At 41.6% G+C, this 72,089-nt stretch overlaps 2 protein-coding genes across 2 annotated transcripts; both read left to right on the top strand.

The window, feature by feature from the left end:
- The first annotated feature begins 12,078 nt into the window (after nt 1-12,078).
- Nucleotides 12,079-53,364, top strand: LOC143517750 (uncharacterized). The gene is made up of 2 exons (XM_077010535.1): nt 12,079-12,120; nt 50,415-53,364. The coding sequence occupies exon 2, from the start codon at nt 50,433-50,435 to the stop codon at nt 52,536-52,538; it is 2,106 nt and encodes a 701-aa protein (XP_076866650.1). The 5' UTR covers nt 12,079-12,120; nt 50,415-50,432; the 3' UTR covers nt 52,539-53,364.
- A 15,629-nt stretch (nt 53,365-68,993) lies between these two features.
- On the top strand, nt 68,994-69,587 carry LOC143516415 (claudin-4-like). Its single transcript, XM_077007963.1, has one exon. The coding sequence runs from the start codon at nt 68,994-68,996 to the stop codon at nt 69,585-69,587; it is 594 nt and encodes a 197-aa protein (XP_076864078.1).
- Nucleotides 69,588-72,089: the final 2,502 nt, after the last annotated feature.

Genomic DNA, 72,089 nt, shown 5'->3' with positions numbered 1-72,089 from the left:
TACCTCTTACAGGGTATAAATAAAGGCAGTAAGAACATAGTTTCACACGTGTGTAACCCTAAGTGGAACTGTCACCATGACACCCAGGACGTCCAGAAAGAGAAATCTTTCCACACCCTGCCTGAACCTGCCTGTAATCTCAGTAATAACAGGAGAGCCTCCATTTTATGAATGCAGTTTGTGAGCTGTACTGTACTGTATTGTACACAGTGAGTTTATTCCTATACTGTAGGGCCATGCCATTTTAGTGTTTAACACATAAACAAGAGTGAAGATAAAATGGAATTTAACTAGGAACCAGTTCAGAGCTGAAAGCACTGAACAAATATAGTCAACTTTCTAGCTATGGTAAGTAGGGGTGTGATGAGATCTTGTGTTAGGCATCATTTGCACTCTGTATTGACAGAGAAGAACTTTTTGTTTTGCACATAATATTGTTTGCACTTGAAAAAAGGAGAAATGTTTAATTTTATTTATTTTATTTTAACTTTTTTATAAAATGTTATTTTAATTTCAATCTGTAGAGGAAGAAGTTTATTAAAAGTTCATGCTTACATCATGCATGTTAAAATGACTATATTTTTTCATTTTAGTTTTCTTAAAATGTCGTCTCGTCTCGTTCTCATGAACCCAGTATCGTGTCTCGTCTCGTCTCGTGAGCTGAGTGTACCTTCACACCAGTGGCGAGCACAGACATTTTGGGGGGCAACTGATATAATTCATATCCAATATTAACTATATACAGTCATGTCCTTCAGTTAACTTCTGTTTACCATCCACTGTCTGCGGGCCTTGTTGCATATATTTTGCAATAAGTCAATCAATATAGGCCTACAATTAAGACGGATAATAATTCAATTAAGAAGGAATTATAGGCTACTGAGTGTTGTCATTACATGAATGCAGTTGGGCATTTTCCACAGGTAATGGGGAACTTCCAGTTTCTTCTTTCACAAATGAATGTGTTAATTTATGTTGCCTAACAAAACCTATACAACAGAAGACGTTCAGCTTAACACATAGATTTGCAAACTCTACCTTAATTATTTGTATGTGGTCGTCCTCACGTTATCTATCATTGATTTGGGCAAGACTAGTTTATTAGATGACCAGTCAGCTAAAATGCTTAGTAGTTTGGTGCTGTATAAGACATTTTACTGCAAAACATGATTTCACGTTGGGCTTAGAGGGCAAACGGTACGATTTGACTTGATGTGTATGTGACCTGGCTGGTGGGGCACGGGAGAAGAAGTCTATCTGTGACCGTGCGTGCTGTGCTGAAGACGCTTCCTTCCACTCGCTGAACTGAACTGCTGCTGCAGCACATCTGGTGTTAAAGGAAGAGAGAGATCGGGTGTGTGCGAGGTGGTGGCTCATTTCAGGGCATTGTTTTTAATCGCTCAGGTTTCCAAAAGATCATTTCAAACCGACTTCAGTAAATGATAATAATAATAGTTTAAAAAAAAAAAAAAACGAAGTTCCAAAGGGCACTTTCGTTGATAAAGGGCAGAGTTGGTGGTGCTTTAGCACCACCTGATGTCTATGTGTGCACGCCACTGGGCGTGACTGTAGTTCCCCATGAGTTGCTATTCTGGTGATCATTGGACTCTGGTTCCTGAATATGCATAATCTCTGCTCGGACAGGAGGTAATCCGAGAAAGGAGAGAGAGAGGAGAAAGGGAAAAAGAGAGAGAAGGGGGTTTTGTGACCCTGCCCGTCTCTTAGAGATTTAGTTAATAGGAGACCAAAAGCAGACTATTACAATTTCAAGACAATTGGAATTATTTTATTCCCAAATAAATTGATTTGTATGCTCTGCCTAAATAAGTATTAATTTGACTCTACCAGCCTATACCTTGAGCCATTCTTAATTTCCACTTCTGGACACTGAATGACACATAATACACAGACAGGTATGAATATGAGGTCACAAAAGCACATGTGAACATGGTTACATTTGGTAAGTGACACAACTTAATACATGTATACGTATATGCCTACTATAGCACATTACATTTTGATACTCGGATAGATATATAAATCTTAATTAGATATTACACTGGACTACAAGTGTATTGATAGATCTCAAATAATGTAGCACATGGATATGAGAATATGTAGGTCTCTATTACCTTAACACACATAACTTAATGAGCATGCATATCTAAACAGCAGAACACACAAGAATATGTATATGCATGCATGCTTTCACAATACAATTCAAAGCTACAGAGATAGGTGTATCTAACTACTGAAATTATAGTAATACATGGATATGCATCAATGGTGTGATTATATCACCACAGAGATTCTGATAACATTACTTAATGCTGAATACATGAAAGATCACAATTGGTTTCTTTATATCAACCACAGATCACATAATGTTCAATTCAGCGGTACTTTGTCCTGGTGCCTGAAGGCTGGAAAGCTGGATATTGGTTCCATGCATACTTATCCTTTCCTTGGGTGAAAGGTAGTCATGTTTGGTGTCTCTAGACTGCATCCGCCGAGCTGGTTCCTGTAGGCTGAATTCCAATTCCGTGTACAGTTCAGATTTGGAGTTACAAGGATTTCTGAGATATTGCACCTTTAGTTCTGGGTCTTAACACAAGAATTCAAGGTGTTATAAAATGGGGTCAACCCTTGGGGAAACAGATAGGCCTGTGATTTAGGTTTATGAGTGTAGACCTTTCCTTTTCTCTGTTCTCTGTGCCCTCCTGAGAAGGGTTGATCCTGGCCAGAGCACGTTAAGGGTCTTTGTTTTACTCTCAGCCGATCAGATAAGTTAAGTCTTCCTAAGCTTTTTGGAGAGGAGAGCCATTAGGAGTAGGAATTCCTTGATGATTGTTACAGAGTGAAGGACCAGTGTTTATGTTTACATACACTTAAAGAGCTGTGGATGGGTTAGTCTCTTGCCTTCCAAGGTGAAAGTAATCCACTTTGTGATTTTGCAATGTCTTTGGCTGTCTCCGCTACAACGTAATGAATGAACTTGTCACGTCCAGCCCCTCCCTCCTCCCTGGTCCCGCATAGCTTCCCCGTTCCCATGGTTTCTCCCTCTGTCTGCCACGCCCCTATCCTCATTGTTCCCACCTGCGTCTCGTTTCACCGTCATGTTGTCTGTGTATTTAAACCCTTCCATGTTACACTCCTGTGTCGGTCATTGTTTGTATGCGAGTCCTCCCTGGTTTCTTCTCTCTTGTGTTCGCTAGTCATAGATCTCCTGTTTCATGTTCCTAGTTTTCCTTTAGTTGTACCTGTTAGTGTATGTTGTCATTCTTGTTCGCCCTTCCGCGCTGTTCCGTGTGCTCTGTCTCGGTTTTTTGATTACTCTGTTGTTAGTTCGGTTGTAGTCCTTCCTTCGTTGTGTTTAGTTGTAGTCTGGTTATGAGCCCGCGGACCGGCTGGGGAGCCGCATGAAACCAGGCAAAGAGCCGCATGCGGCTCGCGAGCCGCGGGTTGGCCACCCCTGCTTTATGGTGATGTTCCTATGTGTGTTGACTCTTTTTAGTTGTTTTGTTGTCTCGTTCTATAGTATTAGCTTTTCGTTGTATAGTGTCGTTCCTATCTGTATTCTGTTCTTCTGTTTAGTGTTTTGTTACTCCCTTTTTTATAAATATTCCAAATTCTGCATTTGCATCACTCCCGCTATTCTGAATCGTTTCAGAACTGTTATGGAGAACATAGCTGTCCTCTCTCATGTATATAGGCCTGTGTTGAAAAAATCGATTTTCCGATTCAGAATCGATTCGCATATGATGATCTGATAATCGATTCGTACATCCAAAGATCGATTTTTTAGTGAACTTTTACCCCCGCCTCGTCACTGAATTCACGCAGGCGTGCTCGGTCTAACTAACTGTAAAACAACATGGCGTCGGACAGTGACGGTAACGGCGATAGTCAAATCGGCAATCTAAAAACAGAAGGTCAGTTTATCCAGTGTCAGTTACTATTTACAGTTAGTCCATGTCACTGACAGTTTACCCAGTGTTTTTACAGTTTAAAAAAGTTAAAAATGCTCTTGTAACGTTGGGCGCAAGGCGATGGACGAGACAGAATCCTTTGCACTTTCCAAATTGTTACGTTTATTACATTTACCGAAGCGCAGACAGCGCACATAAAACACGTTTACATAGAACATGTGTGACTCAAACAACGACGAGCACAGGACGCTGCGCGAACGCACATTAAATGGACAAACCACACAAACCCCACGTGATGACGAGACGAGCCACAGGTGAGGATTATCACAAGACGCACCCGCACCCACGGAGATACGCAGACGAGTAGACGCAGACAACGTTAACACACACCCAACAGGGAGGGGTCGGGGACCGTAACATGACAGTTCTGTTATTATATTCTCACTTTAAAGAAAAATATACGTTTACATTTTATACTTTCAGTTTATTAAGTGTGAGCACTTTTTAAATAAAAATGCATTTGGTAGCAACAGCTTTTGGGTGACTTCTTAATTATTTCAATCATAATAATAATGCACTGGTTAGTGTCCCAGTAGGAGTCCACTGTTGCAGATATAGACACCTCAAAGATGTCCTCTGTTTATTGTCCTGGATTACCTTTCTTGAAGGTAGATTTATGATTACCCTTTTCACCAGTCTTCCAGCCATCAGTAACTACCAACTACCAGTAACTATTTGTTGATTAATATTGATATAATACTAGTTTTAACATGTTGCTTCTGTACATAGTCAGGAAACAGCTCAAATAAATACATTTTTAATAACACTAAACCCCGAATTGGATCAAATCGGATCAAATCGATTAAATCGGATTAAATCGAAATAAATCGATTCTTAATCTTCAGAATCGGAATCGGATCGATTCTTGGAATTTGAATCGATACCCAGCCCTACATGTATAGATAAGAACCTCACTTTGGTTTAATGGAGATGTTCTCATACAGGGTGTAAATAAAGGCAGTAAGAAGTGTCAGTTTCACATCACATGAACGTCTGTAGATTCAGTCCACTTGACAAAGAAATTTTGCCTTTCATGTCAGGTACTTGAATATCAGAGTATATGCATATCTTTCATGTAGGCTACTGGGACATTTCATTTTGGTCGCATACTGCATATGGCATACTGTTTTTGTTCCAGTCAGTATGTGTGAAGTATGTAATATGTATGTTTAATATATTTTGTAGTATGTAATATATTTTTGAGCCAATGTATGTTATGTAAGAGGCAACCCCTTTATTTGTGATTACTGCAAATTCTTCATAAATGTCAGCACACGGCACACAGCGCCACAGGGATCTCAGGGTCACTCGAGCACGAGGGGGGGATCTCTGTCTTCAGCAGGAGATCCCACACTGTCCGGGAGAGCCGCCTCTCTCCTCCAGGGGCCTGCACACAACAGTTCTGCACACACTCCATTACACAACACAAAACACATAAACACACTTACCTTGACCTTCTTGGCACCCCGAACCCGGGTTGGAGGGGTCTCCATCTCAGCAAGAGGGGACACCATACAACTTACCCCATACAGAAGGGGCCCCTACTGGCTCCGGAGAACACCCTCGAATCCCTGGTCAGGGCCTCCTAAGAAGCTACGCCTTCTGAGGTGTGCGGACGGGGAGCAACGGCTCACCACACGTCCAACCACACCAACACAACATATAATACATACGCGCATTACCCTGACCATTATAACCTCAGTACATAGGGGGAAGGGTCTCCATCTCGGCAGGAGGGGACACCCTGCTACACAATGCCCCAGGCACCCCCTGCCTAAATAATGGCGCTCAGGGGCACCTACCGGCTCAGGAATCCCTCCAATGGGATGCAGTCATGATGGCTGATTACTGTTGGACTCTGAAGAGAGACAGCCCTGTCGCTGAGCATTCTAGGATTTTCCAAAAAAAAGTTCAAGCCCTAAATTTCCAACAGTGACGATGTAATGAGCAATTAACACAGGGGTCGGGAACCTATGGCTCGCGAGCCAGATGTGGCTCTTTCGATGGCTGCATATGGCTCGGAGACAATTTTTTACTAAAAATAATAATGCTAAAATATAAACGTATTTCAATCCATTAATTTCTTGCCGCTCACGTTTGCGGGTGGCAATCACTTCTGCAGTCATTTAAAGCACGCTTTGGAGAATTTCGTGTGCGTACTCGTCTTTTTAAGTTTATCACCCATCCACACGAGTGTGCAGTGGACAGCGCTGACCTGAGTTACATCCCCGGTGTCTCAGTCAGAGATTTTTCTGGATCGCGGACCAGCTGATTGTCCAAACCTGGAACGCGCTTCCCATCATACCACACACTGCAGCGTGTGAGTGTTGCTGTACTGACAATGTTTGGCTCTACGTATGCATGTGAGCAGTCGTTTTCACATCTAAAAAACATTAAGACCAACCTACGATCACGTTTAACGGATGGAAGTCTCAACGCCTGCATGAAGCTTAACCTCACCACGTATCAACCAGACTACAAAGCCATCAGCAAAACCATTAGTCGCATTAGTCGTTGTTAACAGCTTAACAACGTTATTTAAAAAAGAATTCCGAGACCTATTATACTTTAAAAGGGTTGGTCTTTACTTTTATTTTTTTTAAACATATTGCAGGGTTGCATTGAGCGTGCGACACACACATTTGACCGTCTTCACACGCTCACATGCCACACTTCCGAAAAAAATCTAGTTTATTTACCTCTGATCCATATCTATGATCTATGAGTTACTAGTTCGCTCTGGCACCAACCACTGGCGATCCATCGATCGCGATACGCGATATAATACTTAATTCTTGTGTGTGTCCCCCCCGTCAACAACTTACGTTCGCAAGTTGCCAACCCTTATATTGTATCGCTCTCATGGAATTACATTTTTAAATATGTGGCGTTCATGGCTCTCTCGGTCAAAAAGGTTCCCGACCCCTGAATTAACATATATGTACCTTTACCAATGCCCACTATAACATTCAATTCTTTAATAAATTGTATCTGAAAACAATTTCTCTTTTAGAAATTTAATTTGGATCAGAAATATTGCTAAAAGTCAGCCGAGAAGGTCACAAAATGTAATCCATTTAAACAGAAAATTGGATTTTTACAATCTAATTATCACAAAAACTTGACCTAATTGAAAAAAAATGATGTCATTTTCGGATTCAGCAGTGCAAAATTGTCCTAAATCAGTTTTCAAAACATAGACAATTTACAAAAAATATTTTTTTGTAACCCTGTGTAATTAATCTGTCACCTGATAAATGTACTGAGACTGAAGTTTTCACCTCTGGCACCCCTTCATCTCAGCAGTCAAAGCTTCAAGTCACCCAAATTGTTTTCTGTTTTGCTTGGGTTTCATGCATTGAACGATACTGTGGGACCAGACCCATGGTCTTTTAGTCCGGATTCATAATAATAATAATTGTTACTATTATATATTTTAAAATTTATTGTTTACATTTTGCAGAACCTTGATTTAAAAGCTTCAATTATGCAGTCAGTATTGTCTCACTTGCAGAAATGAAAATGGAAGTAGTGGTGCCTGCTGGGCCTCTTCCCCTTCTTGGCTCAGGTGGCGTATCCTGGCATCTTGGCGGCTCGTGGTTCTGTGACGATGAGTGCAGCTGGAATGATGAGGCACGGGTCCACTCCGAGCTGCACAGACGCACGTTTATTTATTATGACAAATAGCGCCGATAGCGCACGCATAAACACACAACACACAGTAACGTGTAGACTCAACATCGACGAGCACAAGACACTGCGCAAACGCACATTAAGTAGACAAACCACATAAACCTCACGTGATGACGAGACGAGTCACAGGTGAGACGGATTATCACAAGACGTAACCGCACCCACGGAGATCCACAGACGCAGACGAGTAGACAGAGACAACCTAAACACACGCCCAAATGGAGGGGTCGGGGACCGTAACGTGACAATAGGAGTATGAAGTTAAGGTTTTGTGCTGTACTGAAATCTTAATTTATGCAGACCTGCCATTTACTTTCTGGGGAAGAACAGCCTCTAACTAAACATGTCTGTCCAGTGTAACTTTAACACACTTTAACATTTGTCATGAGACTGTACTATATGTATTTTATTTGTGTGTGTGTGTGTGTGTGTGTGTGGAGGATGGAAGCTCCTCCAGTTCCTCCACTGTGTTCCTCATGACTGTGACTCTGTTTCTGTATTTGCTGATCAGCACAGTGGTTACCACTTCTTCCATTGTGAAGTGATCTGTCTCTGTCACACACACACACACACACACACACACACACACACACACACACACACACACACACACACACACACACACACACACACACACACACACACCTTTCCTGTCTCTCACACATTTTTACCAAAATACATGTAAGAACACAGTGTTATCTTATTAGTTTAGTGTACATAAAAATGTCATGGTCAAGCCAAAACTTATCAGTATTCTCTCATGTATAGCGAGACTTCAGACTCTGCATCCAAATGCTCTAATCATCATCTCAGGAGACTTCAATCATGTCACACTCTCCACCACCTTACCAAAGTTTAAACAGTTTGTTAAGTGTGCAACAAGGGAGAACAAAGTCCTGGATCTTCTGTATGCAAATGTCAAAAATGCATACAGCTCATCTGCACTTCCCCCACTTGGTAGGTCCGATCACAATTTGGTCCTGCTGACCCCCACATACCGACCAGGCTCTGCAAGTCTGCTTTGAAACCACAGACTGGGGAGTTTTGCATGAGTCAGCAGGAGAGGACATTAACAACGTGACAGACCGCATCACTGACTACATCAACTTCTGTACTGACACCATTGTTCCAGTCAGGCGGGTGCGTTGTTTTCCAAACAACAAACCATGGATCACAAGTGACCTGAAGGAACTTTTAAACATGAAGAGGCAGGCTTTCAAGCTGAGAGACAAAGATCTTCTTAGGAGTGTTCAAAAGCAGCTGAAGGTAAGACTGAGGGTGAACAAGGAGGCATACAAAAGAAAGCCAAGGAAGTCTGGTCAGGAATGAAGAAGATCACGGCCTTCAATTCACAACAACAAGCTGCTGGGGGTAGTCTGAACATGGCCAATGAGCTAAATTCTTTCTTCAATAGATTTAGCACACCCACACCCATCACCAGCAGTACCCTGTTCACACCCTCGTCACCTCAACAGCTTTCACATTCCTTTTAGCACCCCACCACTTCACAGCCACATCCACCTCCACCTTTGGAGGTGACTGCCTACCAGGTGAAGAGGCAGTTGGAGAAGCTGAAGCCAGGCAAAGCTGCAGGTCCTGATGGTATTGTCCCAAGAGTCCTGAAGGTCTGTGCCTCTCAGCTGTGTGAGATCCTCCAGCAGCTCTTCAACCTGAGCCTCAAAGTGGAGAGAGTACCTGTGTTGTGGAAAACGTCATGTCTGGTTCCTGTTCCAAAGAAGTCTCAGACCTCCACTCTCAATGACTACAGACCAGTGGCTCTCACATTTCATGTCATGAAGGTCCTTGAAAGACTTGTTCTGACACATCTCAGACCTCAGGTCAGCCCTTTCCAGGACCCCCTGCTGGACAACAAACTGGACTGGAAGGCCAATATTGATTATGTCTACAAGAAGATGAGCAGACTATATTTTCTGATTAATAAAGTTCAATCTAATCTAATCTAATCTAATCTAATCTAATCTAATCCTGGCCCTGACTCTAAGTGTAACTGGTGGTCTACGTGTAGGATCAATGACCATTTATATATTCCTGAAATAAACGACATTTCAGTCTACAGATAACAAAGGACTCTTTGTTCCAAAGAAATTTGTTCCACAATCTAGGAACCAAGACAGAGAATAGTACACAAAATAGTTTGCGTATAAACACCTTTCCTGTCTCTCACAGACATACACCATCTCTATCTCACACACATGCACAAACACCCTCTCACACAATTTAACCAAAATACATGTAAGAACACAGTGTTATCTTATTGGTTATCTTATTTAGTGTACAAAAACCCATCATGGTTAAACCAAAACTTATCAATATCCTGGCCCTGACTCTAATTGTAACTAATCTTAAGTCTTAAAATAAACTACAGGTGCTTCACATTTACATTTGTGCCAGTTAGTAGATGTTCTTATTCAGATAAATGTACAACAGTGTTTTGTTATCTATGCATGTCCAAGACAATACAATAGGTTAAAGTACAGAGTAGAGATCGAGTTGAAGTAGAATACAGTAGTCAGTGATGTTAGCCAGAAGTGTGAACTAAGCATTGGCTCTATATCACACAGCGATAAGTGTACAAACAATAACAAACAATCAATATATGCCAGAGTTGGTTACCCAGCAGGTGTATGAAATTTCATAGCTGCAGAAAAAATGGTCTTTTAAATATTCCTGATAATAGTACGCAAAATAGTTCACTAATGGTTTAGTAGAGTTTTATACCTCTTACAGGGTATAAATAAAGGCAGTAAGAACATAGTTTCACACGTGTGTAACCCTAAGTGGAACTGTCACCATGACACCCAGGACGTCCAGAAAGAGAAATCTTTCCACACCCTGCCTGAACCTGCCTGTAATCTCAGTAATAACAGGAGAGCCTCCATTTTATGAATGCAGTTTGTGAGCTGTACTGTACTGTATTGTACACAGTGAGTTTATTCCTATACTGTAGGGCCATGCCATTTTAGTGTTTAACACATAAACAAGAGTGAAGATAAAATGGAATTTAACTAGGAACCAGTTCAGAGCTGAAAGCACTGAACAAATATAGTCAACTTTCTAGCTATGGTAAGTAGGGGTGTGATGAGATCTTGTGTTAGGCATCATTTGCACTCTGTATTGACAGAGAAGAACTTTTTGTTTTGCACATAATATTGTTTGCACTTGAAAAAAGGAGAAATGTTTAATTTTATTTATTTTATTTTAACTTTTTTATAAAATGTTATTTTAATTTCAATCTGTAGAGGAAGAAGTTTATTAAAAGTTCATGCTTACATCATGCATGTTAAAATGACTATATTTTTTCATTTTAGTTTTCTTAAAATGTCGTCTCGTCTCGTTCTCATGAACCCAGTATCGTGTCTCGTCTCGTCTCGTGAGCTGAGTGTACCTTCACACCAGTGGCGAGCACAGACATTTTGGGGGGCAACTGATATAATTCATATCCAATATTAACTATATACAGTCATGTCCTTCAGTTAACTTCTGTTTAACATCCACTGTCTGCGGGCCTTGTTGCATATATTTTGCAATAAGTCAATCAATATAGGCCTACAATTAAGACGGATAATAATTCAATTAAGAAGGAATTATAGGCTACTGAGTGTTGTCATTACATGAATGCAGTTGGGCATTTTCCACAGGTAATGGGGAACTTCCAGTTTCTTCTTTCACAAATGAATGTGTTAATTTATGTTGCCTAACAAAACCTATACAACAGAAGACGTTCAGCTTAACACATAGATTTGCAAACTCTACCTTAATTATTTGTATGTGGTCGTCCTCACGTTATCTATCATTGATTTGGGCAAGACTAGTTTATTAGATGACCAGTCAGCTAAAATGCTTAGTAGTTTGGTGCTGTATAAGACATTTTACTGCAAAACATGATTTCACGTTGGGCTTAGAGGGCAAACGGTACGATTTGACTTGATGTGTATGTGACCTGGCTGGTGGGGCACGGGAGAAGAAGTCTATCTGTGACCGTGAGTGCTGTACTGAAGACGCTTCCTTCCACTCGCTGAACTGAACTGCTGCTGCAGCACATCTGGTGTTAAAGGAAGAGAGAGGTCGGGTGTGTGCGAGGTGGTGGCGCATTTCAGGGCATTGTTTTTAATCGCTCAGGTTTCCAAAAGATCATTTCAAACCGACCTCAGTAAAATGATAATAATAATAGTTAAAAAAAATAAAGGGCAAGTTCCAAAGGGCACTTTCGTTGATAAAGGGCAGAGTTGGTGGTGCGCACGCCACTGCTCAAATGTAAAACTTTCAAATGCACGCTGTTCTAATAACAGGTACATTCTCAGGGAGAATTTGGGGGAGGAGACGCTACTGCTCCGTATATATACCGCTCCGATGTGTCCTAGTGTAGTTCAAACAAAGACAACCTAGTTCACTCGTTCGCATCACCTCGACTGTTAAAGTAAGTAAATCTTTAGCGCTATTTGTTGTATGCACTTTAATTCAGCACGTGTCACGGCGTAGCCTTTGTGCAATCCAAAAAGTCGAACCATCGCAGAATTAGAATGGCCGAGAAGAAGTTCGCGATTACTTTCGGGTGATTGTGTTTTGATTCACCTCTTCACTTGGGTTATGTAGTACTGCATGACTTTATTCCAATTTAAAAGGAAAACGTTTTTCTTTTTCGCACTACAAAATAAAACGCGTGTACTAGGTTCGGATGTAGGGTTTGATTCAAGTGTGTAGTAAAGTGTAGTGTAGTTAATAGTTAGTCAAATTAATATTATAAAAATACTCTTCGGGATCTGTCAGATGAAATATTTTGATGCTTTAGGTTAGCCTTGTAATTTACCGTAGCTTGTCAGAAGACGTCGTTATATTTGATGGAGGAGCAACAACTGCGGTTTTTGTTTAGGAGACGCAGATAAATGATAAATCATCCCAGCGATGACACTGTAGGTAGGAACGTTTGCTAAGACTTATTAACCAAATAAATATTTAACGTCGGAGTTACGTTAACGTCTGAATATTCAGTCCACTTGTCAAAGAATTTTCGCCTTGCTAGTCAGGTACTTGAATATCAGAATATTATGGTGAGGATTCAGTGCCAATTCGAAAAGTAATCGCTACTAGGCAAAAATGGAAATGCAATCCACAAAATGCATTGCTTTTCCATACAAACATGCAGAATACGTGCCAAAATGAAATGCAAAAGCACTATTACATTACATTTCAATGCACTCGTTATTGAAAAACAATACACACTAATTTGCATTCAAAACCAAAACGCTGAATTTGTGCCAGAATTGTATATAATACAGCTCGTAATGTAATCACGGCACAGAGGTATTGCTTTTCACCGTACGGTATTTCAGACATAAATGTCTCCTTTAAATGTAATGATCACGAGATTGATTTAAACACTGATGTGATGAAAACATGCCACAATGAAAAGTAAAAGCTCCAGTGTGTGTGGATTTGTATTTAAAGAAAGAAACGCTGAATTAGTGCCAGAAGCCACCTTGAAATGCAATCGACTGAATGTCATTGTATTCCACTGTGTGTCTCTGCGAAGCTGTATTCGTGCCAGAATGAAATCTAATCACTGTCCAATAGGAACGCTCGCTAGTGATGGGCAAATGAAGCCTCTTGAAGCAATGAAGCTTTCCAACCCTTTGCTTTGCAAAAAGGTTCATTACTCGAGGCTTCATTCATCACTCACTAGTGACATCTGCTGGTGAAAATAACAGCCTCGTCATTCAGTTGGATCATACTTTCAAAAATTTGTAAATGCAATATTGTCACAAAGTTTCAATCAAACTCATGTTTAGTAACAGGAGAATCAATTAAATCATGTTTTAATTATTAAAATGATTTGTAGCCAATATAATCCTTGACCATTAGTGGTTGTGTTGGGTTTTCTTGTATGTCACATGGACTTATTTGACAATGAAGATATGTTGTACTTTACTATATTGGGAATTGAGTGATTGTTGAGGCAGACTGAATATTTTGAGTTAGAAAATGATTAAAAAAAAAACAGAATGTGTTTAAAATAATTGCTTCTTGGGGGTTCTAGATCTGGTTTGGCAGTCATGGCCTGGTGGTTAGGGAACTGGTCTTGTAACCGGAGGGTCGTGGGTTCGATCCCCAGACCTGAGGCCATGACCGAGGTGCCCCTTAACCCTCAATTGCTCACTTATATAAAAATGAGATAAAATGTAAGTCGCTCTGGATAAGGGCGTCTGCCAAACGTAAAATGTTTTTAACATTACAAATAAGGTTTGCCTCTTCCAATGGTTTTTAGTCTGTTTTTGATGTGTGAATCTGATATACATCCTGATCAAACAAAAAAGAATTTAGAACGTTCCAGATTTTAAATTTAACCACCTACTACAACCCACGAAGCAACAGGGTTCATAGCGCTTTTATTTAGAAAAACGATACGCAAAATGAAGCAATGACGTCGCCGATGTAATGCGAGGCCTCGTTTGTTGCTGATCACGTGATTTTGCTCAATATGACACAAGCTCCGAAGCGGGGCTTCATCGGACACGCCCCTTTTTACTCGGTACACGTCTCGAAGCCTCGCTTCAGATGTCCCATCACTAACGCTCGCCTGAATTTGGGGCGGGCCTTAGACTCCAGTCAGAAGCAATCGCTCGTAGTTGGACTTGAAAGCAGCAGAAATGTCTCTTCACGACAGAATAAAAGAGGAAATAAACAGTCTAATTGGACAAATTGAGGCTGGTGCAGTTACAGACGACTACGTGCTTAACCTAATTAAGCTGAATGTGCTGGACAATATTGAAAATGGACCTTGAAGGTGTCGTACATGTGCTTGAATTCCACCTTGTTAAAGGTGGATGAACCCTGCAAACAGCGCTGAAGAGCGAAACGCGACCTTGACCCGCCACAGCGGAGCCCCCGCGATTCCTACCCGTATTTTCCAGATTATAAACCGCTACTTATTCCCAAATTCCGACTCCCCTCATTTGCACACGCATAAAAACGCTACAGATGATATTCCGGAGTTACAGTGATTTTAACTTAGTTCATTGAGCACACTAGTTTTGTCCTAACTAGATATTTAGACATAATACTGCTGTAATACTGCAAAGTTGTGGTCAGAGGTGAACTTCGTATAGCCAGTGTGTATTTTATTTAAAATAATTAACCCTTGAGCCAGTGTGGCTTTGGACATAGATAATTTTGTGCCGTTTGCTGTGATGGATAATTAAAGTCTAGCTCTTATGCATAGAAACATAAATCGACAAGATAATCTGTAGCGTCTTTATGCACGGATAAACGAATTCAACACAACACCGGCCGAAAGACCGTACAGGCATGAACTCTGAACTGTCAGGCAGTGAGTTTCATTTCAGTCTTTAAACCCATCGTTAAGTGGGGACTCATTGTACATTTAACTGAACTAGAGTGAGTTTCACAAAACGTTCTTAGCGCCAAGTACTTCGTAACCTCGTTCTTACGTACGAGGTTAAGAAGTACTTGGCGCTAAGAACATTTTGGGAAACTCACTCTAGTTCAGTTAAATGTACAATGAGTCCCCACTTAACGATGGGTTTAAAGACTGAAATGTCCGTCGTAAAGCAGTTTTCGTCGTTAAGCGTGACTCTAGATTTAGATACGCTTTGATCATAAATACAGTAAAAAACTAACAATGTTCTCGTGCGTACAGCGTGAGAAAGAGCGATTGCGTTGCTGAGATGGGCTTACCGTACACAACACCACTACAGTCCACAATATTCGCAGTTTGAGATTCGTTTGGTTACTTATTCGCAGCTCCTTATTCGGCGGCTGAAGTTGGTTCCTTATTCAAAAAGGTTGTATTCACGATGCGTGTTTGCTGCGCACTTTGTTTAAAATAGATAGATTAAACAAACGAGCATAGGAGCATACATTTAAGAAGTTATTGTTTCCCATACTGATTTTGTGAATGTAAAAAAATATATATATATAATGAAAGCATTCCTTATGTAAAATGGTTTCTATTTCAAGTCGTTCCAATTTTATACGATTTGTACATGATGATTGAATTCGTCAGCATTTCTAACGTAAGGAAACATTCTTAGATTTGAAAACTAAAAACACAGAAATGCTGTTCTAGAACACAAATTAATTGAAAGAAGAAATTCCAGTACACAACAATAATAATAATAATAATAATACATTTTATTTCAAGCGCCTTTCAGGACACCCAAGGACACTTTCCAAGAAATTAGAAAACATGCAGCACATACAGTACCAAAACAACACATACCTAAACAAAAAAACAGACAAAGAGGTCATTGGGAGTAAGCAATGTTGAACAGGTGAGTTTTAAGTCGTGTTTTGAAAAGAGGGAGTGAATCTATATTGCGGATGTCTGGCGGGAGAGCGTTCCAGAGTTTGGGAGCAGAGTGGCTGAAAGCTCTGTACCCCATAGTACTTAAACGAGCAGTGGGCATATAGGTGAACGAATTTAAAGGGGCAGGTTCAGGGGCTTATTGAAGGCCGTATTGATGGTGGGCCAGAGAAATAAATGCATCATGAAGAACAGGTCACTCCCTAAGAGAGGAACCTGATTTTAGCCTGATCCTGATTCAGAGGGACAAGCTCAGAGGCCTGCTGTATGCCTGTAAGGTCCTGGGCCAGGCAAAACTCAAAACTCAACTTGCCCCTCCGAACAATTTCACCTGTACGCTTTACTCAATATGCCATGTGTAGTGGAGACAGCTAAACGTCATTTCACTGTGACACCCAAAATGGAATCCTTTGCCTAGAACTGAGCGACTGACTCATCCAGATTTCTTTGATGGTATGTAAAGATAAACACTGATTCTTTACAACAGCAACAGGCCCCAAAGGACCCACATCCATAATGGTGTTTACCTCCCAAAAGCCTACAATGCTGACCTTATGATCTCCTGAGCTTGGGAGAGAGGCCATCTAAGAGTTCTGGTCAACATCAACCTTCTTTCAATCAATCAATCAAAGTTTATTTGTATAGCGCTTTTCACAACACGTTGTCACAAAGCGCTTTACAGGATTTAAAAGGTTAACAATACTATAGGTCCAGAACCCTAATGAGCAAGCCAAAGGCGACAGTGGCGAGGAAAAACTCCCTATGATGGTGGGGAATAGGAAGAAACCTCGGGAGAACCAAGACTCAAAAGGCAACCCATCCTCTGTTGAGCGGCCCGTTAACACACAAATTACACAAAATATAGACAAATACACAAGTCACACACAAATCACACAATCAGACTAAGTAAAGGTAAAAATGAAAGTTCTGGGTTTTGATATTGTCACTGTAAATGTCTGTTGATGAACGCCAGGCTTTCATTCTGTGTCGGAGCAGCGATGCTGGTATTGTAGGCTCCGATTGCAGTGTTACTCCCCAGGTGAACCTAGGAGAAGAAAGATACGAGATGTGGTAAATATGTAACAGATTAATCAAAGGCCAAACTAAACAGATGAGTCTTTAATCGAGTTTTAAACATTGAGACTGTGTCTGAGTCCCGAATAGAGGCAGGAAGATTATTCCACAATTGTGGAGCTTTAAAAGAAAAGGCTCTTCCACCTGTTGTGATCTTTTTGATCCTAGGAACAGTTAATAACCCTGCGTCCTGCGAGCGAAGTGAACGCACTGGGTTATATTGTTCAATAAGTTCACTAAGATAGTCTGGAGCTAAGTCATGCAGCGTTTTATATGTTAATAAAAGTATTTTATAGTCAATACGGAATCTAATTGGCAGCCAGTGTAATGACGATAGTATGGGACTAATGTGATCAAACATTTTAGTTTTTGTTAGAACTCGTGCTGTTGCGTTCTGTACCAGCTGGAGTTTGTTTGTCGATTTACCAGAACATCCAGCTAGGAGACTGTTGCAATAATCTAAACGAGAGGATATGAATGCATGGATTAGTTTTTCTGCATCACTAGTATTTAATATGTTTCTAATTTTGGCAATGTTGCGCAAGTGAAAGAACGCTACCCTAGTTATATTATTAATATGTGTATGGAATGAGAGATCTGGGTCTATTGTGACACCCAAGTTCTTTACCTCTGCGCTGGGGGTTATAGTAAAAGAATGTAGATTCAATGCTACATTATGTATCTTGTCTGTTTTATCGGGATTTAGTGCTAGAAAGTTACACGCCATCCAATGTTTTATCTCTTCTACACATTTCTCAATCTTATTGTTTGCGCCTAAATCATCGGGTTTTGCCGATTAAATATAGCTGAGTGTCATCTGCGTAGGAATGGAAACTGATGTCGTGCTTATGCATAATCTCGCCTAAGGGTAACATGTACAGTGTGAATAGAAGTGGTCCTACACTGTAAAAAAAAAAGTCGTAAAAAACGATAACATGTCCGGCAGCAAAAGTTGCCAAACAGTTACCATAAAATTACAGTAAAATACCACACATAATTAAACAATGAATTACTGTAAAATTACATATTTTGCCTGTATTTATTCTTTGTAATTTCACAGCCAAATTTGAGTAAAATTACACATTTTCATTGTAAGAAAACACAGCTAGAATGTTAAAATTAGCATAATTAGGTTACTTCATGGTATTATTTAAACAATCTACAAATGAACTTGTCAAAGTACAGAGGTAATCTGTGAATATATGTTCATATCCTATAAACCTACAGTGGATAACTGTTAAATGTTGGTTGATCAACCCACAAACACTTACAATGTACTGTTTATCAATGAGATTTCAACATTAAAATAATTGGATTCTGCTTTTTAAATACACAAAAATAATGTAAAATTATATATTTTTAACCCCTATATAAAAGTAGTTTCAAAAGTTATGTGTTTAATTTAACATCCAATGGTCCAATAAATATGCTACTCTTTCCTATTAATTTACGGTGCTTGGGATGTATTAACATCTTAAGTTTCTGTTAAAACTACCAATATTACAATACATTTCTGTAAACATAAATAGTTTTGTGGTTATTTTGGTCTATAAATTCCAGCTTACATGAACATTTTACAGTTATCTTTTATTTCAGCAGATAAAAGAATGGTGTACTTACATAAATTAACAAGCAACATTTAAAACAATGTAAAAACTTTAACCAAAACAATAAAAGCAATAATAAAAGCTCAGCCATAATACATACTTTCAATCTCTTTATTTTGACAGTTGAACTTCAACAATCATAACAACTTAACTGACTCTAAAAAAATAAAAAAACACAAATAGATGGTTACTATGGATTTTTACAATGTTCTCGAAGTTTACAAGATTTATATTAAATGCGATTCTAAAATATAAACAATAATGTGAACTAACAGCACTAGTTATCCTATATCATTCTCAGTTTATTGTGTAGTATGGACAGTAGCAGCACGTGCCAATTAAAAGATTCAGATTAGGATTGCTTGGGAAAAATGTTTCTTTGTTTCATTTACACACCCAGTAGAAAATCATCAACTTGAAAAATGTATCTACATTGAATATGCTTCTACATCGAGAACTTTTAATTGGTTAATACAAAGCACAAGGGCCAATCACAGAATCTAATACTGCAATAATCATTACAGATCATAAAAGGGCTTACACACAGTTGTTTAAGGCATTTTCAACGGTAACAGTAAGATGGTAAGGGTGCTGTATGAAACACTCACATCAAATATCTCATAGAACAACATCACTTCATTATCACTGTGCACTTGTTGTGTTCAGTCCCAGTTCACTCACTGTTAGCTGTCACTACATAACAGATCATCATTAACTTTATCCAAAAATATGTCATATTGGGACACAGAAAATTCCATAACTCCAGGTTTTGAACATTATGGCAGTTTCTCTCAATGATCTTGTTAGGCATCATTAAACCAGTGCCCACTGCCGCATCTGTGAAAAGAGAAAATCAAATGTTTGTTTTAACCTGCAACCTGTAGGCGATATAGTAATTCTGGGACATCGTGTGCACTTTTTAATCAATTTAGAATGCATAACATTGTAACGTAAAATGCAAAACAATTCTGAAATCACAATAACCCCAAATATCAGACAGTTTTGTTTGACATCCAGAAAGATATGAGGCATGTTGGTCAGAATTGGGCCTGATTTTGGCAGCTGTGTATGGTTTTGACTCGTACCTACAATTTTATCAAGGTAAGTAGTGAAATAGTATTACTCATACTGGTGCCTTGATCTTGTGTGCACAGTCTTGAAAGAGGAGTTAGCAAAGAACGTAGTAGAGGTGAAACAAGTGTAGATAGGGTGATGTGTCTGAAGATAGAAGTAGAAGGTCTGATGTTGAATGTTGCCAGTGGTTATGCTCCACAGGTTGGATGTGAGGAAGAGGAAAAAGAGAAGTTTTGGAAGGATCTAGATGAAGTGATAGAAAGTATTTCCAGTGAGGAGAGAGTGGTGATTGGAACAGACCTAAATGGGCATGGTGAAGGAAACAGAGGAGATGAGGAAGCAATGGGTAGGTTTGGTGTCAAGGAAAGGAACCAGGAAGGACAGATAGTGGTGGATTCTGCCAAGAGGATGGAAATGGCTGTAGTCAACACTTATTTCCAAAAAGGAACATAGGGTGACCTGTGAGTGTGGAGGGAGGAGTACACAAGTAGACTACATTCTGTGTAGAAGACGAAACCCGACAGAGATTGGGGACTGTAAGATTGTGACAGGAGAGAGCGTGGCCAAACAGCATCGTATGGAGGTGTGTAGAATGACTGTTGTTGTGAAGAAGACGAAAAATGTCAAACCAGAGAAGACGACCAAATGGTGGAAACTGAAGAAGGAAGGAATGTGGTAAAGAGTTAATAGAGGAGCTGTTAAAGGCGCTGAGTTAGACTTGTTAAGGTACGGAAATTTCTAGGAGAGATAGCAGTGATGTCTTTGACTCATCTATTCAATGGATACAGTTGAGAGAACATGGCCGAGACTGCAGATTGACGACATGATTTCAGTGGTGTATTTCTCTATGAAAAGAATGAATGGAGTTTTTCTAAAGATTTGTCTGTTGCATCCTGTGGTAATAAAAAATTACAAGGTCATTAAAGACTTGTAAGCTAATGCTACTGTGCACTGAATTTATTATTAGATTGGCAGTCTCCTTAAAAACACAATACACACATTTTATTACTATGCCATTAGGGGTGCACAATATGAACTAGAATTGCAATGTGCAATAACATTGTTGGATATCCCGATATCGATGTGAAACACGATAAATTAAGATTAAAATACAGAAATGTAATGTCTCTCTGAACAGCAGCACGTTAATTTGTTTTGTTTTTTACTGTGTAATGAATCTAGAATATTCCAAATATTTTGCAGGTTTATTCAATAGATGAAATCTAAAATTAGATAACACATGTACATGTAATAATAGTGCAAACATTTTGTGCAGTACAAGGCTGTGTTCTCTCAACATTAAGTAATAATAAATAATAATAAAACAAATAAATAAATACATAAGTAAATAATAGAAAAATAAGGTAAAAAAAATAGATTATTATAGCTAGAGCTCAGCATCACAGAAGCAACATAGCCAACACAAAAGAACAAAAACTTGCAGTTTTTTCTAAACGTTAGGTATACTCTGTAAAATGCTGTTTGTCTGTACAACCTATAAAAAGACATTAAAAGTATTTATTTGGACTTCCGGTTATGGCGGCCATCGTGTAGGACGTGGCAAACACTGCTCTGCTGCTAATCCTGAAAAATATCTCTGATACACCTAGTTCTGCACGATATAAGGCAGTAAGTTGTGCCGAGGGGTGACGTGATGGCGACTATTAGCAAGGCGGGCAGAGAGAAAGGCAAGGAAAAAGGTAAAACCCCAAAACAATCAAGGCTGACTGGCTTCGGAGCTGTCGGAGCATCCCAACAAGCTAATGAGGCTAACGAAGCTAGCGATACCGCCGAAGCTACGGCCGAGGTGACGCCAACCGGATTAGCGAAGACGTGTGGTGGGGACGAGACGAATGCCATATTAGCAGCAATAGAAGGTTTGAGGACGGAATTCTCCTCCAAGCTGGAGGGATTCATGGTGGTCCTCACTGAAATGAGGAAGGAGTTAGGAGATTGCATGGAACAAGTGGCTCAAGCTGAATTGCGGATAGCAACGGCGGAGGATGACTTGGACAAGCTGAATGCTAAAGTGTTAACGTTGGAGGAAAAAAACACGGTGCTTGAGGAAAAGGTTCTGGACCTAGAAATGAGGTCCCGACGGAACAATTTGAGACTGGTGGGGCTGCCGGAGGGAGCTGAAGGGTCAGACCCATGCTCTTTTTTGGAGAACTGGATACGGGAGGTGACAGAGGTGGAAAACCGGATAGTTCTTGAGAGAGCTCATCGAATCGGTCCAAAAAAAGATGCTAACGCTCCACCGAGAACGCTCATAATGAGATTCCTTAATGACCGAGATAAGCAAATGGTCCTCCGGGCGGTCCGGACCAAAAGGAACATATCTTACAAAAAGCAACAAGTTAGGTTTTACCCGGACTTGGCCGGAGGAGTCCTCAGGCAACGGAGAGAGTTCGACTCGGTTCGCCAACAGCTGCGAGTTCTGGGGATCCGACACGGAGTGTTAACGCCGGCAAGGCTAATAGTAACATTTAACGGCGAAACTCGTATCTTTAATACTCCGACAGAGGCACAAGTCTTCACCGAGCGGATCAAGGAAAGAAAAGGGGATAATGCTAGCTAATTACTTAGCACAAGTTGATTAAATTCTCCAAAGGGAGGACTGCGGTAACCTACATTTATGTGTAAGGGAAGGGATGATGACAAACAACTGATGTGGGTTTGTCTCATAAGGGTATGTAACTGTTTGCTACAAGCCTGGACTGCGTAGGTGTCAGAGACGAAGTTTGTAACGTCTTACCTGGAGTTATTACCTTTAATATTAGCATAATATTTATGGTTAAAGAAAACTGAAAATGTGCAGACTAACGCGAACTTATGATGCAGCAGAGTGGTTTTCTATTTTTTTTTTTTATTTTAGTTTTGCCTGTCCGTTAGTGTGTTGTATGCTCACTAGATACATGCGCGATGGAGGCTGGACTGATCCTCACGTAGAGGAGCAGCCGATGTTAATAATCGGAGTCAAAGTTAATGGGGGGGGATTCCCACTGGAAGTGGGAGATGGGTTATTTGTTTATAGTTCAGTGTTGGGGTTAAGGGTTGTAGTATTTGTGTGTTTCAAGCTCCCTAAAAATGGACAGTTACTTGAGAGTATCCCACTCCACTCTATGAAGATATTTATCGGTCATCATGTCTCAAAGGGTAAAACTTAAATTTGTATCGTGGAACTGTAGGGGCCTGCATAAACTCCCAAAGATTAAACAGGTTATGAATAGGCTTAAGGATATGGACTCCAAAATTGTATTTTTACAAGAAACACATATATTAGAAGAAGACATTGTTAAAGTACGAAGGAGATGGCAGGGAAACTTGTTTTCGGCATCTTTTACATCACAGGCTAGAGGTGTAATGACATTAATACATAAAACAGTACCATTCCAAGTGGCAAATATAATCAAAGATAAACTGGGCAGATATTTGATTATTCAAGGTTCACTTCTATCAGAAAAGTTAAACTTGGTGAATGTATATGGTCCCAACATAGATGACCCTGCTTTCTTCTCAAATTTGTTTCTTACTCTCTCTGCGCTCGAGGGTCAATACATAATAGCAGGGGATTTTAACTGCACTCTGGATCCAAGCAAGGACAGATCCAAAGGATGTGATAAAACACACAACAAAAGTCGGACTACTATTTTAAAGTTTGCTAAAGAACTAAATCTGTTAGACATTTGGAGGGAATTGAATCAAGAGGGCAAGGCTTACTCATGTTACTCTAGCGCACATAAGACATATTCTCGCATTGATTACTTCTTAGTATCGGCAGGGCTACTATACAAATTACAAAAATGTTTCTACGATAATATCGTCATTTCAGATCATGCACCATGTTGCTTAACACTAGGGCTCCTGAGAATTCAGGATTCTGAGGACATCACCCCTCCTTCTTCTCCTTCTTGCCAGCAATTAGCAAAGCCAAACATCACCCTTTATTATGTTAATTCACAGAGCAAGACTGAGGCAGCAGCCTCACCCAGAAAGTCTCTGATCACAGAGATCACAGATCACAGATCACAAACAAGCAGAAACACAAATGCTTCTATCAAATGCTTCTAACACAAATATAGATAGATAGATAGTATAAGAAATGTACAAAGAGCAAGATTCAAGCCTGCTGTTTAGATCACAAACAAGCAGAAACACAAATGCTTCTATCAAATGCTTCTAACACAAATATAGATAGATAGATAGATAGTATAAGAAATGTACAAAGAGCAAGATTCAAGCCTGCTGTTTAGATCACAAACAAGCAGACACACAAATGCTTCTATCAAATGCTTCTAACACAAATATAGATAGATAGATAGTATAAGAAATGTACAAAGAGCAAGATTCAAGCCTGCTGTTTAGATCACAAACAAGCAGAAACACAAATGCTTCTATCAAATGCTTCTAACACAAATATAGATAGATAGATAGTATAAGAAATGTACAAAGAGCAAGATTCAAGCCTGCTGTTTAGATCACAAACAAGCAGAAACACAAATGCTTCTAACACAAATATAGATAGATAGATAGTATAAGAAATGTACAAAGAGCAAGATTCAAGCCTGCTGTTTAGATCACAAACAAGCAGAAACACAAATGCTTCTATCAAATGCTTCTAACACAAATATAGATAGATAGATAGATAGATAGATAGATAGATAGATAGATAGATAGATAGATAGATAGATAGTATGAGAAATGTACAAAGAGCAAGATTCAAGCCTGCTGTTTAGATCACAAACAAGCAGAAACACAAATGCTTCTATCAAATGCTTCTAACACAAATATAGATAGATAGATAGATAGATAGATAGATAGATAGATAGATAGAGAGCACATGAATTTGTTTTCCTGTCTTTTCCTCTCCTTTTCCAGCCTGCTGTTTAGATCACAACATTTATCAGTGATGCAGTGATGCAACGCGACCATGCTAATTTTCGCTAGCAATGATATGGGATTTCCTATATAACATTAGCATCAAGCTAATTGCGCCATATAATTTCTTAGCTTTTCAAACGCGAATTCAAACGCGGAAACAGAAAGTGTTTGATTACAACAAATATTATATAGTATAGTATATGAAATATACAAAGAGCAAGATTCAAACATTTTTATTTTTTTTTATTGTTTGACGGGACTCATTCGAGAAACTGTCGTCTCTACGTGCGATTGAATTGTAACTTTTGAAACACGAGTCTACAAATTTTCTGCCGTTTGTTGTAGTATCGGTAACATACAGTCTGCTTGTAACTTCAACTTTTTCGTGAAGTATCACGTTTGGCGTTTTGGTCATATGAGCTTGGGGGTGAGCCAGCTTGTGCTTTGGCAGGCGTATGAGCTGGGGGTGAGCCGCTTCCACCGCATTACCAAGACAATGGGCGTTAATCCCTTCACAGCAGGGGAGTGGGCTACGTGGACCCTACCAAGCCCTGTGAAATTTTTCGCTTCTCTAGGAGCTCTAGTGTTAATATACGAGGACAGTAAATTAGTAAAACACTCCTTAAGATGGTGTTTTCAACACAGATGGCTGCAAGATAAAGAATTCTTAAAATATGTGGGGAAGCAGATAGATGAGTTCTTTGAGATTAATACAATACAGACATCTGCCTGTATAAAATGGGAAGCTTTTAAAGCTTTTCTTAGGGGTCATATTATAAGCTACACCAGTTCGCAGGCTAAGAAAAAACATCAAACAAGGCTGTGTCTGGAAAAAAAAATTAGGGAAGTGCAAATTAAGGTTTTTCAGGAAAATAATCCACAAACAGAAACTGAATTACAGGCCCTGAAAGCGGAATATGAGGAGCTCTCAGCTTCTAGAGCAGCCGCAAGTCTAATAAGACTTAAACAGTCCTTTTATGATCAAGGTGATAAATCTGGTAAACTTCTGGCATGGCAAATTAAACAGTTAGAATCAAGAAACTCAATTACTTCAATTACAATTAATGATGAAACTATAATAAACCCAACGGAAATTAATGATGCTTTTAAAAAATTTTATGAACAATTGTATAATACAGAAATTGATTTTGGCACAAATAAATTCAACGATTTCATGGAAGGATTAGAAATACCAGCCATATCAGAAGAAGACAAAGGCTATCTGGACTCAGCAGTTACCATGGAAGAAATTGAAAGCGCTATTGATTGTATGAAGGCAGGTAAAAGGGCAGGACCAGATGGCTTACCAATAGATTTATATAAAATATTTAAGAAAAAACTGTTAAAGCCACTAATCGAAATGTTTCTAGAAGCATTTCATAATGGGACTCTCCCCCCTGCTATGAATGACGCTCTGATTATACTACTTCCAAAACCAGGAAAGCCATCTAACAAATGTGAAAATATGAGACCAATAAGCCTTCTGAATTCTGATCTCAAAATTATATGTAAAATCCTAGCGAACCGTATTCAAAACTTTATGCCTGAAATAATTAATAAAGATCAAAATGGATTTATAATTGGAAGACAGGGATTTCATAATGTTAGGAGAGTACTGAATATACTAAATTATAGTAAAGAAGCTCTGGATACTGCCCTGCTGTCCTTAGATGGAGAGAAAGCCTTCGATAGGGTTGAATGGCCCTACCTATTCAGAGTATTAGAAAGATTCGGGTTTGGAGAAAATTTCATAAATTGGGTACATTTAATATACAACAAACCCACCGCAGAAATTCTGACAAATAGAAATATCTCACAACCAATAGTTATTAAAAGGGGATGCAGGCAGGGATGCCCCTTATCCCCTCTGTTGTATACATTAGCAATTGAACCCTTTGCAATAGCTTTACGTTCACACCCACAAATTTACGGAATTTCTCTAGGACAAAGTGAACATAAGATATCCCTTTATGCTGATGACGTCATCCTGTTTGTTACAAAATTAAACAAATCAATTCCGGTTATAATGGAGTTAATTAAAAAATTTGGAGATATTTCTGGGTACGCAGTAAATAAGCCCAAATCAGCTATGTTACTCCTTAATGAAGGCGACAGACAGAACCCACCTCCTGAAGTGACTCAATTTGATATTGTAGAACAGTTCACATACTTAGGAATACAAATCGTACCAAAAATAGATAAAGTAGTTGATGCTAACTATAATCCAGTGCTGGGAAAAATTACTGATGCTATTGATAGATGGATGCCACTCCCTGTCTCATTAATTGGTAGAATTAATATTCTAAAAATGAACGTCCTGCCAAAGTTACTTTACCTTTTTCAGAACATTCCCTTACCGCCACCTGCAGATCTATTCCGGAAAATTAAAACATTATTTGGAAAATTCATATGGAGTAATAGGAGGGCGAGACTCCGCCTCTCACTTCTATACCTTCCATTTGATGGAGGGGGGTTGAAATGCCCAAATTTACTATGGTACTATTGGGCTACGCAGTTACGGTCTATCATGTTCTATTTCTCAAGAAGCGATGGACCTCACTGGGTAGATATGGAATCTCATGGCCTAGAATTGCCTCTCCCAATGTATATACATTCAGACACAGAGAAAAAATTGTACAGACACACTTGCAACCCAATAGTCAAACACATGATTAAAATATGGTATGATGTAAAACGTTTTTTAAACAACTCAACCTCCCTGTCCCAGTTTAGTCCAATATGGGGTAATCAGTTTTTTAAACCAGGAAGAGAAGATGCTACTTTTAAAGTGTGGGCATCTAAAGGACTGGGGAAAATCCAGGATCTTTATCCATCACATTCTGATAATATGATGTCATTCGAAGAGTTGAAACATAACTTTAACCTAGACAGAAAACACTTCTTTAAATTTCTTCAGCTCAGAAATTTTGTAAAGACAAGCCAAAAAAATATACTTCTTAAACCCCCACAATCTATAATTGAAAGAAGAATGATAGAAGACCCCTATGGGAAGGGTATTATATCAAAACTCTATACTATTCTACTTTCTAGCTCATCAGAGAGTTCACTGAATAAGCTTAATGCTTGGAATGAAGATCTCGAAACAGAGATTTCATTGGCAGACTGGAAAGTAGCCTGTGGAAACATACACACTCAGACGATAAACACACGTCTTACATTAATACAGTACAAATTGTTAATGCGAACTTATATAACCCCTGCAAAATTAAATTTGTATAATAATAATATACCAGATATTTGTACTAAATGTACGGAGTGTAAAGGAACATTGTTTCACTGTGTCTGGCAATGTACAAAAATTAAAGCTTTTTGGGAAGAAATTAGAGAGGCCAGCGAGCTGATTATATCAAAGCCTATTACATTGGACGCAAAGTTATTTCTATTAGGTATATATCCCGAAAATCACAACTATCACAAGCACGAGAGGATTCTGATGGACCATATATTCGCAAACGCAAAGAGGCTGGTAGCTCTGTACTGGACAAAAACTATTAGACCAAATATTTCTCATTGGAGAAGTCAAATGTTGCAGAACCTTCCATTAGAAAAAATTACATATATCCTAAAGGATAAACAGGATGTTTTTGGGAAAATTTGGGGGCCCTTTATGGGTTATATTAAGAGCTTAGTTAATGAAGAATCATAGATAAGCTGTGAGTGGGTTTTTTTTTTTTTTTTTTTTTTTCTTTTTTATTTATTTTTTATTTTATTTACTTATTCATTTTTTTTCCTTCTCTCTAAATCTAACTACATATTTAAAAGGGAGCTGTTTATTTAGATATATATTCTGGGGAGGGGGGTTGGGGCGTTGGATTGTGTTTGATGGTGCTGTTGGTCTGTTTGTTTACTAAATGTTGTTATATATAAAATGGAAATAAAAAAACTTTTGAAAAAAAAAAAGTATTTATTTAACTAATCTATGTTTATACTTTCGAGACTGACCCCGCGAATGGCGGAAGCGTTCATACTTGCCGCGGCATGTGGTAGTATAAAGAAACACCCCTCAAAAACAGGGGAATTCATTTACCTGATGAATTTTAATGTTGCATTGTGTTTCAGGTTTGAAAAGTGCTGGAATTTAGGCTAAAGTACTTGAAAATGCTTGAAACTGTAACTACTTCGTTTCACAACAAATAGCTGTCTGACTGAACAGTTCTCTTGTAGTTAACAAATACGAGACGTTAAGATTGGGCGTTTTGAACAGATTAAAATAAACTGGTTAAAACACGTTTGAAACCAAAACTACTATAACACAACAGACATCAACTTGTCATCAGAATGCTACTCATAATAAAATAACTAAACACTCCCGGTAAAGCAGCGATTTTCGAAAAAATAAAACTAAGACGTACCTTCAGTTGATATTGAACACTGACACTTGGCGTGAACTGGTGCTTCTGTGCTTCAGTCGGATTCGCATTTACCTGCGATTCTGTGATAACTGAAATGTCTCCAGACAACTGGCGCTCAAATTCAAACTAGTGATTCTCAGCATTCATTGGCTGAACAGACCAGGCACCCACGATTCTGTCCAATCACCACACAGAACTGTTTGCTGATCTGTTTCCTGATTTCCTGAAATTTTCAAATAGCCCCAAGCTTTAAAAGAATCACATATCTGGACAGAGCTGAAATATACCTTTATCAAAATGATACCTGGATTTTGAACATTGGTTGAGAATTGATAAAGTTATGATATTTATAATATCATGTATCACATTAAAATATAATACATTAATTACAATAGAAGTTGTCACGGCCTCCAGCCCTGGGGACTCCACTTCCCAGCATGCCCCACCACGAAGACAGAGATCCGCCTCCCCGGAGTATTAGACACCTGTAACTTATTAGCTGGATCTATTTAAGACCTTGCCTGTGAAGGCTTTGTTGCGAAGTATTGCCGACATTCTGTTTGAAAGCGTACCAAGCCTTATTCAATTCTGATTCTCTGGTTTGACCTGTCTAGTTTTCCCGTGTTTCTCCCTCTTGGTTTGCCCTCTGGTACCTCTGCTCGTTTGGATTGCTTGTGTGTATGAACCTGGACTGCCCTCGACTTCTCTCTGGATCTCCCCTTCACTCATTAAACCTTACATTATTCGAAGTCTGCAAGCGTCTGTGTTTCGTCATGATTCCAGCGTCACAGAATACTTCGCCTCCTCAACAGACGGCGGATTCCAACAGTGTCGTGCAAGCTATCACCGCTCAAGGACAGGTCCTGGGGCAGCATCAGCAACGCTTCGGTGACATCAGTACGTCCTTGGATCACATCTCAAGACAACAGGCCGAATATCAACAGCAGTTGGCCACCATGGCACAAAACATGCAGGAGATCACCTCCCAGTTGCAGAGGATTGCCATCGCTACTCCCAGTTCCCCAGCGGAGGTACCCATCGAAAGACCGGCCCCCTCCCTCTTCTACACGGTTAGCAAACCCGACAAGTACGACGGTAATCCAGAAGCTTGCCGTGGATTCTTACTACAATGCGAGATTTATTTCAACAATAATCCTCCTAGTCCCGATAGTAGTAAAGTCACCTTTTTCATTTCACGTCTCACCGGAGAGGCTTTGGAGTGGGCAACGGCTACATGGGAGAACATGAGAGAGCTGACATATGATCAGTTCCTCACTCAGTTTAAGGTGGTGTTCGATCACCCACATGGGGGAAGATCTTGCGGGGAACTACTTCCCAAGCTGAGACAGGGTAGGCGCTCGGTGGCGGTCAATGCGCGAGAGTTCCGCACCATAGCAGCAGGTAGCGGATGGAACGAGGCGGCGCTCACTGTTACTTACCGCAACGGTTTGAAAGCAGAAGTCCTCCAAGAAGTAGCCTGTCGGGACGAAGGGCTCAGCTTGGACCAGCTCATTGCGCTCACCATCTGCATCGACCATCTACAAAGCGAGCGTAGGAGCACCCAGCCCAGGCAGGTCACACTTCCATCACCTAACATCACCCGGGAGACTGAGCACCCCAGGACGGAGGAGCCTATGCAGTGTGACTCTTCTCGCCTCACTCCGGAGGAACGAAGAAGGCGCTTTGAGGGCAATCTGTGTCTATATTGCGGGGAACCCGGACATGTGGTGAGGAATTGCACACAGACCACGAGAAATAAACCTGGCAACCAACTCAGGACCACCAGGGTGAGTGTTGACCAACCAGAGTTGTGCGAATCATTCACTCTTCCAGTCATTCTTCATTCACGTGCCACTGCGTCTGTCTTCACAGCGCTAGTCGATTCGGGAGCGGAAGGGAACTTCATCGACGAGGCTCTCGCGGTGGATTTGGGGTTCGCACTTGAACCCCTCGTTCGACACATCTCCTTGTCTGCGCTGGATGGGTCACCCGTAGGGGGGGGTTTTGTGCGGAAACAAACCGTTCCCATTAAAATACAGATTGGTGCATTACACACTGAGGACATGTCATTCTTTGTAGTTAGTGCATCTGTGTTCCCGATAGTATTAGGTCTGCCGTGGCTTCGTAAACACAACCCACATATTTCCTGGAAGACCCGAGAGTTAGTCAAGTGGTCCCCTTACTGCCTGAAGAGATGTATGCAAACCACTGGCCTACGGCTCTTGTCCACTAGCATCGAAAGCCCCGAAACGGCGGAGCTCACAGCACACATGCTCCCATCACAGTATCAGGATCTGGAAGCAGTGTTTAGTAAGGAGAATGCCACTCATCCCCCTCCTCATCGCCCTTACGACTGTGCTATAGACCTCTTAGAAGGTGTTTCCTTTCCCAAGGCGAGAATATATCCCCTGTCCAGGGAGGAGGATAGAGCTATGGAGGGATATATAACCGAAGCCTTACAGCAAGGATTCATTCGCCCTTCCACCTCTCCTATCGCATCAGGTTTCTTCTTTGTTCGTAAGAAAGACGGAGGACTCCGACCTTGCATCGACTACCGAGGCGTCAATCAAATCTCCAAAAGGTATCCGTACCCTCTACCACTCATCCCAGCAGCTCTAGAACAACTACGCGAGGCCAGGCTTTTCACTAAGTTAGATCTCCGAAGCGCCTATAACCTTGTGCGGATTTAAAAGGGTGATGAGTGGAAGACAGCGTTTCACACCACCAGAGGGCACTATGAGTACATGGTAATGCCTTACGGTTTAAGCGTAGCCCCTTCAGTCTTTCAAGCTTTCATCAACGATGTGTTACGAGGGTTCTTAGGAAAATGTGTTATCGCTTACATTGATGACATCTTGATCTACTCCCCGAACATGAAAACACACATTGAACACGTGCGCCAGGTGTTACGTACCCTATTGCAGAACAGGCTGTATGTTAAACTCGAAAAGTGTTTGTTTCACCAGTCGTCAGTGGCATTCCTAGGCTACGAGATCAGCTCAGGGGGTGTGACCATGGATGACCACAAGGTCCGAGCCGTCCTAGACTGGCCCGTACCATGCACGGTACGTCAACTGCAGAGTTTTCTAGGGTTCGCAAATTTCTACCGGCGGTTTATACACAATTACAGCTCTGTTGCAACACCTCTCACGGCCCTGCTGAAAGGAAAGCCCAAGCAGCTCCAGTGGACCGCGGAAGCTGAACGAGCCTATGGGGACCTCAAACGCGCTTTCACTAGCTCACCCGTACTGAAGCATCCCGACCCGTCTGCTCCGTTCATAGTGGAGGTTGATGCCTCCAACGTAGGTGTGGGTGCAGTCCTATCACAACGGGTGGGTGAGTCGCGTATGCATCCGGTAGCCTACTACTCACACAAGCTGACTGCCGCGGAGAGAAATTACGGCATCAGCGAGCGTGAACTTCTGGCCATAAAGTTGGCATTGGAGGAATGGCGACACTGGCTGGAGGGGGCTGACCACCCTTTCCGTGTGATCACAGACCACAAGAACCTAGAATATATTCGTAATGTACAGAGATTGTCTCCTCGCCAGGCGCGATGGGTGCATTTCTTCGAGAGGTTCGACTTCACCATTACCTATCGTCCTGGGCAGAGGAATACTAAGGCGGACGCCCTGTCCCGTATGTTCCAGGAGGAGGGGTAGGTAAGCGACGGTACACCGGGGACCGTTCTCCCGTCCAAAATGATTGTGTCTTCCATTCGCTGGGACATTGACGAGGAGATTGAGACGTTACTGAAGAATACAGAAATACCTGCAACATGTCCCCCAGAGAAAATCTATGTCCCTCCGGCATGCCGTGACCGACTTTTGGCATGGGCCCACACCTCTCCCACAACAGGTCACCCAGGGGAGACGCGCACACATCAGCTCATCACCCAGAGATATTGGTGGGAGAGTGTTACCGTGGATGTGCACAGGTACGTCGCCTCATGTTCAACGTGTTCTCAGTGTAAAACCCCGAAGTCGCTTCCAGCAGGCAAACTCCACCCCTTGCCCGTACCAGTGAGACCCTGGACCCACCTGGCACTGGACTTCGTGACTGACCTTCCGGACTCAGAGGGCTACACCACCGTACTTACGGTAATTGATCGGTTTTCACGAGGAGTGCGTTTCATTCCGTTTCCCGGTATCCCAAGTGCTTATCAAACTGCAGAAGCTGTTTTCCAACACGTCTTTCGTAATTATGGAATCCCAGAGGACATAGTGTCAGACCGGGGACCGCAATTCACCTCTCAAGTATGGTCAGCCTTCCTAGAACGACTCGGAATTGCAGTGAGCCTCACGTCAGGATACCACCCTCAGTCGAACGGTCAGTGTGAGCGAATGAACCAAGAACTCGGAAAATTTTTACGGATATTCAGTCTCAATAATCCAACTGATTGGTCTAGGTTTCTCCCGTGGGCAGAGATGGCTCAGAATTCGCTAACCAGCTCCACAACAGGTCTTACGCCGTTTGAGTGTTTTCTAGGTTACCAGCCGACCATGGCACCATGGACAGCAATGCAATCCGACGTCCCCGCAGTCGACGACTGGATTACGCGTAGTGAGAAAGTCTGGGAAGAAACACACCAACGCATCAACACGGTATTGCAGCGAAATAAGGAAAAGGCAGATCATCACCCAACCCCGACTACAAGCTAGGGGATTGTGTATGGTTGTCCACAAGGGATATACGTCTGAGAGGTTACGGTCACAAGCTGAAACCCAGGTACATCGGACCGTTCCGGATCGTCAAACGCATCAACGAGGTGACGTACAAACTTGAGCTCCCACCACACTACCGTATGTCCAGCTCGTTTCATGTGTCTTTGCTGAAGCCTGCGACTACGGGTCCCCTGGACGAGGCTGCCCTAGAGGACGTTCCACCCATAGCCATTGATTATGACGGTACCCCCGTCTACACTATGCGGGCTATTCTGGACTCCCGACGCCATGGTAACGTTCTGCATTATCTAGTAGATTGGGAGGGATTCGGCCCGGAGGAGCAACGGTGTGTGCCGGCGAAGGACGTCTGGGACAAAGGGATGGTAGCGGACTTCCACCGCCATTATCCAGACCGACCGGCGCCTCGCCCTGGGGCTGCCCATGGAGTTCGACGAGCCGTCCTCCTCCTGCTGCTGGTGGGCGTCGCGGTCGTCCTCGGCGCTCGGCCGTTCCGGCCACCTCAGGGGGGGGTAATGTCGAGTGCTGAGACTGTCCATGCTGTGGGAGTTGGCCACCCGGGGAAATCTATTTCCAGCAGGTGTTAGGACAACCAGTGCCATGCCCGCTGGCTATTACATCCTTGGAGACTCTGCCTACCCCTTACAAAAGTGGCTTTTGAAGCCATTTCAGGACACCGGAAACCTTACAAAAGAGCAGCAGATCTTCAATCAACATATCAGTCGCACACGTGTTGTTGTTGAGAATGCTTTTGGCAGACTTAAGGGTAGATGGCGCTGCCTTCTGAAAAGAAATGACTGTGACATCCAACTTGTGAAATCAATGGTGTTGGTATGCTGCGCTCTGCATAATTTGTGTGAAAGTTATGGAGAGACATATGACACTACATGGGATGTGCCAGCTACTGCTGCACAGCAGCCAGTGGCAGCAATGGCAGAGGGTGTGGAGGGGTGTGATGGTAGAGATGCTCGCAATGCACTGATGCAATATATCTGTCATAACAGTTAAATTGTTGCCCTTGCCTGTTTCATGTACACAAAGGAATAAAGCTGTGATTGTCAAACTCATAATCTGCTGCGGATTGTTAAGACAATGAACACACACTGCATAAAAAGCGTCAGTCATACAATCAAATGAAACCAAACTTTATTAAGAAATATATAAATGTAGATATTTACAAAATATGTAAATATAGTAAAAAAAAGTTTAAAAATGGGCAAAAAAGCAAATTACCCAAAAAAACTGTAAAAATGTTTTTACTGGTGTCTGTCTCGCAATGTTTTTACAAGTTCACCAAACACCCCAAGGAAAGCCCGGTTGAATGAAACATTTTCCGCCAACTCCGCTCTCCTCAGCTCGGCTTCTTGTTCACGGGCCTCGCGAGAATCACGGAGCAGCAGCTGGATGTGCTCCTCATGCTGCTCGTACATCTGTTCGTGCATCCGTACATCCTGCGCCTGCATCTCCAGGAGATGTGCACAGATATCTAGGTCAGTCTGGGTCCTTTTTTGCTTGCCTTGACAAAAAAAGGGTAATGGGAGTTGATTAGTAAAACTGAAATGCACTCGGTACTCATGCTACTCCGGTGCTTCACATGTTTTTTTGTGCTCCTCACCTGTATTGGGCCGCCGGACAGGCGTTTGAGATCCAGACGGTGTAGAGACCGCTGGTTCCGTGTATGATGCGGGGGAGGTGGGAGGTTCCAAAGAGGCGCTCGCCTCGTCAGTGGAAGGGGAATCTTGAACGTAAAAATAACAAATATTAAACACAAGCATTCCCGTGAAAGCAACAACAATACAGCGTAACTGCACAAAATGTGTAGCACGTCATCGCTGCTCATGCTTTGTTAATGGCTACAGCTAACTAGCAACTAGCAAGGCTCCACGCTGTGGCTAAGAGCTAGCTATTGTACAGTAGTGACTGTGGTGGTAACATTAACTACAAACACAGCTCTAAATTCCTGCGTTTACAATAGATGCGTTCATATTACGTTCATATTACATCTTTGACGAGCCTAGTAGTAAAACTGTGAAATCACAATACACTCACCATCCTCCGTGGCCTCCAGCACCGACATCGCCGTGTCCAGCACGTTTTCTCTGCCGTTGCTGGCTGGCCGGTGACCGTATATGGCATCCATCTGCTGAAACCACTTCCAATCTTTGCGGTTTGCTCCGCTGCGTCCATTGTGGTCCTTCACCGCCCGGTAATCACTTTTAAGCTTTTTAAGCTTGGACCGACACTGCATAACGGACCGCTGGTAGCCATGAGTGGCCATTAGCGTGGAAACCTCACTAAAAACTTTTACGTTTCTAGTGGCCCCGTCCAGTTCGCCCTGGATTTTTTGATCACCTATTATTTGCAGAAAGGTTTGTACCTCGGCGTTTGACCAGGGAACATTCTTATGGTCCTCCATTCTTCTCTCCTCGGGTTTTAAAAATGGCTGAGGAGTCGATAGTGGATAGCGGAGGAGTCGCTCTCCTGTGACGACACTCCCTGGCCAATCAGTGTCATGCTGTTCCTCCACGTCACAGAACTGTACCGCTTCGGAACGGTTAGAACCTCGAGCGAGTCAGTACGAAAAAAGTACCCGAAGGGGCTGGCTCACTGGGAACTGGTACTAATGGAAACACTCACAAACCGTCGCAAATCGAACCGTACCGCACCAAGTAGGCCCTAGTGGAAATGCACCATAATAGCCTAAAGTTGCGCTACCGTGATGTTCGATACACAAATGTCAATCAAGACTACCTATTTTCCGCGGTCTAGTAAAATACTTTCTCAGGCACGGATTTCGATTAAATTTGGTCAGTATTGAGATAAAAGCTGTATTTTTAGGTCCACATGTTTCGATGGTGTCCGGAGCTTTGATGAAGCCCACAGACCGCTTGAAAACAACAAAATATCTTCTTACTGGTCTCCCGACCTGAAATCGCCTCAAGTTCACTATTAGCAGTGCCTGATGATTTGCTGGGTTGTGCTTGACAAAGTCACAGTAGTATTCAGGAAAAAACATACACCTGCTAGGCGGTGAGGAGTGATGTTATATGACACCCTTACAAAAGTACAACGTAGTTTGGAACACATTACTGAGTCAGAATTTTTCGCATTGAACGTTGGTTCGTCAGCATACCTACACTATTTCTCTGACCCCCCTACGCAAACTTATTGCTATATATTGCAAAGTTTTAACAAAGTTATCTTATGGGCCTTTCTGAAAAAAATCTCCTAATGCCTTATATCTTTGCGCCTCCTCAGGAAAAGCCCTTGATTGCCCGGGATTGAGGGACCAAATATTTTATATTATTCACTTGCTTTAGCAGAGTGGAGCAGTATTGCGTTCTAAACTTGTTGCTTTAAATGTCATTTCAAATAAAAGGCTGTTGTTCAGTACTTTGTGCATGTGATTGAATTTACAGCTGGTTTGGTATCAGAGTTATTAATGTATATTTAGAGAATTGGAAATGGGAAATTTTACATAATATTTTACTTCAAATCTGAATTCACTATAATTCCAGCTTTGGTCAAATGTAGATGTTAGGCTGCTGTTTTTGGTTCAATATAATTTCTTTGATAATATGGAATTTTAATATACCATGCATTTACTGTTTAAAAATGGAAAATTACTGTGAAGTTACAAAAGGCATTGTTCTGTGTTTTTACACTGAAAAGTGTATTTTTACACTGATAACTACTAAATTAACACTCAAGACCCTTAAAAAAATATACAATCCTGTTATAAAACAAGAAATTCTTGTAATTTAAATTTACAGACTTTGACCGTATATTTAAAGGAGTTTTCTTTTAAAAAAGTCATTTTCCTGTATTTTACAGGTATAATCTCTTATTATGAAAAAGACAGAAAATTACTGTATTTATTTACAGTAAATATCTGTTTAAAAAAATGTTTTTTTTACAGTGTAGGACTGTCCCTTGTGGGACACCATATTTAACCTGCACACATTTAGAGGTTTTATTATTAACACTTACACATTGGAAGCGGTCAGTTAAATATGATCTAAACCAGGAGCGTGCGACTCCTTTAATACCTACTGTGTTTTCTAGTTGATCCAGCAAAATGTTGTGGTCTACAGTATCAAAAGCTGCACTAAGATCTAACAGTATAAGGAACAAGACGAGCCCATTATCGGCCGATATTAGTAAATCATTCACTACCCTTTAAAGCTGTTTCAGTGCTGTGGTTTGGTCTAAATCCTGATTGGAACTTTTCATGGATACTATTTGATTGGAGATAGTGGTTTAACTGATTGGAAACTGCTTTTTCTAAAATTTTAGAGATAAATGGGAGATTAGAAATGGGTCTATAGTTGGCTAGAATCTGTGGATCGAGATTCTGTTTTTTAATCAAGGGTCTAATTACGGTGCATTTTAATTGTTTGGGCATGTAACCTAGGTTAAGGGAGGAGTTAATCATATTAAGTAAGGGCCCTGCAATGGCTGGGAGTAGGTCTTTAAATAGACGGGTTGGAACTGGGTCGAATCAGTGGCGCAAAAAGGGGGCATGCAGCGTATGCGACGCATAGGGGCGCTGCACTAGAGGGGGCGCCAAATCAATGAGATATAATACTTAATTTGTGTCCATCTTACGTTCGCCCCCCTGCCCCGTCAACAACTTTTGTTCGGGGGGCGCTGAAAGTATGTTTGCATACACCTCAGAAAGTAAGTAATTGCACCCCTGGGTCGAATATACATGATGTAGGCTTAGACGAACTAATCAGTGTTGTGAGCTCTTTTTGCGATATAGGATCAAAGACATTTAGCTCAGTAATATTTTTGGATGCATAGTTACTAATAACTAAACTACTGGTGTAGCGGATACATATGTTAGTTTGTGAATTATGAACGGGGCACCATCCTGATTGCTCAGGAACCAGTATTGTGATAACGGAGGTGGAATATGGTTTAATCAGTCTAATTAACAAAGGGTTAAGTTCTGATTCCGCGCAGTGACCTAATACCATCAATCAAATATGTATTTACCACCGTGACTGGATTAATGAACAAATATCAAAATTTATTAAATGGTTAATATGACAATTGATATAAAGGATAACATGTGGAATGATTTGGCTCAAAGTGAAACTAAACCTATACTTGAATCTACTAATCAAACCAGATATATAGTAAACAACAAAGAATGGAACATTAAACAACAACAGCAAATAATCAGCAATTATTGACGGTCATGGAACTTAAATGGATTATAGATGTTTTAGAAAGAAAGTAGGATAGTATGAAGGGAAGATCCGGGCATAGATTTCTATAGTAATAACTATTGCTAAATCGGATTATGGGAGGTAGAGATATAATTGGTCGTTAACAGACGAACTGGCAACCCCAAAACAGCACGTGAACTCTGGGTCTTACTGTGACGTAGCCCGGCACGTCCGTGCGTGTGTCCGGGGGGAGGAAGGCGTGTCGGCCGACGCGCGTTCAATGTTCGTTCACTCCTGAGGTGGCTGGGTCAGCTGAGTCTGTCTTTCAAGACGGCTCGAATCGCTAAGACCTGGCGATGACGTCACAGTCGTGGCTGGAGGGTAGCAGTTCACTTGGTGAGATGGACTTCGAAGTTAAACTAAAGTCAATTTCTATCGGCCAAACAGAAATAACTCGAATTTAACTAAGAAAGGAAGATGAGCTTGACTTTAAAACAATGAAAACAAAAGTAAGTTTGACGAAGACACAGACTAAATAAAACACTTTCTCGAGAAATAGATTATAACGAAGATCTCCTAGAAGTTGGATAAAGTTCGAACTTAATTGCGGACTCTTGGCATCACTCCAACTCTTCTTTCCACTTCTCGAGGGACACCTTTTAAGCAACATTTAGGGGCGTGACTGTAGTTCCCCATGAGTTGCTATTCTGGTGATCATTGGACTCTGATTTCTGAATATGCATAATCTCTGCCCGGACAGGAGGTAATCCGAGAAAGGAGAGAGAGGGGAGAAGGGAGAGAAGGGGGGTTTGTGACCCTGCCCGTCTCTCAGAGATTTAGTTAATGGGAGACAAAAGCAGACTATTACAATTTCAAGACAATTAGAATTCTCTGATTCCTAAATAAATAGATTTGTATGCTCTGCCTAAATAAGTATCAAATTGACTCTACCAGCCTATACCTTGAGCCATTCTTAATTTCCACTTCTGGACACTGAATGACACATAATGCACAGACAGGTATGAATATGAGGTCACAAAAGCACATATGAACATGGTTACATTTGGTAAGTGGCACAACTTAATACATGTATATGTATATGCCTACTATAGCACATTACATTTTGATACTCGGATAGATATATAAATCTTAATTAGACATTACACTGGACTACAAGTGTATTGATAGATCTCAAATAATGTAGCACATGGATATGAGAATATGTAGGTCTCTATGACCTTAACACACAGAACCTAATGAGCATGCATATCTAAACAGCAGAACACACAAGAATATGTATATGCATGCATGCCTTCACGATACAATTCAAAGCTACAAAGATAGGTGTATCTAACTACTGAAATTATAGTAATACATGGATATGCATCAATGTGGTGTGATTATATAACCACAAAGATTCTGATAACAATACTTAATGCTGAACACATGAAAGATCACGATTGGTTTCTTTATGTCAACCGCAGATCACATAATGTTCAATTAAGAGGTACTCTGTCCTGGTGCCTGAAGGCTGGGAAGCTGGATATTGGTTCCATGCATACTTGTCCTTTCCTTGGGTGAAAGATAGTCATGTTTGGTGTCTCTAGACTGCATTCGCCGAGCTGGTTCCTGTAGGCTGAATTCCAATTCCATGTACAGTTCAGATTTGGAGTTACAAGGATTTCCAAAATATTGCACATTTAGTTCTGGGTCTTAACACAAGAATTCAAGGTGTTATAAATTGGGGTCAAACCTTGGGGAATCAGATAGGCCTGTGATTTAGGCTTATGGGTGTAGACCTTTCCTGCTCTCTGTGCTCTGTGCCCTCCTGAGAAGGGTTGATCCTGGCCAGAGCACAGTAAGGGTCTTTGTTTTACTCTCAGATGATCAGATAAGTTAAGTCTTCCTAAGCTTTTTGGAGAGGAGAGCCATTAGGAGTAGGAATTCCTTGATGATTGTTACAGAGTGAAAGACCAGCGTTTATGTTTACATACACTTAAAGAGCTGTGGATGGGTTAGTCTCTTGCCTTCCAAGGTGATAGTAATCCACTTTGTGATTTTGCAATGTCTTTGGCTGTCTCCGTTACACTGGGGTTGGATTGGAGGTTAGGCTGCGATGTATTATGACTCTGTAGTTGGATATTATCTATTTTATTATTTAAAAAGTTTAAAAATTCATCGCTAGTGTAAGTGCTGTATTAGAACTAGTGTCGTTGATATTTCTTGTTAGTTTAGATACCATCGCGAAGAGAAATCTAGGGTTATTTTTGTTGTTTTGTATTAGTGTCGAATAGTATGCAGCTCTAGCTTTTATTAGGGCATGTTTATATTTGACTATGGCGTCTTTCCATGTGATTCTAAGCACTTCTAGTGAGGTGGATTTCCATTTTCGCTCCGCTGCTCGAGCTGCCTGTTTTAGAAGGCGAGTGTGGTCTTCATACCACGGTGCAAGCTTTTTCTCCCTAATTAATTTTGTTTTAACTGGAGCTACACTGTCTAAGGTGTTGCTGAGTGTGGAATAAAACTGTTGTGTTGCCTGTTCTAATTCATTGGGCTGCAGTGACATAGTGTTCGGTAGCTCTGGCAGTAAGTTTATAAATGTTGCTGCAGTGTCGGATGTGATAGTGCGCGTGGTTTTTGTATGGCGCATCTGATGTACATCGTATAAAGCCATTTCATATAGTAGTTGGAAATGATCTGAAATGGCGTCATTTTGGGGGATGACTGCCAAATTTTCTATGTTTAATCCGTAAGTAAGTATTAAGTCTAAGGTGTGTTTACAGCGGTGGGTAGGCCCCGTCACATTTTGGGCTATACCTACTGAATCTAGTATGGAGTCGAACGCAATTTTCAGTGGGTCTGATTCATTTTCATAATGAATGTTGAAATCACCCACAATTACAAATCTCTCGATGGTTAAGACTAGTTCCGAAAGAAACTCAGCAAATTCCTGAAAAAATTCTGAGTAGGGACCCGGCGGTCGATAGATGGTCACAAATTTAAGCTTTGTTTTATTGCCTATAAGATTATTGCCTATTTCACCTATCAAAGCCTCGAATGAGTTAATAGAGGTGGTTGGTTTTACAGTAAAACCTATATCTGTGTCATATATTGTGGCTACTCCACCTCCACACCCTGTGATACGGGGCTGATGAACATAACTGTATCCAGTAGGAGCTGCTTCATTAAAACTTCATTCATCATATTCTTCTACTCTAGCCCATGTCTCTGTTAAACAGAGTGCATGTAGTCTGTTATCTGAGATTATTTCGTTTACTATCACAGCTTTTGATGCAAGTGATCTAATGTTTAGAAGTCCTAGCCTTAGCTTAATATTGCTGCTATGTAGTCCACGCCGGCGCTGCTACAGGTGTCCCGGAGCCAGCTGTGGAGACAGAAAAGACGGCTAAATAACTCGCACCCTCGCCGGAACGTTGGAAGCGGACCGGAGACAACAAGCCTGGCCGACGTCGTCTTCCGTGCGGTGTCCAGAAGCGAGCGGTAGTGCTCCTTCAGGATCTCGCTGCGCCAGGCGAAGGTGTCGACAACCCCCACATGAAGGACGACGGTGCCGAAGTCGTCTCGCTGCTTCAGCGCCGAGGGAAGCCGCCTGGCCACGTCCAGGACATGAGCGCCTGGAAAACAGGACACAGTGGGGGTTCTTTTAGCACCTGGCAGGCTAATCTTTATGTGCCGTGTTATCGAGTCGCCGATAACAAGGATACCGCCCTTATTCTTCTTCGGTGCCGGCGCTGGTGAGGGTGGTGTCGGACGCAGGGGTGAGGGCGAGGCAGAGGACCCGGAGCTGAGCACCTCGAACGGATTTGCAGAGGAGAAGTCCGGCTGAGGTAGGGGTGACGACGCCGGCTGCCTTCCGCGTCCTCACTGGCGCTCCCAGCCTGGTGCCCGGGTCAAGATGGTGGTCGCGCTGAGCCGCCGTGACGAGGGAGTGGAGACGGCCGAGTAGGCAGCGTCGCGGGCGGCCTCGAGCTCTGTGGAAGATTTCTGATGTAGAACCAATTCCAAAAGGAAGTCTGAGAAATCTGAATCTTCCAAAGGGCGTGTTGAATGTACAGCACTTGGAACTGTTTTCATCCAGCTTTAACTGCCAGAAGCCTTGAGATGCATCCAGCTTAGTGAAATATTTTGCACCCGACATCTCACTGGTGATTTCTTCACGTTTTGGTATCTGATAGTGTTCTCTTTTTATGTTTTCGTTCAAGTCTTTCGGATCAATGCATATTCTCAGATCACCTTTTTTTTTTTTACACCATTGAGTTTACCCAGTCTGTAGGTTCCTCTGTTCTCTTGATTACTCCAAGCATGGTCATCCTGTCTAGTTCTTTCTTAAGTTTTGCTCTCAGGGGTGCGGGATCTCTTCTTGCAGCGTGCACTACCGATTGTGCATTTTCTTTTAGCTGGATGCTGTATGTATGTGGCAATGTACCAAAACCAGTGAACACATCTGCAAAACCTCGCACAATAGCATCACCTGAGATATAACATTTGCTGATGGGTTGACAGTCTTCATTGATGTGGTAAACTCGCTTGACCAAGTTTAGTTTTTCACAAGCTTTGTCACCTATCAGTGAATCTAGACCTTCTGGAACCACAGAGAAGAGAACATGGTGTACTTTACCTTTGATGGTTACGTTAAGCTTACAGATGCCTAAACAGTCAATAGCTTGTCCATTGTAGTTTTTCAGTAGCACTGTTCTTTTAGGAATTGTTGGCTTTTCTCTCATGGACTTGATGTCTGACATGCTAATCAGATTTGCTTTTGCACCGGTGTCCAACCTGAGTGTGATAACTGCTCCATTTACATCTAATGGCACTATCCACTTGTCTTTATGGTCTTGCATTTGCTGTTCTTCAGCTTGTATGCATTTATGTTTGACGTTTTCCGCAAGCTCGACCATGTGTGACTCCTCACAGGCCACCATGTTGATAAAAAATGTGTCACTATAATCTGTGTCTTCAGCAATGTCAACTGGTTGAACTTTATTTGCCTCTTTCTTTTGTGAGAAGCATTGCTTTGCAAAATGCCTTTGCATTTAGAGCAGTTTGCCATAAGCAGGGCAACATCTAGGAAGATGACAGGAACCACAGCGTTTGCAGTTGAACTTGGCATTATTCTGTTTAACATTCTTGGACCCAGAATATGAGTGCTTTTGTTTTCCTGCTGATACGATGTTCACAGAAGAACCATCATTAACAACGCAACACAGATTCATTACCACATTTTAAAATCAAACTTAAAACTCACTTACTTGTTTAAAGTTCCATATGACCTGTAAATTTTACTTGCACTGTTTCTTTTTTGTACTTATTTTTATTGTGTATATTGTGTTTATTTTTAATTTGTTTGTTAAATTATGTAAGGTGACCTTGAGTGCCAAGAAAGGCACCATTAAATACAATATATTATTATTATTATTATTATTATTATTATTATTAATACCAACACATGCAATAGGTTCACTAAATGTCTTCACATGCTGCATAGCTAGCTCACTTGCTTGACACATTTTAATAGCATGCTCCAGTGTAAGCTCAGTCTCTCTTAGCATACGCTCACGTAACTTTTTATCATGGATGCCAAAAACAAGTTGATCTCTAATCATGGAATCTTTCAATATGTCAAAATTGCATGTTTTAGCTTTCAGCTTGAGGTCAGTTAAGAATAGGGTGACCATATTTTTATTTGGGAAAACCAGGACACTTTGCGAGCGAGCGAGCACTCACTCACTCTCTCACTCTCTCTACCCCGAACACACACTTGCGCTTCGGCATGTTTGCGATCTGATTAAAAACAGGACTGCCCTCACTGATGAGGCTTCGTCTCATGCAGCGCCGTGCTCAGGGTCCTAGTGCCTGTAGAATTAATGGCCCGATGAAGGTAATTTAAAAACCAGGACATTTCCTCACTTAAAAAAAAAACCCGGGATGCCGGACGTGAAATACGGACATGTCCCGGGAAATACGAACGTTTGGTCACCCTAGTTAAGAAGATATAAAATGGCTCATCTTGCATTTGTACTCGAGAACGAAAAACATACCTCTCATATGTTTCTTTTTTTTTGGAGAACAATGATCATCAAATTTCGAGAGCACCACGTCGAATTTATTTATCTTCATCCTCTCTGAAAACAAAGGTGTTATAGACTTCTATTGTGTAGTATTCTGGGTATAGCCAGGAATACACCGGTTAATGATGTAATCAAGATGCGCCAGAGTGCGACAGTTCTAACTACAATAAAGAGTTGGTGGCACATGCACGCCAGACAGCGACCGAAGCACATTGTCTGTGTCTTATTAGATCCGTTCAGTGAACATTACATGGTGTCAGAGTTCAGTGCACATCAACCTGCCGACGGAAGATGGACAGCACTGGTGTCCCCACGCCACGGATAGACTGGGACTCGTCGAACATGCCTGACGCATGGAGAAAGTTTCGCCAACATGTGGAGCTTATGTTTTCGGGTCCGCTAGCCTCCAGAGAAGAGGAGGAAAAATGTAGCTACTTGCTATTGTGGGTCGGCGAGAAGGGTCGCGACGTGTTCAACACATGGACTCTTGCAGCAGATGAAAGGAAACTGCTAACTACATACTATGACAGGTTTGAACCGTATGTAACACCAAAAGCAAACCCCATTTTTGCACGATATAAATTTCATGAAAAGATGCAAGGGAATAGTGAGAGTTTTGACCAGTTTGTAACTGAGCTAAGGCTACTGGTGAAAGACTGTGGTTACCCCAACGGCGATGAGATGGTCCGAGACCGAATTGTTTTCGGCATAAACTCGCCAAGAATACGTGAAAAGTTACTCTGCTACGGCCCAGGCCTCACGCTTGAAAATGCTATTGACATTGCACGCTCACATGAGTTGTCGCAACAGCAGCTAAAGACGATGGTCCTCCCTGCTGCTAACCAGGCTAGCCAATCCGTGCATGCAGTCAACAGATGGATAGATAAAGCAGCACACGCGCGCCATGGACGCAAAGTAGCCGGCGAAGCTGACGGTGACCGCGCAGTGAGGAGCAAGGAGTGCGGCGCGTGCGGCCGAGCACACAGTCGCACAGAGGACTGTCCAGCAAAAGGACGACAATGCAACAAATGTAAGAAATTTAACCATTTTGCTTAAGTCTGTAGGGCACGTACACAACAAAAACAGACAACATTCAAGTCAAAGAAAGTGCACACCGTGTCAGACTGCACAGAAGAGTCACCACCTGAGCTGTTTATTGATAGTATAACAAAGCTACATGCAAACACCAGGGAACAGGCATTTGCAGAGATAGAAATAGGCAAAGCAAGGCGCAAATTAAAGTTTAAAGTCGACACAGGCGCTCAGGCTAATGTTATACCAGCAGACACATTCCACAGAATGTTTGGAGATGTGCGGTTAGGCTCACCAGACGGTAACATATCAGGATACGGGGGACAGAGGCTTAAAGTCAAGGGAGCCTGCAGACTAACATGCAGACTCAAAGAAAAAACAATCATGTTGGATTTTGACATTGTGGATGTCGAAAATGCCCCTGCAGTCTTGGGAATGAGAGCATGTTTAGATTTAAACATAGTCAAGCTCGTACACATCATCCAGGCACAGCCAGAAACACATGCAAGCATCACAGAAGAGTTTGCAGATGTGTTCAAGGGCATCGGGCGGTTTCCTGGTGAGTGCATCCTCCACCTCAAGCCTACAGTCACACCTGTAGTGTGTCCGCCTCGCCGCATCCCATACGCTCTCCGTAGCAGGCTCAAAGATGATCTGGATAAAATGGAAAAAATGGACATTATCACAAAGGTGACAGAACCAACTGAATGGGTAAACGCCTTAGTGGCAGTGGAAAAGCCAAAGACAGGAAAACTCAGGGTATGCCTTGATCCCCGCCCCTTGAACAAAGCCATCCAAAGACCGTACTACCCGCTCCCCACTCTCGACGACATCACACTGAGACTAGCTGGAGCACAGTACTTCAGTGTGCTGGATGCCCGATCAGGCTACTGGACAATCAAACTAAGCCATGAATCATCCATGCTCACCACCTTCAACACTGTCTTTGGCAGATACAGGTTCAAACGACTTCCCTTTGGGATCATATCAGCACAGGACGAATTCCAACGGAGGGTTGATGAAGCCTACGAAGGGCTTCAGGGTGTCGCAGCCATCGTAGACGACATCCTGGTATATGGCCTCACCAAAGAGGAACACGACGCAAACTTACGTGCCATGTTGGAAAGAACGAGAGAGAGAGGAATAAAGCTGAACGAGGACAAGAGCGTCATATGTGTTACTGAGGTGAGCTATTTCGGTCACAGACTGACACGAGAAGGCATCCGGCCTGACCCCAGCAAGGTCAAGACCATCAGAGAAATGGCTCCCCCACGCAGCAAAACGGAGCTGGAAACCATACTGGGCATGGTCACTTACCTCTCCAGATTCGCTCCCAGACTATCAGAGGCCACAGCTCCCCTCAGGCAGCTGTTAAAGCATAGCAGTGAGTTTGCGTGGGACTCAAACCATGACATAGCTTTCCAACAGGTGAAAGACCTCCCGACAGAGGAACCTGGCCCTGTACTCACATACTTCGACCCCACAAAAGATGTAAAGCTGCAGGTTGACGCATCCAAATGCGGCTTAGGAGCCGTGTTGCTACAAGAAGAGAAACCAGTCGGATACGCATCTAAAGCACTAAATGAAACTGAAGGAAACTACGCCCAGATAGAGAAGGAGCTTTATGCAGTGCTTTTCGGATGCAAGCGGTTTCATCAATACCTGTATGGTCGTCAGGTGGTTGTCGAATCAGACCACAAGCCACTGGAGTCAATCATGCGGAAGCCTCTAGCAGCGGCTCCCCCAAGACTCCAGCGCATGATACTGCAGCTGCAACGGTACGACATTGTCATCACACACAAGCCTGGAAAACATATACCAGTTGCAGACACACTCTCCAGGAAACCCATCGAATGCAACGAAAACTCACTGAGTGAAGGTATGGACTTACAAATACACTCTGTGGGCAGCAACGCACCAATAAGTGACAACAAATTGTCAGAAATCAAGGCTGCCACAGCGCAAGAGGAGCAACTCTCAATGTTGAGACGGGTCATCGCCGCAGGGTGGCCTGAGTCACGCAAGAAATGCCCACCTGCTATTGCAGCATACTGGAACTACAGGGACGAGATATCAGAGACAAATGGCATCCTGCTAAAAGGAGAGAAAATCATAGTGCCCCACTCACTCATGCATTCACACAGGACACTTGGGGATTGAGAAGTGCAAGCAGCGAGCGAGAGATGTACTGTTCTGGCCCGGGATGGGTAAGGAGATAGAGGCGCTGGTAGGATCCTGCAGCATCTGCCAAGAGCGACGCAATTCCGCCCAAAAAGAGCCAATGATCTCACATCCCATTCCAGAGCGACCTTGGCAGGTGATAGCCACAGACTTGTTCACATGGAACAACACTGACTACATTGTTGCTGTCGACTACTACAGCAGGTATTTCGAAGTGGAAAAAATCACCAGCCTCACATCCAAAACAGTTATCCAAAAGCTCAGGGCTATGTTCGCAAGGTTTGGTATTCCACAGACACTTATCAGTGACAATGGGCCTTGCTATAGCTCACGGGAGTTCAAAGACTTTGCATGCGCATGGGACTTTGAGCACATCACAAGCAGCCCACTATACCCACAGAGTAATGGTCTGGCCGAGAGGACTGTCCAGACAGCCAAAGCCCTCATGGACAAAGCACATGCGCAACAGTCAGACCCCTACCTGAGTCTATTGGAATATAGGAACACCCCGGTTGATGGACTGAAATCGCCAGCGCAGCTGCTGATGAGCAGGCGTCTGCGTTCAATCCTTCCATGCACTGAGAAACAACTTCAACCGGAGATCGTCTGCCGCAGCATGGTTCGCAGCCGGAGAGAGGTCTGTCAGACAAGGCAGAAACTCTGCTACGACAAGACTGCAAAAGCACAACCTGCCCTGGCTGCAGGAGCTGCAGTCCGTGTCCAACTGCCAAATGGGAAATGGGAACCCGCAACTGTTGTGGATCCAGCAGGCACCCAGAGATCATACAACATCCTCACAGAAGAAGGTCAGACGCTGAGACGCAACAGGCGCCACCTTCTGAAGGCTGAGAGCAGCACCAACACAGAGACACTAGCTCATGACCCTGATCATGAGAACACCGAGTCAATGATCTTTCAGCAGGACACTGTGGGTCAACCACCCCCACAAGAACCTCCACACTACACCACCACTAAATCAGGTCGCATAGTGAAACCAAGAGCTAGGCTAGACTTATAAAAAAATAATAATAAATAAAAAAGAGTGAAGAAACTGTTGGAAGTGTTTGAAAATATGACTTTGATGTTGAAATTGTTTGTTCTGATGTTATAATTAGAAAATACCAGAGTCAAGGTTACAATTGTTATATTTAGTTATGCTAGGATTCTCAGGAATGTTTAAAATTGAAGTTAATGCTGACATACTGTATTACATTTTAGTGACAGTTATTGTCATACTGCTTAGTACATTTGAACTGTTTGAAGTAACTGAACCAAGTTTGAGTGTTCGGAGTAATTGTTGCTGTGACACTTTATGGATATGATTATTTACAACGGTCATGTTCTTTAAAAGGAAGGAGATGTAGTATTCTGGGTATAGCCAGGAATACACCGGTTAATGATGTAATCAAGATGCACCAGAGTGCAACAGTTCTAACTACAATAAAGAGTTGGCGGCACATGCACGCCAGACAGTGACCGAAGCACATTGTCTGTGTCTTATTAGATCCGTTCAGTGAACATTACATATTGCTTGTGGGCCTGCAACAGTGAGAAGAACTGCAATCTTCCTCGCGTCTGGCTTCGTGTCCAGTCCGACCGCCATGATATAGAGTTGAAACTGCTGCTTGAAATTGCGCCAGTTGCCGTCGACATTACCCGTGAGTTTAAGAGCTTCAGGAGGCTTCAGAGAATCCATTTCGTCTGATCTTCAAGTCTTAAACCGAAGTCGCTTTCTTTATTATTTACTCCTGGTACCATGTATTATTATTGTATTTGTTTTTAATACAATAAAGATAGACACTTTAATGAACTTGTCTTGTTTTATTTCCCACTCGCTCCACATGCCTTCTTCTTACTCTCTCTATTCATGTTCTGCTTAACTAACGTTATTTCACTTGTGACACCTAGTGTTACAATTAAATTACATCATTACCTGAATATCATTACACTGACCAAATTAATATTTTATCCTTTTTCCACTGTTGGTAGCTACTTTATACTAATTTATACTCAGCTTTACTATGTGCATAATGTTTTAGGTTGTATAGCTGCAACTAAGCTCTTCAAACTTCATGAAAAATATCAAACGTCACTAGAGCAAGGAAAAATTAATGGTTTCATTTTGTAATCTCTCAATAATTTAATTAAAATTAAAAAGATTAAAAGACTGAATAGTTTTGTAGCATACTAAAATATCTTCTCATTTTTATTAATTTTTTAGAAAGAAGAAAGCTAAATAATGGATTCCCAAATTGTGAAGGCCAGTAAAAGCCTCACCTCAGCTGAGGAGATGAGAAACCAATCCAAGCTTATAATGCAGCCCTATGCCAACTGGGAGGGGTACCTGACTCCTGCACCACTCTCCATAGCCATCATGGGAGAACTGGTCTTCATCTCTTCACAAACTGATTTCTCCATCAACAAAAACCCACCCAAGGATGGCTACCAGTACATCAAGTACCCAGAGTCCTTTCGCGCCTGCCTCATGCAGGTGTGTAACTCTGGCTGGGGAGCGTTCAACAAAGCCCATAAGAACATGGATCAGATTCGACTCCACACCCTCACTGTCCCAGATTACATGAAGAATGCTGTGAAGATTCTGTTCCATGGTGATGATGAGGTTGTTAAAGCTCTCCTGCCTGACCAGCTGGAGAACATTCGCCTCATTGCAGATGAGTGCTTTATTCTGGCTTCTGCAACAGAAAAGGGGTTCAGTGATGTCATCAACATAATCCAAGAGCTGCTGGAAGCATGTGTCAATGCAGAGCACTTTTATGGAGAGGAGCTAGACAAAATAAAAATGGAACTGGAAGGGCACAAAATGACCAAAGAGTCATTAGAAGAAGCTCTAAAACGCTCTGAAAATGTAGAGAATGCCCTAACAGAGCAACTTACTGAAGCACACAAGAGTTACAGAAGTGCAATGGATTCCCTTCCCAGTGGATGGGAGATGATCAGGATGGATTATGTTTCAAGTGTGACTGAGTGTACCACCAATCTAATTACTGGAGTGATATCAACCCTAAGTAACCCTGTATCCATGATTGCTAATGCTTCAAAAGTATTAACTGAATCTTTGACTGGACTGTGTAATGCTTCAAAAGATAGATCACAAACAAAGGGGAACATAAGAGGTCAGGATGAGACTGTAGATGTAATCGATGAAATAAAAATATACAGCAAGTCTGCAGAAATCCTGAAATGTGCTGAGTTGATTCAGCAGTTTGTACAGGAGGAGAACATAAAGTGGAATGAACTGTATGATCAGAAGAGTAAATCTCCACAATCAGATTTCTTGCCACATCAATGGAAAATAATCAGTGCCAGTTTAGAAAAATCCCCACAATGTGAAGCAAAGAATCGTGCCCAGAAGATATGTGAACAGGGCATCAACATCTGTACAGAACTGGCAAAATATGCAGATGGAAAATGTGAGGAAGCCAAAACAAAGGAGCTGGTTGAAGAAATCAAAAACCTGACTCAATCAGCACGTGCATTTGACAGCAAAAGTAAAGATGTCACATGTTCTCCTGTCCTGGTGCCAAAACCACCCATGATGTATAATGAATGTAATTCTGAGAAGCAGACTGCCTCACAGAGAGCCTCAGATAATGCTCGTTTCCGCATAGAGCAGAGCAGAGCTCAACTAGACAAGACCAGAGAGATCTATGAGAAGAGTGTGGAGAACATGGAGAACATCATAAACGAAGGTAAGAAATTCATTAATGAAATGAGGAACTGTAACATCAAAGAAATCAACTTTAAAACCACCATCAAGATGCTGATGAAAGGTATGAGTACCATGGGCAGAGTGAAGGTGCAGTGGGAGAAGATGGTTCACTTCTTTCAGATGGTGACCATCATTGTGAAAACCAACCTGAAAGTAACTCTCAAAGATTTTGATTCTACATCTCAGAAGACTCAGTCACTTTCTTATAATGGAAAGCTCTTTGCCAAAGACCTTCTCTACAGCCAAGCATTTCAAGCCACTAACATTGCTAGTCTGGTCAACATGATCTCAACAACCTACACTGAAGTGTCTGAGAAGCACATCATGGATCAGATCAGCTCACTGGGGAAACTTATGGTCATGGACAAGGAAAAGCCAGAGTTTGAATGGGAACGTCTGCAGTTACAGAACTCCTGTGCTGCAGCGGAAAACGCCATTTTACAACTAGTTCTAAAGAACAAGGCTGAGTTTGAAAGGAAGACAAACTCAAGAGTGGAAAAGATTGATAAAGAGCTGCTGGCAATTCTGCCCTCTGCTGCCCCTGAAGAGATGAAGAGCATTCAAGCAGCTGTTAAAAGTGGATTCACAGAGGAAGAGGAAAGAGACTACATCTGAACAGAGGAACAAAAATTAGATTCATGTCCAATTACATCAAATTAAACCATGCTTTCTCTCTAGCTAATGTGCTTTTAAACTTCTAATTCATTGTTTGTGCTGCTTTCATTCATATTAATTTTCATTCAAGAAAATATTTTCTAGTTTAGCTTCAAAAATGATTGAATGGTTTGCTGATGAAAGAAATTCATATACTCCTCCCATATTTGATTTATTTTGTGATTGTTTTCTGCTCCTTGTACGTCTGTGAGAGCAGCACCAAGGTCAGGAGGTCATATTGACCTCTGAGATGAGGCCTCTCAGACCTCATCCACCCCTCTCTCCATCTACCCCTCCCCTCTCAACCACCCCTCAACACATCTACCCCTCCCCTCTCAACCACCCCTCTCGCCATCTACCCCTCCCCTCAACACATCTACCCTTACCCTCTCACCCACCCTCTACACATCTACCCCTCCCCTCTCAACCACCCCTCTCGCCATCTACCCCTCCCCTCAACACATCTACCCTTACCCTCACACCCATCCTCTCCAATCTCCATCCTCCCCTCTAACCTACCCTCTACACATCTACCCTCTCCCTTCTCATCCATCCCTCTCTCCATTTACCCCTTACCTCTAATCTACCCTCTCTCCAACTACCCCACCATCTTATCCACCAACTCCCCATCCCCCTCCTTTCTTTCTCATATCTCTCTTTCTTTTAAGTTTGATCTCACTCTGTTGGCATTGGACTAAATACCCAATGTTGGACTCCCAGTCTTTTCTGGCTACAAAAAAGATCTTAAGTTTCTCCATGTGCACAAATAAACAGTGGATCAACACAGTCTCCCGACTCTTTATTGGTTTCTATAACCTTTCTAGTAAATGCAGGTAAATGTTAATTTCTTTACCTTAAACACAGGAACAGAAGCTGAGCAACATCAGAATCAGAAAAAGTTTTATTGCCATTGTCAATGAACAGGGTTTGCAGACTAGGAATTTGTTTCGGCATGAAGGTGCAACATAAAGACAAGTAATAATAAGGGAATATAAATAGAATGAATAAAGTGAATAAAAGATTAATAAAAATACAAAGGGCATAAGAATACAGAGGCAGAAAATGTGCAACAACAGTACTATGTACAGTAGTGCATGTGGAGTAGTGCATTCCAAGTAAAAGTGACGAAGGCAGGTTGTGCAGGATAGATAACATGATTATGTGCTGTTCTTGAGTCCAATGGCAGAGGGAAAGAAACTGTTCCTGTGGCGGGAGGTTCTGGTCTGAATGGACCGAAGCCTCCTGCCCGAGGGGAGTGGATCAAATAGTCCGTGTGCGGGGTGAGAAGGATCTGCTATGATCCGATCCGCTCTCCCCACAGTCCTGGAGACATACAGTACCAGACGTACATCTCTCCCTGGGGAGATGGGAGGCTGCAGCCTATCACCTTCTCAGTGGAGCGCACAATGTGCTGCAGCCTTTGTCTGTCCCTGGCAGTGGCCCCGGTATACCACAACGTGATGGAGGAGCTGAGGATGGACTCAACACAGGGTGATTATGTGGAATGATCAGTGTTGGGAACGTTACTTTAAAAAAGTAATTAGTTATAGTTACTCACTACTTGTTCAAAAAAGTAACTGAGTTAGTAACTGAATTACTCTATAATAAAAGTAACTCGTTACTAGGGAAAGTAACTATTTGCGTTACATGCCAATGAATAAGAATTTTTTTGAAAAAGCAGCTTTCACAGTCAGTTGAAATGAGTAGATCAGAAAGGTGTTTTAACTTTTGATATTTATTGCACATCCACAGACCAGTGCAGGATAAAATCATTTAAAATCCCAAATCTTTGTAAAAAAAAAAAAAAAAAAAAATAAACAAAACAGTTACACTATATAAAGTGCATTTACATCTATTAAATTAAATTATCTCAACCTGAGACAACTGAACAGAAGTAAACTTAACAATAAACCCTCTATTCTTAATTAAATAAACCAAATACCCAGTCTGGTAGACATTCAGGAACTTCAAGTATTTTCTTAAATAATGTTTATATCGCCACCTTGAAAATGCTAATTTTTCTTCGGCTTGCTCCTGACTTGCCATTTCTGCCACTTCTTCATTTGTGTCGTGTGTCACTGGTGTGCTTCGGCGCGCGTGTAAAAACACTGGCTCTGATTGGCTATCATAACGCTGCCTTAGCCAATCGCTTACTGACTTGTTAAGTTAAACAGTTACACCGAGAACTGTGACCTATCGAGATCTGTTACTCCTCACTAGCCTGGACAGTGGTCCGCTCGCATTACTGTTAGTATATCAATATATAGTAACGCACCGCTTTTAATGACCAGTAACGTCAACGGCGATGTAACGACAGGAAAAGTAATTAATTATATTATCCCATTACTGACAAAATGACGCCGTTACCGGCGTTATTCGCAACACTGGGAATGATCCATGTGAATAATAAACAGTTAATGAAGAGAATAATTAAACACTGAATACTCATGAAATAAGAGAAGCAAATGTCACAATGTGAAGGTTATACTCACATAGCCATATATTACTGGCCATTATCACTGGACATTATTTGAGGTTAAAACAGGAGTTATTACTCTGTGAAGCTGTGGGGAAAAGAACATGTCTGAGCACCAGGGCCGGTGTTACACCGAAATCTGCGACCGTCGAATTCTGTGACCGCAGAGGGCGCTATTTCGCAGTTTCAGTTAGTTTCAGTTCACAGGCACGAGCGCTTTACGAATGCTGCGTAAGCTACGCCGACGCGCTTTCTTTTCTCGTTTTGCTGCTGTCCACGAGCCAAAATATGAGAGATGCGTGTATTTACATTTTATGTTGTCTCGCGCTTTCTTTTCTCGTTTTGCTGCTGTCCACGAGCCAAAATATGAGAGATGCGTGTATTTACATTTTATGTTGTCTCGCGCTTTCTTTTCTCGTTTTGCTGCTGTCCACGAGCCAAAATATGAGATGCGTGTATTTACATTTTATGTTGTCTCGCGCTTTCTTTTCCCGTTTTGCTGCTGTCCACGAGCCAAAATATGAGATGCGTGTATTTACATTTTATGTTGTCTCGCGCTTTCTTTTCTCGTTTTGCTGCTGTCCACGAGCCAAAATATGACAGATGCGTGTATTTACATTTTATGTCGTCTGTTAACAAGAAAGTTTCATTACAACATTTTTACACGTGACGACAGGAGTAAAGTCAGCCAATACATACGCCTGACAATAGCAAACTTTTCACAAGTAAGTTATGTAAGCTGCTGTTATTTGGACCTCATTCCGAATGGTAATTATACACTTCTGAATAAAATGTTTAAATATAGTCCACTAAAACGTTTTTGCTATCACTGTTTTCTGTTATTGTGGAGTCACAGTGGGTGATGTGTTTCCATGGTAGATGTGACAGATGTACCTTGGCATGGGGTCACCAGTTCTTAATATGTGACCCCACTGAATTTCCACCTATGATTATTTTGAAAACAGCCATGTCTTTCCTGGTGACCTACAATCCCTTCACCTTATTAGACAGGAAAAAAAAATCACGACTGGAATGGACAAGTGCACTTTGGAATAGGGGTCACCGATTCTGACGGCTGCTGTCTAAATATGTGACCCTACTGATTCTACAGGTACAATTATTCAAAACACAGCCATGTCTTTCCTGGTGACCTACAATCCCTTCACCTTATTAGACAGAAAAAAAAAATCACGACTGGAATGGACAAGTGCACTTTGGAATAGGGGTCACCGATTCTGACGGCTGCTGTCTAAATATGTGACTGCTGTCCATCTCCATACAAACTAGTTAAAACCCAACCAAATGTTTTCAGGTGACTTACCATCCCTACACCTGTTAGCCAAAGAAAAACATTCATGAATGGAGTGGACAGACTGACCGTGGCATAGGGGTCACCCATTCTGACATTCTCACATAATGTCCATTATGAATAAGCCCAAATGATAGAAACCAAAATTTTACTAAAACATGAACATTAATTCCTTTTATTAACAACCAAGAAGAATAAACTTTTAAACAATTCACAAAAGTAACCAAAACTATAAATTATGTTAATCCTTTGTCATTATTCTTTAAATAAGATTAAGACAGTGAGTCCTTTGCCACACGTATAATAATATATAATAAAATAGTAATAAATAATACTCTCCTCATCCTCATACTTATATACATGCAAGGCAGATGTAGGGCTTCTTTATGTTGGGATTTCCAACACACTGTGACGGCGGGTGTAGGAGGCAGGCACCACGACGTCAACGTTAAACATATAGACCTTTATTCTTTCTCTCACACACGTAAGTTCCGGGTGGACCGCAAGCAGTGATCAACACACACTCGCGCAGACACGAAACTTTAGACAAAGACGAGCACTAGACACCGCGCGAACGCACATTAAATAGGTGAATCCACATACCCACGTGACCTCGAGACAAGGCACAGGTGTAACAAACGAACACGCTCACAGACGACCCACGCCCACGGAAGTACAAACATGGACATAACGACACGCAGACAACGTAGCGGTACGCCCACAGGGAAGGGTCAACTGGATCTGTGACTTTAATGTATCTATTTTATTCAGAAGTGTATAATTACCATTCGGAATGAGGTCCAAATGACAGCAGCTTACATAACTTACTTATGAAAAGTTTGCTATTGTCAGGCGTATGTATTGGCTGACTTTACTCCTGTCGTCACGTGTAAAAATGTTGTAATGAAACTTTCTTGTTAACAGACGACATAAAATGTAAATACACGCATCTGTCATATTTTGGCTCGTGGACAGCAGCAAAACGAGAAAAGAAAGCGCGAGACAACATAAAATGTAAATACACGCATCCGTCATATTTTGGCTCGTGGACAGCAGCAAAACGAGAAAAGAAAGCGCGTCGGCGTAGCTTACGCAGCATTCGTAAAGCGCTCGTGCCTGTGAACTGAAACTAACTGAAACTGCGAAATAGCGCCCTCTGCGGTCACAAAATTCGACGGTCGCAGATTTCGGTGTAACACCTGTTGTTCCTGACAGACTGGCCCACTATATATATATATATATATGTGTGTGTGTGTGTGTGTGTGTGTGTGTGTGTGTGTATACTGTATATGAATCTATACATGGCACGTAGTGTATATGACGGCGTTTATTGTCATATGGACAATATTAATTCCAGCAATAATATGATTACAAAGCCACATAGTGGCTTTTAAATAGTCCACCATAAGACCACCAAACAAGTTGTTAAATAGTCCATCATAAGACCACCAAACAAGTTGTTTTACGCAAAGTGCATCCTAAAGAACAACCTACAACTCTAACGTGGGTATTTCTTCCTCTTACCTATTTGTGGTGGTTAGTTTTAATCTAAGAATTTCAATATTTTTAAAAACAAAAACAGTGCGCAGTGCTCTGTAACCTTTAAGACCGCCACTTGCATCCGTGTTAATCGTGTTAAGGTAATTTGTACATGGTGCCTTAGACATTGCAGAGGCGACAGCAGTACATTTAAAATAACATGTTATCTACAATTTAAACTGCTGTATGTTTTCGTAGTCCGGCCCGGATTTTCTGGGACAAGTTGTTTTTTTTCTGATCTCCGCTGCATACCGTCAGCCCGCATCAGCTGGCCCAGTCCGAGGCCAGTCCGCGGCCGCGGTCCAACTCGTTCATGTGTTTACAGGCTCAGTCCGCGGCCGCGCTGAGCAGGTTAGTCTGACTGGAGCGGGGAAGAGGTAATAGACACCGTTAAACAGCAGCGTAACTACGGGCCGGGGCCGCAGTGGCTCCTCCACGGGCTGAGTTAAACCACCGGCGGCCAGCGGCCCACCGGCCCACTAACCCATCGGCCCACCGGGGAAATCCCCGGTAGCAATGTATGCCAGTCCGCCCCTGGTCTGTGGTGTTTTAGGGATCACACGCACGAGAGTAGTGCCCGTTTTATCGTGGTTTTTAATCAACACATTCAACATGGCACACATACATATTCATCACGGCTACTTCTCAATACTTCTAGTCTCGTTAGTGATCTTGCATTCGTCACTATTCTAATCTCGCGATATGTTACTTTATTATAAGAACACTACAATGTCCCAGCAGGTCACCTTCTCTTTGGGAAGTATTGCCACTCTCAGTGACAGCTTACAGAGCAGTTTTCCCTACGTTTACCTGGATCTGACGCACTACCTCTGGTTGTGTGTGTCCCCTGGTTTGAGCCCCTTTGTGCCTTCACCGGTCTCTGTTATTTGGATTTAAGACTATTTCTGACCTGCCTCTGCTTATCCCTCCCATTAAAACTTGTTTCTGCATATGGATCCGAATCTTCCTTCTGTGCCTTTGAGATTAGATACATAATGCAGTAGCCAGATTACTTACCATAGCTAGAAAGTTGACTATATTTGCTCAGTGCTTTCAGCTCTGAACTGGTTCCTAGCTAAATTCCATTTTCTCTTCACTCTTGTTTATGTGTTAAAAGCTAAAATGGCATGGCGCTACAGTATAGAAGTGAACTCACTGTGTAAAATAATGCAGCTCACAAACTGTATTCCTAAAATGGAAGCTCTCTCTTAGTTCCTGTTATTACTGAGATTACAGGAAGGTTCAGGCAGGGTGTGGAAAGATTTCCCTTGTTTTCAAATCCAACCGTCATACAGAATTGAATGAATCCAGGTGAACCTTAATGTGAAAGCAGGAGGTGCTCACCTTGATGCTCCTAACCTTCAGTTTATTTGAAAAACATGCTCTGACATGATCTGTTTATCATCTATAGAAACTATTTACCATTAAACTGTCACCTGGTAAATGTACTGAGACTGAAATCATCTCTGACATCTGTTGGAGGCACCCCTTCATCTGAGCAGTCAAAGCTCCAAGTCACCCAAGTTGTTTTCTGTTTTGCTTGGGTTTCATGCATTGACATGATACTGTGGGACCAGACCCATGGTCTTTTAGACTGGATTCCTCTGTGTTTCATAATAATAATAATTGTTATTATTATATATTTTTTAAATTATTGTTTACATTTAGCAGAACTTTGATAAAGCTTCAATAATGCAGCCTTTGCCAGTATTGTCTCACTTGCAGAAATGAAAATGGAAGTATCAGAAGTTTAATATGAAGCATAGCAGTATGAAGTTAAGGTTTTGTGCTGTACTGAAATCTTTATTTATGCAGACCTGCCATTTACTTTCTGGGGAAGAACAGCCTCTAACTAAACATGTCTGTCCAGTGTAACTTTAACACACTTTAACATTTGTCATGAGACTGTACTATATGTATTTTATTTGTGTGTGTGTGTGTGGAGGATGGAAGCTCCTCCAGTTCCTCCACTGTGTTCCTCATGACTGTGACTCTGTTTCTGTATTTGCTGATCAGCACAGTGGGTACCACTTCTTCCATTGTGAAGTGAAATCTCTATGTCTCTCTCTCTCTCCCTCTCTCTCACACACACACACACACACCTTTCCTGACTCTCACAGACATACACCATCTCTATCTCACACACGTTACCCAAAATACATGTAAGATCACAGTGTTTTCTTATTAGTTTAGTGTACATAAACATGTCATGGTTAAGCCAAAACTTATCAGTATCCTGGCCCTGACTCTAGGTGTAACTGTAATCTTAAGCCTTAAAATAAACTACTTGACATTTACATTTGTGCCAGTTAGTAGATGCTCTTATTCAGTGAAATGTACAAAAGTGTTTTGTCATCTTTGTATGTCCTAGGCAATACAATAGGTTAAAGTTCAGAGAACAGATCGAGTTGAAGTAGAATACAGTAGTCAGTGATGTTAGCCAGAAGTGTGAACTAAGCATTAGCTCTATATCACACAGTGGTAAGTGCACAAACAAACAGTCAATATATGCCAGAGTTTGTTACCCAGCAGGTGTATAAAATTTCATAGCTGTAGGATCAATGATCATTTAAATATTCCTGAAATAGATGACTCTTCAGTCTACAGATAACAAACATATTACATACTTCACACATACTGACTGGAACAAAAACAGTATGCCATATGCAGTGTGCGACCAAAATGAAATGTCCCAGTAGCCTACATGAAAGATTAGCAGATACTCTAATATTCAAGTACCTGACTAGAAAGGCAAAATTTCTTTGTCAACCCTCTCGGTGTAGGCGCGGCCATGGTGAGTGCTGGTGCAGTAGAAATGTCTCAAGCATCAGATGCTATCAGAATGGCAGAAGAGGAGGTGACAGAATCTGAGTCCCAAGTGGAAACGTACCAAAGTAAAGTGTCTGACTACGAATTCAAGATTTACCAGTTGGAGCTCAGCATCAGACGGAAACATGACGAGGTGGGGCAGATCCGTGGAAAAGAGAAAGAGTGTGTAGCTGAGTTCCAGGAGAAAGTGAGAAGTGTCGTCCATGTGACCTGAGTAGAAAGACCAGAGTGGTTAAAGTTCAAACTTCCTCCAGGAACCAGTGATGATGATGGAGGAAGTGATGAAGGCAGCAGAACAAGTCACAGGAAATGAGCTCCTGTGTACTGAAGACATTCCACAACTCATCAGTACCATGATGGAGACTCACCAAAGACTGGCAGCCAGCATTCAAACAGCACTTCTAAACATTCAATCAACACTTCAGAAGTGAGTTGATGCTTGCTGCTAGCCAAATCTTTTAGCTCCTCCACATCATGCCAGAACCTGGGTTCTACTGACTAAGGTTTCTTTGCCACACAAGCCTAAGACTTGTGATATTAAAGTGATATTAAATGTTAGTTTGAATTTTGAAATGTTAATTTAGCTTATAAAATGTTACTTCATGGCATTGAAGTGCTAATATATAGGATTTACATAACTCTTTATCCATGTACTTATGATACAAGCTTTCTGTAACGCGGTGGGAGTCGGGGTCGGACACATTTGCGGTGAAGAGTGGACCGCTACCTTGGCGGAGCTAGTCTCCTTTAAAGAAACCGCGCCCACACGGAGAGTGCGCGACTTAAGCCTGGTTTAAGCCTGGTTTATACTCGACGCGCCGCGAGCGGCGCGAGGGTCCGCGCGGCGAAAATGACGTAATCGCTGTGGCTCCGCCCGTGCGCGTGCACCTCTCGAATTTTGTAACTTCGCGCGCGCGCCGCGCTTCAGCGCGATGGACAAAGTCATGTTTGCCGGGTTCATACACCTATACAAGGTGGAATTAAAGCACTTGTACGTCACTTTAAAGGTCCATTTCAATATTTACCAGCACGTTAAACTTAATTAAGTTAAATATTTATACATATACTCAAAATGAATCGAAATAATTCGCTTTTTTATCACATTATTTAATGGTTGTTTATTTTCAAAACGCCCAATCTTAACGTCTTCACGTTCTCTCATGTTTCGTCCTGGAATTACAAGAGGCTCGTATTTGTTAACGTAATTTCAACATTTTAATGTACTTTAGCCTAAATTCCAGCACTTTTCAAACCTGAAACACAAAGCAAAATTAAAATGCGTCAGGTAAATGTTCATTCCCTTTTTTTTGAGGGGTGTTTCTTTATACTACCACATATAGTTTCGGACAACATTTCAAAGTCATATTTATGTTTGATGCCTGGTGTATATATACGGTCTCTGGTCAGGTAAAATGTTCTTTCACCGGTTTTGCAGGGGTTTTTTAGTCTCCACTGCCACCTATCGCCACCTATCGTTTCGGAGAACACTGCAGCGACGTTCGCGAAAGTATAAACGCCTACACCGCTCGCGCAGGGTCGCGCGAGGTGGGCGGAGTCGCGCGCTACGGTCGCTGGCGAAAGTATAAAGCCTGGTTTATACTTTCGCGAGTGACTGTAGCGCGCGGCCCCGCCCACCTCGCGCGACCCTGCGCGAGCGGTGTAGGCGTTTATACTTTCGCGAACGTCGCTGCAGTGTTCTCCGAAACGATAGGTGGCGATAGGTGGCAGTGGAGAATAAAAAACCCCTGCAAAACCGGTGAAAGAACATTTTACCTGACCAGAGACCGTATATATACACCAGGCATCAAACATAAATATGACTTTGAAATGTTGTCCGAAACTATATGTGGTAGTATAAAGAAACACCCCTCAAAAAAAAGGGAATGAACATTTACCTGACGCATTTTAATGTTGCTTTGTGTTTCAGGTTTGAAAAGTGCTGGAATTTAGGCTAAAGTACATTAAAATGTTGAAATTACGTTAACAAATACGAGCCTCTTGTAATTCCAGGACGAAACATGAGAGAACGTGAAGACGTTAAGATTGGGCGTTTTGAAAATAAACAACCATTAAATAATGTGATAAAAAAGCGAATTATTTCGATTCATTTCGAGTATATGTATAAATATTTAAATTAATTAAGTTTAACGTGCTGGGAAATATTGAAATGGACCTTTAAAGTGACGTACAAGTGCTTTAATTCCACCTTGTATAGGCGTATGAACCCGGCAAACATGACTTTGTCCATCGCGCTGAAGCGCGGCGCGCGCGCGAAGTTACAAAATTCTAGAGGTGCACGACCTCGCGCCGCGACAGCGCGCGAGGCCCTCGCGCACGGGCGGAGCCACAGCGATTACGTCATTTTCGCCGCGCGGACCCTCGCGCCGCTCGCGGCGCGTCGAGTATAAACCAGGCTTAAACCAGGCTTTATACTCCACGCGCCGCGAGCGGCGCGAGGGTCCGCGCGGCGAAAATGACGTAATCGCTGTGGCTCCGCCCGTGCGCGAGGGCCTCTCGAATTTTTCGCGCGCGCGCCGCGCTTCAGCGCGATGGACAAAGTCATGTTTGCAGGGTTCATACACCTATACAAGGTGGAATTAAAGCACTTGTACGTCACTTTAAAGGTCCATTTCAATATTTCCCAGCACGTTAAACTTAATTAAGTTAAATATTTATACATATACTCGAAATGAATCGAAATAATTCGCTTTTTTATCACATTAGTTTATGGTTGTTTATTTTCAAAACGCCCAATCTTAACGTCTTCACGTTCTCTCATGTTTCGCCCTGGAATTACAAGAGGCTCGTATTTGTTAACTTATCGTTTCGGACAACACTGCAAAGCCATATTTACGTTTGATGCCTGATGTGTTTAAATACGGTCTCTGGTCAGGTAAAAATGTTCTTTCCCCGGTTTTGCAGAGGTTTTTTATTCTCCACTGCCACCTATTGCCACCTATCGTTTCGGAGAACACTGCAGCGACGCTCGCGACGTTCGCGAAAGTATAAACGCCTACACCGCTCGCGCAGGGTCGCGCGAGGTGGGCGGAGCCGCGCGCTACGGTCGCTCGCGAAAGTATAAACCAGGCTTTACGAGGCATACCAAACTCTAAACTGAAACACGAACGAATGAATACAACGAACCACAGCGACTATGAAAGGAAAATACGTTTATGTAAATAAGAATTCTGAAATAATACAAGGTACATTGAAACACAGCAGAGACTAAAGTAAACAAGAGATACAAAACCACAACGACCAAAAACGCTAGACCACTAATACTTAAACACGGGGGAAAACCATCGGGAACTTGAATACAAAACACAGAAGCTTAGACTAAATGACACGAAGACAGGCAGAGTAAGACAACGTAACAGATCACAAAGCAAACACCAGGATAAACTAAGAATGAACAGAGACTGCACGACTAGGAGTAACTAAAGCTGAAACATACAAGGAGACAAGACTAACCAATACAAATACTTACAAGGCTTTTAAACATGAAACTAGAGCTAACAAGAACTAAACCACGATGAGAACACAGAAAACCAGGAACTAAATACCAGACAATAATGAAACAAACAAGAAACAGGTGAGAAGGCAAATAACGGCAGGATAATTACAAAGAAGGTGTGGCGGACAGGAGGAGGGCGGAGCCAAGCGTGACACTTTCCTTATAGAGGTTCAAATGTCCAAATAAATTCACTTACTCTTCAGATTGTAGTTTTTTTTCTGTTTCGTTAAAGTGCTCCCTCATTAAATAGATCTTCAACAGAACTAATCCCACACTCAAACCACTCTTTTTCCACTATCTCAATCTCACCAATTTTATGAGTGGAGAATACTGTTCTTGATATTGTAATACTCCCATAAGTTTATGAACCTGACCCAAACGCCCCTTGAGTGAAATATAACTGGGTTAACAGTATTATCGTGCTTCACCCTCTGCTGTGTGAGGATGTCAGTAAGCTTGCAGATTATATTAATCTGTTAAGCATTATGAGACGTTCTTGCTCTGGCCATGTGTGCAGGCCTCTGCTCCAGTTTGTGCTAGGAAGTACACCCTAGTACGGTGAGCCTGACCCTCACTGCACAGATAATGTAATCATTGATAACCCCTGAAGGAGCAGTAAATTGCCTATTTGTAACCGGGCAGAAATATAAATGCAGTGTCATATGTCTGTTTTTGTGGTCAGGTTGTTAAGACGTTTCTGTCTGATGATCAGTGAAGGATGACAATACACATGTAAAGGCTTTTAGACTGGATTCCTCTGTGTTTCATAATAATAATAATAAAAATCATCATTATCGTCATCATCATCATTATTACGTTTTATTATGCTTTCCAGAATTTGCAGTTAAAAGCTTAAATAATGCAGTTTTGTTTGAATTTCAGAAGAATCCAGTGAGCAAAACAGAATGTAAACCTGAAAGGAAACCCCCCTAGAGTAACAGTGGTCATTTCTGGATATGTGTACCACCAGCCTCCAAAGTGTCTTATGTTAATTTGTTACAGTTTGATCCACCATGTTAATATATGCACATCATGAGCATTATTCCAGTGTGAATTTCTCTGTGATACACTGATGGTGTTTGTCAAATTAAACACTTGTTAGTGATGCGATAATGATAATCTATGGCAGACGGAAGTCTTTTATTTGTCAAATAGACGTACAGTACAATGGCATTATGTGAATAACAGGGGTAGGCACATTTACATTCTAGCAAAGAAAATTGATTGTAAATCCATGAAACAAAGAGGAAAACAACTTAGGTGACGGAACTTTGACTGCTCAGATGAAGGGGTGGCTACAACAGATGTCAGGGATGATTATTATTATTATGAAACACAGAGGAATCCATTCTAAAAGACCATGGGTCTGGTCCCACAGTATCGTGTCAATGCATGAAACCCAAGCAAAACAGAAAACAACTTGGGTGACTTGTAGCTTTGACTGCTCAGATGATGGGGTGCCTCCAACAGATGTCAGAGATGATTTCAGTCTCAGTACATTTACCAGGTGACAGTTTAATGGTAAATAGTTTCTATAGATGATAAACAGATCATGTCAGAGCATGTTTTTCAAATAAACTGAAGGTTAGGAGCATCAAGGTGAGCACCTCCTGCTTTCACATTAAGGTTCACCTGGATTCATTCACTTCTGTATGACGGTTGGATTTGAAAACAAGGGAAATCTTTCTGTAATCTTAATGTAATCTCAGTAATAACAGGAACTAAGAGAGAGCTTCCATTTTAGGAATACAGTTTGTGAGCTGTGTTATTGTACACAGTGAGTTCACTCCTATACTGTATAATTTATAATTCATATAATTTATGTGCATCTGATGGTGAATGTATGCATCTCAGTTTATCAGTATTATGTAGTTGGACAAAAAGCACTTTTAATGATATTATAAATCTGAATGTCAAAGAAGAACTGAAAATCAACAATGACACAGTCTTGGATGTTGCTTAAAAGCCATTGAGAATATTAAATGACATGCCTCTTGTACATGTACTGCATATACCCATGGACTTTTAGACAGGATTCCTCTGTTTCATAATAATAATAATTGTTATTATTATATATTTTAATTATTGTTTACATTTTGCAGAACTTTGATTTAAAAGCTTCAATAATGCAGCTTTTGTAAGTATTGTCTCACATGCAGAAATGAAAATGGAAGTTCTACAATCTAGGAACCAGGACAGAGAATGGTACACAAAATAGTTTGCAGTTTTTAGATTCATCACATTATATATTTGTTTTTTAAAGCACTGTGTTAATTGAGAAGCTATACTGCACACAAGGAAATGCTGAACTCACTTTGAGTTCCTAAAGCACTGAATTATCTCTCACTCGCTTATTTTCTCTTATACACAAACTTAACGTAATGAATGAACTGGAGGACACACAGTTGTCCTTTCTCATTTAAAGATGATAAGAAAATCACTTTGGTTTAGTGGAGATGTTCTCATACAGGGTGTAAATAAAGGCAGTAAGAATTGTCAGTTTCACGTCACATGAACGTCTGAAGATTCAAATAAAATATCTAATTGAATTAAATATTTAACCAAACTCATATAAAATGTAATCTTGTAAATAATAATAAGAAAAAATCTCATCGTTATGTTTTAGAATTTACTTAATAATTACTGTATTTCTTACCAGCAATCCATCCAGCAATTGGTATAAGGAACAGCCACGCCCCAACTTTAATGTTAATGTCTCAGCGTGAATTCTCCTGTTTTCCTGACTGCATTTAGTTTCTTGAGCTGAGCCAAGATTGAGTCTGGCCTGCTCTAAAGCACTTTTAGAGATATTCAGTAACTTTTCATTAGCTCTGTTCTCAAATTATTTAATGTAGATTCTGTATCACTTATTTCCTGTTCAAGTTTTGCTCCATATACTGTAAGTTCCTCAAGGTGTTGATCCAGACCCTTCAGTCCTGTATTGGCTGCCTGTTCTTACTCCTCCAGACTCGGCTGGGTCTCCACTATCTGCTGTCTGATGGAGGTGTAGTTGGAGCACCATCCACTAATGGGATCTACATCTGCATTTATGAGGGACTCGTAGACTCTGGGGATGGAGATGATGCCGTTCTTCAGAGGAATGTTAACAGCCTCAGCTGAATCCTTCAGCAAAACCCTGTGGAGAAGCAGACAAGACATATCAAACTATATTTTAATAGGTCAGATGTCCATGTTGATTATTTCTTCTGTGTAAAGCTTTAATGGGATCTTAAGTTACCTGCTTACACAGATGAAGGGATGTGGGTCATCTTAATCTGATAGAAGAAGAAACATCATTTCTTATTCAAGCTGAGGGAATGTTTGCTTTCTTTCTCTCATTAGTTTGCCTTTATTCTGCATCTGCAGGCTACTCGCAAACTTTATAAACGAAGATACCTTAAATGGCGTAGTTTACATGGAAATGTAGCGGAGACAGTGAACTCAATTTAAAGACACCAAACTCAACAACCTTCCAACCAAGGAAAGGGTAATTACTCTTAAAACCAGTATTCAGCTTTCCAGCCCTTAAGGAACCAGGACAAAGTGCCTCTGAATTTGAACACTGATATGTGGTGGATATAAAGACACAACTTGTGATCTTTCATGTACATCAGTATTAAGTGATTTTATCAGAACACCTGTTATTGTATAATCACCCCACATTGATGCATATCCATGTATTACTGTGTTCCAGTAGTTAGATATACCTGTTCTTGTAGTCTTAAACTGTATAGTGAAGGCAGGCATGCATATATATATTTTCCTGTGTGTTTAGACATGCATGCTCATTAATTCTGTGTTATAGAGACCTGTGTCATTTATTGTCCAAAAGTGGAAATTAAGAGTGGTTCAATGTGTAGGCTGATAGAACCAAACTAATACTTATTTAGGCAGAGTACTATGTGACACCGCCACATAAGGCAACCTGTGGGATACCTAGTGATTATTGACACTTACACAGATTCCTGGTAGTGTTATTTAGGTTACCCCGCAGAGTAAAGTCCCTAATTATCTCGGACGGTTCATTGAGACGTGAATCAATTTATTTAGGAATAGGGAATTCTCTTTGTCTTGAAATTGTGCTAAGTCTGCCTTTTGTCACTCATTAAACCACTTAAACCATTTAAGGCCAGAATGAGTTCAAGAGATTAATATCAACTGCAGGGATTTACAGTAAGGCCAGTAACAGCAGGGATCAAGACACCTGCTGATCCTGGTAGAGAAAGAGAGGCAGATCACTCCCAGGACCCAAGACAGGTAGATACTGACAGCAGGTCTGCCCTTGTGCGTGCTTTCATCTGGACAGGTCATTCCTTCCAGGTCGTCATCAGCTGTTGAACCAACACTGCGATGCACAGCAGGAGTGGTAGGAATGATAGTTTGTAGTGGTATATGCAGATACCAGGAGAGGCTTGTTTGTAATGCTGAATTGGAGATCTTGACTGTAAGTTAGTAGCCCTGTTGATCATTAGAGAATTAAAGAAACAGTTAACACTTTAACATAGCAGTATCAAAGACACGTTAACATTGCAGGCTGTACAAATAAACGCACACAATAACAGCACTCAGTGATCAGCCCCAGACAAGTTCAAACAGTTCTGTTCATGTGGGAAGTACCAAGGTTATTATACTTTGTCCAATCCCCGTGAGAGCTCATCTGTGTAAAACTCCACCTCCTTACAGTTATGAAGCACTGAGACACTGTGCAGAGTTCATTTCAGCATCACAACTGTGTGCTTCATTACTGGGATGGATTTGCAGAAGTCAAGTGTCACAGCGGCATTTCTTGGATGGATCATTGGAATTGTGTCCTGTGCTCTGCCCATGTGGATGGAAACCATCCTCATCTGCAGTGACAGAACACTTCGGAAAACTCTGGAGGGCCTCTGGAGGATGAGCCTTTTGGAGGGGAACAGTGAGCAGGCCGGGTGTAAACTCTTTGACTCCACACTGCCCCTCAGCTCTGGCCTGCTGGCCTCCCGCATCTTCTGTGTGATCTCCATCGTGTTGGGAGTGCCTGGTGTCTTACTGGCTGTTATGAGCTCCAAGCACATTAACTGCGTAGAGAAGACCAAGACCACGGTGGCGATGGCTGCCGCAGTGACACTAATCTGTGCTGCAGTAATGATGCTAGTCCCCGTGGGCTGGTATGTGTACACAGTTGTGGTCTCATTGAAGTTTCCTGCGCCAGAGTTAGGGATGAAGGGCCTGGGCAAGTCTTTCTACCTTGGTTGTGTATCTGCAGGTTTACTGCTGACAGGAGGAGCGCTGAAACTTCCCTGCAAAAAACCCCAGCAGGAGATCTTAAATTTCCTGGGACAATGTACAATATATATGGACTGAATGAAACTGGTAAAGAAATGTAAAATGTCATATAATGTAATAACGTTCTTATCAGCTGCCAGTCATCACATGAATACTCTTTATGTTTGGTCTTTTTGTTTTGCTACCCTGTAAGCTTTTTGTTTGTCTTTAATCTCTCTGAACGTGACATTGATCTTGTATTTAATCTCTCTGAACGTGACCCTGATCTTGTAATTTCACTGGTCAGAAAAGGTTTGTCATAAAGTGTTTTGATCTCATTTTCAATCAACAAAAAGAGTAAAAAACAAAAAAAGGAAAAACAAGATTTAAGGTCAAATGGATAATTTGAAGAAATGGATGTTAACATGGAACTGCGTCCTCAGCTTTGTTCAGAATTGGTAGATAAATTGTCATTTGTCAGTGTTCCTACACATATACGCGTCTAATTAAAGACTATACTGATTTGTTTTCTTTAATATTTGATATTCAGTGAACTTGTACAATATGGCCTATGGATAGTAGGACATTTAAAATATATGTACAGGAAGGGACATGTTCTGTAGACAATTAAAACTTTAACCCTGATAAGATCCAGGCTATGTCTTCATCCTTGGGGTCCAGCTGGGTGTGGTGGACCCATTGCATTTTTTGTTAATGTGCGTTTGCGCAATGTCTCGTGCTCGTCTTTGTCTTAAGTTCGTGCCTGCGTGAGTTGACTGTCTCGCTGGACATCACCTGCGTCTTTATTAAAAGTATATGTTTCACTGTTACTTTGGTCGTCGTGCCTCCTCCTTCGATTATCACATGAACATTTATAAATGAAGATATAGTACTTCCAAAGGGTTAGAAGATCATTCTGCATCAGTGTGCTAACCAAAGTTAATAAAGTGGAAAGAGTCCAGAACAATAGGAAGTGAATGAGGGATAATATTGGGTCAGCAGGTCACAGACTGAATTCTGTATACAGGGCAGCACATGAAAATGCCTCATGACTGTCACATATCCTACAGCGAAACCTGCTGCATTTAGTTAATGACCTACCTGTAGACTTACCTTTGATCCCAAAACACCCCCCTGTAGGGAGACTTCTATTAGGAAATGCATTATCACAGGATGATGCGGAAAAATTGGTGCACGCCTTTGTTAGCTCTAGATTAGACTACTGCAATGCACTACTGTCAGGATGTTCAAATAGGAATCTAAATAAACTTCAAATAGTTCAAAATGCCGCAGCCAGGGTTCTGACCAGAACTAGAAAATTTCAGCATATCAGTCCAGTCCTATCAGCCCTGCATTGGCTCCCAGTTAAATTCCGTATTGACTTTAAAATTCTTTTATTAACTTATAAAGCATTGCAAGGGCTTGCTCCTGAATACCTTCAGGAACTTATTTCCTATTATGAACCCCCACGTCCACTAAGATCACAGGGTGCTGGTCTTTTATTAGTTCCAAAAATTAACAAGGTAACAGCAGGGGGAAGAGCCTTTTCTTGTAAGGCCCCCCAGCTTTGGAATAATCTTCCTAAATGTGTCCGGGACTCTGACACAGTCACAATCTTTAAGTCTAGGTTGAAAACCCACTTATTTAGTTTATCGTTTGATAATTAATATCCCTCCTTAGATAAAGGTACAGATCCAGGGGTTCACAGGCGAAGGGTTTTATGGTAGACTGGGGCGCTGGTGCTGTCGTCCTGTCACTGCTCGTGGTCACTCAAGTTTGTTGACAGTGCAGTGGACCGATGCCATTGTCTCAGAATGCCCCCAAGCCTATTTTACCTTCTGGTTCTGCCTTATTTAGCTAGGCTGTAATAATTTAACTTAATGCCGGAGTTGCTGCCACACTCCAGAAATGTTTATAATTTCACCTGTCCTGTATATGTCCTCATAAAGAGCTAATTTTCCCTGTTTCATTTCTCCACATGGCTGCCCGCCTGCTTGAGGAATAATGAGATGAGGAGAGACAAGCGATCCATCCTGGGCCGGCCACCTCATGCCTAACCGGATGCCTACATCATGATGGACATTATTACATCTTTTTCCTTTTCTCTATCTTCTTTCTGTCTAAATTGTTGTTGTTGTCATGGTGACCGGTGTGGGCCAGAGGAGGATGGGTTCCCCCCCTGAGTCTTGGTTCCTCTCAAGGTTTCTTCCTCATGCTCTTAGGGAGTTTTTCCTTGCCACTGTCGCCTTTGGCTTGCTCACTGGGGTCTAGGACTCGGCACTTGTAAAGCTGTTTGTGACAACAACTGTTGTAAAAAGCGCTATATAAATAAAATTTGATTGATTGATTGATTGATATTCAATGTGGGGTTAGAGGCACTGGTTTGTCTTTTACACTGCGTTCAAAGTCAGCCAGAAAACCACTTAACTGGACCTGGGAGAGACGGGCAGTTGTCATAACAGCCCTCCAGCTGTGACCGTGACGTCACTGCTAAGTCTCCGCCATTGAGAAGTCTCAGACCGGCTCCGCGAACTTAGCCACCGTGAAATGAACCGTGAACGACTGGTTCACTTCACGCCTTCATCACTGTAAGATGCTCAG

The sequence above is a fragment of the Brachyhypopomus gauderio genome, chromosome 6 (genome assembly GCF_052324685.1).
Source record: "Brachyhypopomus gauderio isolate BG-103 chromosome 6, BGAUD_0.2, whole genome shotgun sequence".
NCBI classification, from domain to species: Eukaryota; Metazoa; Chordata; class Actinopteri; order Gymnotiformes; family Hypopomidae; genus Brachyhypopomus; species Brachyhypopomus gauderio.
Note: the sequence above shows the minus strand (reverse complement) of the source record. Positions and strands in the feature narration are given on the sequence as shown.

What these genes read in the sequence shown, in the direction of transcription:
- LOC143517750 (XM_077010535.1), top strand. Translation starts at nt 50,433, where the DNA reads ATGGATTCCCAAATTGTGAAGGCCAGTAAAAGCCTCACCTCAGCTGAG.
- LOC143516415 (XM_077007963.1), top strand. Translation starts at nt 68,994, where the DNA reads ATGGATTTGCAGAAGTCAAGTGTCACAGCGGCATTTCTTGGATGGATC.